Raw genomic sequence first — 72,089 nt, forward strand, 5'->3', positions numbered from 1 at the left:
GCGCTTTTTTCCATACATGACTCTTGGACTTATACTTCTTTGTATTTTCAATAATTACATTATTACATCAGGATTTCCACATCACCATGTGATGTGAACATGACAAATCACTATCATTGATGACTAGGAATCCTAGTGACTGATGACATGGACTTTATTTAATAGGTGACAAGGTCGCCACTTATGTCTCCAATCTTGTATGCAACTTCTACATTATTGATGTCTTCACCCTCCAAAGGGTCTTTGATCACATGGAGTCTTTAGGCTACTTTAATCATCAATATTTCAATGTGTTCTTTGTTCTGGAATGCTTCCCTTGACTACTCTCTTTGCTCGATCTTCTTCATGCATCCTTTCCATGTTTTTATTGAGATACCTGCAACTATAGTCACTCATGGCAAGCAAACATCAACCTAAAAACTCTCCTATTCTAACATGTTTTATGCAAATTTCATGTTCATGACTTAACAATGTGCTTGGAAATGACAGGAAACTTTTGGGTGCAAGGATGCACTGTGAAAGGCTGAAGGGTTAGACCTTCAAGGCTTTAGGGTGCGCTCATGTGCTCAATGGGAGAGATAAATATCAAGGGAGGTCACAGGGCACACTGTGGAAGGCGGAAGGGTTAGGCTTCGAGGCTTCAGTTTGCACTCGTGCGCTCAAGAAAGCTAAAGAGGGTGCGGTGCGTAGGGCTAAAGGCTGAAGGGATTCAGGGTGCGCTTATGCACTCAAGAGGGTCAAGGAGGGCGTAGGGTGCATTGTTGAAGGCTGAAGAAGTTAGGATTCGTGCTTTGATGATGCAACTGCACTCAACAAGGAGGAAGGCATTCTTTGAGGGCACAGTTTGGAACAAGGAAGGGGAATGAGGCTTAGGAGTGCACTATGCACTCTTGGAGGGCACAGGGTGCACTTTTGAACAATCAAGGTTTCTCGATCAAGGCTTAATAGTGCACTTTTGCGCTCCTTCACCGCATGGGTAATAGGTTCTGCGGCCTGCCCATAGGTTCTACGGCTCTTCACCGCATGGGTAATAGGTTCTGCGGCCTGCGGTCCTCTTGCAGCGTGCTCCAGCGATCCCTCACCACCTAGGGTTTCATCATATGGCGGATTCCTGCACTGAGAGGAGCTATCTTCACTATGTGTGGGCCATGATCGTCGTATTCCTTGGTCTCTCAGTTTTGTTGGTGCTCGATCATTCTCCACGAAATGCAAATTGACTGAGTTCGGTATTTGTTACGAGCCTTTATGACACGATCTGATAATAAAGGTGTCAGACCTACAGGGAAGCGAAGGCTGAGATCTGCGGATCTTCCCACGGCTCTTCAAACACGCAGATCTTCACGCGGCTCTTCAGATCTTCACACTGTGGTTTCTTTAGATCTTCATTCTGCGGCTCTCCACGCTTCAGATCTGTAGCTCTTCACCTTAGATCTGTGGCTCTTCACCTCAGGCTGAGATCTGCGGATCTTCACGCAGCTCTTCAGATCTTCACTCTGCGGCTCTCCACGCTTCAAATCTGCAGCTCTTCACCTCAGATTTACGGCTTTTCACCTCAGGCTCAGATCTGCGACTCTTCACTTTGCGACTCTACCTCAGATTTGCGGCTCTTCACTTCTCTTCAGCAATATTCTATGGCCTTATGCAGCCCTCAGCACTGGTGCTACATCTATTGATCTTGTGGCTGCCCAAGAGAGCATTCCCCAAATGACTCCCAGCTTCGCGAAAATAGCTGTTGGCTCAGTTTCGTCTGCCTCTAGGGGCAAGCTCCTACCCATATCATCAGTGAAGCCCCAGCTCCCACTCTTCAGGTAGTCCAAGCCTCACTCGATGAGGCTTTGAAGTTCTCTGAAAGTGCCCTAATCTGTCGTTTCAATGGTTTTTGGTCGCGGCTGACAGCTCTCCACAGCTAGATCTTGGAGGTATGGAAGCCTCTAATTCCTGATGCAATTAATATCTACCCCTGTGCTAGGGGTTTCTTTATAGCAAATTTTGAAAACCCTGAAAGCAGACAATGTATTCTAGATTCTGGCCCTTGGTTTTGGGAAAAATCAGGCCTATTCATGACGCCATGGAACCCATCATTCGATCCCTCAACAACAGTCATAACCTCAGCACCAGTTTGGGTGAGATTACCAAACCTACCCTTGCATCTCTGGAATTTTTCTTCACTAAAAGCCATTGGAAATGCAATTGGGAAATTTTACTGCAGGTGCCCAGAAACAGAGGAATATGCCAGAACCACCTATGCACGCATATGTGTGGAAATGGACTTCAGCGCCGGATTCCCAGCTGAAATACACCTAACAAGTAAAGACTATGTGTGGAACCAGAAACTCAATTATGAAAGTGTCCTCTTCAGATGTCGATCTTGCTTTGAGATAGGCCACCTAGCTAAAAACTACCCAAAAGCCTCCCAGAAATATTCTGCTAGAAAAAATCACCACAGATCTACATGGTGGGAAGGAGCACAAAAAGAACACTACACTGTCATCAAAGAAGAATACTCTCGAGAAAACTTTGAATCACAAGAAATCGGGCAAGAAAGGAACAACTCTCAAGACAAGCAGGGGGAAAACCCCGCCCAACAACAAAAGAGTGAACTTGACAACCCCTCAAGCATCAACAGTTATGAGGATTCGAATACCGCACAAAATAAATCTTCATTTAACAACAAAGCAGATCTCTTAGACCAGACTTCTTCTCCGACTATTTTCAAAAGGACGAACACAATAGATCGTGAAGCTAAGACACCAATGTCCCAAGAACTAGAAGAGATGAAGGAGATGCAAGATAAAGAAAGTTGAAAGACCGTAGAGAAAAAAAAGAAAGCTACAATACCAACCTCGCCAAGAAAAACAAGGAGCCAGACAATTAGAAACTAAGAAAATTATAGGTCCGATAGACCAATTTGGTCTCAGTGGATGTTAACCACCACCACCATCATCATCATCATCATCATTAATGGGTTCACTTGTGCAACCAAAATTTGTCTAAGTATGGAAGATAAAACATGGGGTGAACACAATGAGTCTAGACATGAAATCAAATGCTACATATTCCAACTCATCAATAAGACTTAGAGAAACTTGAACAATGAAAAATACACATCAAAATGCAAATTTACAAACACTCCCCAAGTGCAATGACTAAATTTTGTGCAGATGCAACCAAAAGTGTCGTTTTACAAAAAAAAAAAAGGTGTTATGACCATGAAGTGAACTAAAGATGTTCTAAGCAATGATACAACTCTTAAGAGTGATCATGAACACTTGAAACATACATAATTACTTGAAATGAAACTTGACGACCAAGGCGACACTTGATGCAACAATTGAGTAGGCTCCAAAATTTGAATGTAGTGAAATTTGGAGGGTGTTGTAGCAACGAAAACACTTGGAGACACACTGGATGAACTTCAACTTCTCTAACTAGGAATATATTTTTAGTTAGAGGGTTAGCCCTTCAGGAAGTATTGATTCACCAATTAAATAATATTGACTTCCCCTTTCAACACGTTACCTACATGGCATCTTACTTTCCTTTACTTGGTTCAAACACAACAAAAGATATGCCATATCACAATTTTTTCAATCTAGGAAGGGTAATATGTGTGACAAGTTTAGGATATTCAGAGTATGAGTTTAATCTATGGTGTTTCTCCAGTACCAGCAGGCCTAGACAATACCCCAGTGAAGTCATTGCAGGAGCACAAAAATTGCTTTGCTGCCAATAGGCCTAGACAATACCCTAACGAAGTTGCTTGATTCACCTCCCTGCACATGAAGCCTTTCTCCTATTTCACCCTTTATTTATTTATTTAATAGTATTGTGCTTCCAACGGCTAGAAGAGGGATCTAGACTTATTGAGAGCATATGAGGTTGCCCCTTCAAAGAAGTATTTATATAACCTCTGATATTGGTCTGCTCACTTTAGATTCCCCCCTTATCATTTTTCTACTAGATTGGATAAGCATGTAACACACCAAGTATATTTAACACCAATTTAAGGAGTTTGGATACTAGAATATATGTGGATCTAATAGGTTTCCTCAAGGTTTTCCTTTTGGATGCATCGTATTTTCCATTCAGACTTAGCTCAACCTATGGCATATTCCAAAATAAAGAAGAAGAACTAATAGATAGCCAAGTGTTGTGGTTGTCACATTTTCTCTTCGTTTCACCATAAACCCCTTCTGAGACATGCACTATTTCACACAAGGTCTTATTTATGTACAATGACCAAGACACAAAACATAATAGGACATGAATTAAAATACACACACAAGACTGACACACACGATAAAGAAAAAGAAAAGAAGGAAAAATTATATAAGAAACACAACTTAGAGCTGCTACTGAAAATAATGCTTCAAATCTTAGCCATTAATGGGAAGAGGGTTAGTCCAACCATCTAAGGATTTCAGCTCAAAGTATTATGACTGAGTTTCTCTTCGATGATAAAGGGGCCAATCCATAGAGATTGGAATTTTGTGTGTTTACCTTTCTCTTTGTGGGCTTTATCCCACTTCAATACTAAGTCACCCACATCGAAACTCTTAGTCCCTATAGATTTTTTGTCTAACCGACGCTTAAGAAGGTTTTGATGGATGAAAAATCTTTCTTTGGAGTTGATCCTTTCTTCCTCAAGTTTGAGTAAAGTATATATCCCAATTTGAATCAAAAGGAAAGGTCTACCTTGGGATTCTTGGGAGATTTGCAAAGATGAGAGATACAGGTTTGGAGGTAAGATATATTTTTTACTGTATAAAGGAAGTACATTGAGGTTTTGAGGGAAGGCTTAGGAGTTACATGGTCAACCCATAATGCATTTATCAAAGCATTGTTCCAGTTCCTTTTCTCAGAGAAAATGATTTTTTGATTATGCGAATGAGATTTTTGTTTTTTGATTCAGCTAAAACATTTCCCTACAACTAATAGTTAGATGCATGATTTAACACAATACCATTTTCTAATGTGAAATCATAAAGTTTCAGTGAAAAAAAATGGGTCGCATTATCAAAGACAAGAGACGTTGGAATGCCAAACCTAGTTATAATGTTTTGTTTCAAGAAGTGGATGACTTATCAGTCGTTAACTTGTCTTTAAGGAACTGCTTCCTTCCACCGAGTAAAATAATTTGTCTTTGTTAAAATGTATCGATGTTGCTTTGAAAAATGTGGGAAAATTTCTCCAATAACATCTAGTCCCCATTGTTGGAAAGGTTCCTCAACTGCTACTGGTAGCAGTGGTGTGGATGACTTATGATATCAATTGGCACATCTCTTACAAGCTGGGAAATTGAGAGCATAAGTGTGAGCATATTTGAATAAGGTGGGCCAATAATAGCCATCCCTCATTACTTTATGTGTGATTGTATCACCCTCATAGTGACCACCTACCTGTCCGCCGTGAAAATATCTTAGTACCTTCTCTATGTCTTGAGGACCAATGCATCTTAGCAAGACACCATTGTGGTGCTTTCTAAATATCACTCCATGAACGAGCTGATAGGATAGATATTTAAGGTGGATTTACCTCTTTTGTTTGTTCTATAAATGCATGGGAAAGGTGCCATGCTCTAAGAATTATCGTATATCTGAATACCATGGCCTTGTTGAGCTAGTCTAGGAAACTTGTTCAACATTGTACATCTCTATTTCCTATTCCCAACCTGAAAAATCTTACTCCAGAGCATCTCTCGCTTTTGCTGCTAATTGAAAAAGGCCATGACCCTTAATGGTATGAAATGGCGTAAACGTCATACCATATTCTTATAAACAGGTCATTCAATTTTCCCTCTTCTCACCCAACTACTGTTGCACAAAGAGTGTTATGACCGTTGGTTGAGGCACATATATGATTGTGTGAGATTTAAGTAGATAGAGCCTAGAATATTTTACTGCCTTATACATAATGTAAGCTTGTTTATCGATGGCAAGGTAATTTAGCTCTAACCCTTGTAATCCAACACTCATGAATGAAATAGGTCATTCATTTCCTTCAACATCCTTCTGAGTGAGTACAACCGCAATAGATGAATCCGAAGAAAAAGTGTAAAGAAGGAAATCTTTGCCATAATCGGGACTAAAAAATGCAGGTGCATTAGTGATAACTTGTTTGATTTGATAAAAAAACATAAATTTCCCTTTTGTCCCATTTATAAATTGCATCTTTCTTAAAAATATCATGTATAGGTTTAACTATGTGAGCATAGTCATATATGAACTTACGCAAGAAATTAATCTTCCCTAAGAAAGATTGCATATCTTTCTTGATTACTGGGAATGAGATCTAAATTATAGCTTTGACCCTTTTGGGGTCAACTTTGATTCCACTTTTCAAAATTATGTGTCCTAAGAGAGTGCCTTCTGACACACCAAAGATGATTTTCTCGGGATTGAGAGAGATCCCATATTTTTTTCTTTAGATGACGTACATTGTCTGATCTTCTTTTGGAGAATACATTGACATCATCCATATAGACTAATACAATGAGGCCACGGAAATAAATTTCCATTGCACTTTGAAAAGTAGCACCAACATTTATAAGCTTGAATGGCATACAATTAAAGGTGAATGTTCCCCACTTAGTCCTAAAGGTGGTTTTAAGATAGCCTAGTTCTGCCACTAACACTTGATTATAGCCAAAAAAACCATTTAGCAGCGAGAACATCTCAACCCCAAATATTGTTTGGAGGATCTTTTCCATGGATGGCACTCGCTAGTTGTCTTTTTCTGATGGCTGCTTGAGATTGTGAAGATCGACACATAACCTTATCTCACCGAATTTTTTTCTGACATGGACCAAATTCGAAACCCAAGTAAAATGTCTAACCTTGAAAATTATCTGATCAACCAACAACTTCCTCAATTCCTTTTGGATCAGGGGTTCCAACATTAGATGAACTTTCCTTAACTTCTTCTAAAAAGGTTTCACCCCTTCTTTAATGGGAATGACATGCTGGATAATATGAGTATCATATATCTTCAAATCATCATAATTCCATGCAAACAAATCTCGATACTATTTGAAAAGGCTGATAAATTCTTGTTGTTCTTGTGGAGAACAACACATACTAAGGTTTACATATTTCAATTCTTATTGAGTTCCTAAGTTGACTTGTTCAGATGAAAACTTTGAGCTTTGAGTCTTCGTATTAATTAGTCCTCTGAACCTATTTCGCAGGTCAAATAATTTTTCTAGGGACACTACACCTTTGGGCATGGTGTTGCCTTTGATCATCATATGCTTCCTGCAAAGCCTTGTCGTGCTCATCCTCCTCAATGGTCGCATCTTTAAACACGTCGGTATTAGCCATAAAATGCAGTATCTATTGGTTGTCATTGAAAACATGAAAATTAGTGATGTTATGAGGCATAGATGGTTCATATACAATTTATATAGAAAAACTATTTTTCAAAGGAAACATTCTAGTGGTTGCATTAACTAATATATCGATTGCGACATTTCTAAGTCTAGGAACATAAATAATATTAAAAGCTTTAAAATAATTAATCAATCGTCATACCTCATGTTGGTAGTTTTTAATATTTGGTGAAACACAATGGATAGTATCTCATACCTATCGAGTAACCACTTATGAGTCACCAATTACCTTGAGCAACTCTACCTTTAGGTCAATGGCTTTCTTTAACCCAAGCATGAGTGCTTCATATTCAAGGGCATTATGTGTACACTTGAAATCCAAACAACATGATAGGATATACTTCTTATTACATGGGTCTATGAGTATGCAACCAACTCTAGAGCTATCTTTAGTTTTATAACCATTGAAGTACATAGTCCATATGTTATTAGCTACTAAATTGGTTCCTATACTACTATTACTATTATGTACATATATGTTACATGATTCATTAACACCATTTGGAGTACAAGGAAGGAGCTCCAATTGTGTATCTAGTGGGACGGGTGATGGTTGTGCTTGATAACACTCAATTTGCAAGAAACAATTTTCAAATACTAGATATGCAAAGGCAATAGGCTCATTATGAAACTCAAGTGGTTTCATAGTATATTTCATGTATGGTTCACTTTCCACTCGAATCTGGTTTTTTCAGCCCTTATATGGAAGCCACAAGTGTGACCAATCTTTAGCAAAACACCCTTGTAACTTATTAGACCAGTCTCTACTCAGGAGTATGCCATAAGCTTTAGGGATGTCCACAATTACAATATTTATGCATTGGTGTACCCGGTGATTGGATGATAATCAAATAATAACATTCTTTAGTTCACCAATAGATTAAACAAGGGATCTTTCTAGCTGTATGGATGTTTCATCAGTGTTATCCCATTTAGTGTTAATTTTCTTAGCAAAAAATAAAGGAATTACATTCACAGATGCACCATAATCGACCAAACAATTATGGACATTGTAGTTAAATATTTCAAAATTTAATAAAAATGGGGGGCAAAGAGTTTAGCATCTAAGTTACATCATTAACTACAAATTCGAGAATTCCAGAAGACTTACCAGACACCTTTTGAGAAGTAGAAGCTTTGTCACTTGATGAACATTGTGAGAAGGCTTAGAAAAGTAGTTCACATTGGCCTTCTACCTTTGCAAGCTCAAAGATAGAAATGTTGGCACAAGCTCTCTTCAAATCTTCAACTATGTTATAATCAGTAATTTCATTTTTAGCAGAAAATGATGAAGTGTTTGGAGGTGTAGCTTGATTTGAAACTTCTAGAGTGATGGGCTTATTTTTACTATTAGTGGAAGTACTCTTAGAGGCAACAACATCTCCATACTTATTTTGTGTATTATGAGTAGGATTAGTTAGTGGTGCGATTCTTCTTAGCAATTGCTTCTTTAATTCTTTTCTCGCCACTTTCGGCTTAGGATGGACCCTTTGCTCCTCAAATTGTAATTACCAGTTTGTTTTTTAGGAGGTGCTTCAACACTCTTTTGTCATTATTGATAATAAAATCAAAAGTATTCACTGCATTTCCAATACATGTGCTTTCCTCAGCCACTGTAGGTTCATTTGTTTCTTTCATCTGCTCAGATTGCTCATCCGCTAGTAAAATGTCAATGATATGCACTACCAAAGCATTCATGTTGTGGTTCCACTGTGGGCATGTTTTCTCTAAATGCCATTCCTTATGGAAGGAACAATAGTTATTCATGTCGACCCTTTCAATATTCAACACAACATTTGAACTCTGGGAAGATTTAGTTGGTCGTTTGTTGTTTTTCTTCCTCCTGAATGGGAAATACTTGAGGGTTTTGCTACTAGTAGAGGTATCACTTTAATTTCTCTTTATTTCTGAAACTTCGTTGGTGAGTGCCTTTAAATATCTAGTCAAGATTTCCATATCAAAAAAATCATTTTATTTATCTTTACTTGAAGAAGGTTGATACTTCTCACTAGTCTCCTTAGAGTCTTTAGATTCATCATCATCAGTAATAGCTCCAATGGCACGCAAGTATTTCTCTACGGTGATCAATCTACAAAGTTTAAATCCAATGTTTTCTTTGTAGCTCTTTTAACAACAACAAATACGTTTTAGACAAGGCATATATATAATAATCTATAGTGATAGTATCATGAGGTTGCTTGTCTAGGGGGAACTTATTCAATATGTGGTTGAACCTTTAATTGAAATATTTAACTTTCTCCTTTCCCCCCATCTTGATATTTCTGAGCTATTTCAATAACATGGCGGGATTCTTGTCATCGACAAATTTTTCCAAAAACAATTTCTTAAACTCCCTCCATCCATGGATTGAATTAACAAGCAAACTATGGTATTGTGTTGCTGCTATACCTTCTAAAGTAAAAGGGAAAATCCTACAAGAAACATCATCGTACCATACCTCTAACATATGTATATGCATGTAGAAATCATCGATATGATCTTCTTCCTTTGTTTTCTTGTTAGAATCAAACTTAGATAACAACTTCTCTAGATGTTTGGTAATTTTATGAAGGTTTTCTGGAAGAGCAAGTGGCCCTTGGGCCATCCACTCCAAGTCTTAATCAACCATGTATTTGTCCCTTGGCTCTTCCTCCTTTTCCAAATCTGATGAGCCTTCTCCTTCACCGTTTAGGCCTTCTTTAAACTCAAAATAATCTCTCGGCTATTCTCTGTCAGAAATAACAATATCTTCCTCGTACTCTTCGTGAATGGGTGGAAGTGTATCTTACTTAATTGTGTCTCAATGAAGACTCTACAATTCCTCAAGAGTGGAAAAGACCAAATTTTCCACTGATGCAACCGGTACACCATTCTAAGTTGTTTCTTTCTTCTTGGGATGATGAGGAAGATTATGAGATCGATAACTTTCACAAACCGACATGTAATAGGCCAAATTGCCTGGGGTTGCTTGTAGGTAACTTCATAGGCCAATTGCGGACTAGGTTGAGAAGACCCTCCTACCTCAGGGATAAGAGTTGGGATAGTTCTCAGGATATTGTTGACTTGTCCAGAAATTGAATGATTGGTATGTGAAGAGTTATGAACCATAAGAAACTGGTTTCCCTCTATCTAGCACCAGAATGTTGATGGTGTTGGATACTGCCAACATGCAGGGGATTTCGCTAATATGAGGTTCCAGTTAGACCTCACACCATTTGGTGTAGGAGTCCCATCTGGAAATACAACCTGGCTACCATTTACTTAAATATTTTCCTTGGCTTAAGCAATTAACATGAGAGAGTAGCACATATGTGCTTTTGAATGAGAAAGAGAGTGCACCTTTTGAAATGTTCAATTATAGATGTATCAAGGTTCTTTCACTGCAAGGGAGAGAAAGTGAGCCTCTAAAGGAGAAGTAATAGTACTAATCTAATGGAGACACATGCACATAGACAAGAAAAAATCATTAGACATCAAGTGAAATAGTTCACAAAGATGTTATGATCATTAAACCATCACAACAAATTTCCAACAAGTTAAGCACCAAAGCCACCGAAAAATTTCAATTACTTTAGTATGTATGAAATCCAACATAAACCATAAACATTAGAAGAGTAGTCTTAAAACATCCACAATCTATACATGAAAATGTGCTGGCCAAATGGCTTTAGATAATAAGCAAAAATTCCAAGATACATAAGTACAATGAACACCAATAGCTCCGATAGTGGAGCATTAGAGCCACTACTTACTCCCCGGAAGTACTATCTATATCTCTTTAATGCCTTGTGGGAGAAGCCAAGGTTAAAAGTATTTTTCTTGAGGAGTGAGGCTCCTTTTATAACTTGAGGCATGACCTTTCATATCCTCATGACTCTTGACTTTCCAACTTCTAATGACCTTTGAACTTCTATAAATCTTGAACTTCGAAATGACTTTTGGAATTACATATGACTCTTGAAATTACATGTCTTTTGGACTTTTCACATGGTTATTTTTTACATACATGACCCTTTGACTTCTACTTCTTTGTCTTTTCAATAATTACATTATTACATCAGGATTTCCACATCACCATGTGATGTGAACATGACAAGCCACTATCATTCATGACTAGGACTCCTAGTGACTGATGACATGGACTTTCTTTGATAGGTGACAAGGTTGCCACTTGTGTCTCTGATCTTGTATGCAACTTTCATGTCGTTGATGTCTTCACCCTCCAAATGGTCTGTTACAATTCATTTTGTCACATTCACTCAAACATCCTGCAAACTAGATCAATCAACATCCTTGACACCTTGCAATCATCCCTTTGCAAATCCTTAAGCATTATCTCTCCAAAAATTCCAAGTTTTATGGGTTAATCAGCTCAAAACCATAGTTTTTGGACCCATCGCACTTGCTCTTCTAGCAACCTACACCATTGCATCTTGCATAAAAGAGAAAGTGCACTGACCAATGCATGTTTCCTTCACTGCAGGTGCGATGACTCTAGAATTTCGGGAAAAATAAAAAATAATGTCGAATCTTATCTTTCCAGAAGCCTCCAAGATGTTTTTAACCATTTACCATTGATTGTGATATACAATTCCTATCCTAGAGGTCTTATCTCTTATCCCTAGAGATTATCTTCACTCATATGTGGATCTAAGTCCTAGATTGGTAAAACCCAAACTACCCTATTTACCCTATAAATTAACTGCCTCCCATGGAGTCTAGGGTGGCTTTTGGAGGCTCTTAGGTATGTCTTGATGTTTCTACTTTTTACCTAGGATCCATTACCATCCTTGAGTTGTGATTGAAGGCTTTCTTTGTGGCTAAGGAAGGACAAGTTAGGTGGGAGACATCTACATGGTCAAGATCTATAAAAGGGTTGTAATCTTCTCCTACATTTCATTAATACAAAAATCTTTGTTTTCCTATACTTATGTCTATTTGATGCATATGTATTTTAATGCCTTCTTGACTCATTGATTAGAGATATTATTTTATTTTATTTGTATCTTGTAGTTCTTGTGCTTGTTATAATTATTTTGTAGGTTCCATTTATAGCATTTGGAGATGGAGCTAAAGTTCACGAGAAGGGAGAAGAGGAAGACTTGCTTTCCATTTCTTGCATTGCATTTAGGGCTTTGAATTGAATTGGAATAGTGAAATTGAAAGATATGATTAGGAATCTTTTGTGTGATGCATCTTCAATTGTTGCATCATTGTCTGTTTTTTCCTTCCTATAGATATATCTTCATCGAAATAAAGAGTTATTTTCATCATGCTAGATGCATCATAGTGAATTCAGGTGAATTCGTATCGTGAGACTTGAAATTGAAACTTAATTGAAGATCAACTTTAAAATTTATTCAATTAACCTAAGGATCATTTGTAACATTAATGACGCATATAATGGTTTAGGCTTGAGATGTGTTCCAACATCTTTAAACATAGGAGTTGTCGTTACTTGTCTGCCTTACATTATGAGGGTAGTCAATATTCCATGTACATAAGTATATCAGATCGTTCGCAACGTAACATTGGGCATATCAGATGGTGCTCCACATATGAAAATTATATTGGAATACTTCCTATTGTACATGACACATTAGACAACACTACTACAAACTGTGCTTCCATGTACCTCTGGATATATTTTTGAACTCCCCATTAGGTTGTTATCCTGCAGTACGTAACTGAGTCAGACGCCTGGTTAACTGTGATACACCGGACATGGCATTTGGGGAGATTTCCTACACGTAATGGAAACCGTATATTGCAGTTCACAATGACTTGGTAAACCATTTTTCCTAGTTACCCTTGTTTTGTCTTATTTGTGTTTTTAATTTCTAAAAATAATTAATCCATCATGGAAGAACACCCTGAACAACCCCGTCGTTCGTGTAGAATGCAAATATTTTACTAGTACTTCTGAAGCTACCCCTTCTGGAACCACATCTGAAGTTAATCAACTAGAATTGTCACTTCTGACAAGTACTAAACCCGAAATTACAGCCTTACCAACTATTGAGTATGAAGAAGTTGAAACTGAAGCCATTGAAACATTAGAACTTGAAGTCATTGAACTTGAATTTGTAGATTCAAACACTTTACAACCTGAGGTTATACAACCCGAGGAACCGTAAATAACTGAATCAACTACTTTAGGAACTCATTCTTCTCTTCTTTTGCCTTCATCTAAACCACAACCTGTATATTTCAGTCCTGACGGAGAACAACTTCCACCCAGTCTTTTGAGTATTGAGGACATTACTAAAGAATGTTCTCGCCTTTCATCTCTCATCCATTTGAGAGGGATCAATATTTACCAAGCTTGTCCTTTTCTTACCTTTCATACTCAAACACAAGCTCCTTTACATAGATTTCCTCGTTTTAATTCACCTTTGAAATTTTCTCGGAAAACTCATTTGAGAGGTTTAACCATGACTGATTCAACAATGGTCTCTCAACCAATGTTTTCTATCATGAGTGAATTAACTGAATTTGCAACAACTCTATGTTTGTAACTTCACCAAAAATTCATTTGTATGGCGGTCCTCCAGTACCACTTGGATACCAATCATTGTCTGGAACCTTTTCTGGTGTGTCGACTAGTTCATGGAATTATCCTTTATCATATTCATCTGGAATACTATATAGTCCCTCCCTAATGAGCACCCTGTAACCTATTGTTGACAATGTTGGACCTGCCAAAATTCAAGGGGTCTCCCTAATATGTGGTCCCAACTAGACCTCACACCGTTTGGGATAGGATCCCAATCCAGAATACGACCCGATTACCATTTTATTAAAGGTTTGCCTTGGCTCTAACTGTTAGCAAGAGAGAGGAATGTATATGTCCCTTCGAAAAGCAAGTAAGTGTGCCTAGTGAGTACTCAGTTGTAGGTGTGTCAAGGTTCTTCTACTGCGGAGGGAAAAGAAAGTGAGCCTCTAAGAGAGAGGAAATAGTACCACCCTAGCAGTGACACACATGAACATGAAAGATTCGTCTAACATCCAACACAATAGTCCACAAATATGTGATGGTCATTGCAACCATTACAACACATTCTCAATATGATAAGCACTAAAATAAACGAAATAGTTCAACTACTTTAGTACAGGTGAAAAAAAAAACACAAATTACAAAAATTCACAGAACAATCTTACAAATATTCATAATCATGCATGAAGAACATGTTGGCCATTAGGCTTCATATATTAAGTAAAAGTCCCAAGAAACATGTATACAATGAACACCACTAGCTCGATTAGTGGAGCATTGAAGCCACTACTGTCTCCCCAAAAGAACTAGCTTGTCTCTCTGATGCCTTTCAGGAGGAGCCAAGGTGAAAATTCCTTTGCTCATACAATGAGGGTGTATATATAACCAATGGGGTGATGCTTCACCTCCCTTGTGACTATTTGACTACCATCATGATTGTTTGACTTCTTATGAATTTTTGAATTTACATGACTCTTCATATTTTGTACATGTCCTTTGGATTTCCACTTTACAATACATTTTGAATAGGAATTTACAGAATCCACAAAATTGTTGTGGCATATGGTGATTCATGACATGACATGACATGACACTGATGACATGGACTGCATGATGATATGGAAATGTCAAGTCATTCTTGCTATATCTTGCTATGTGTCTTTTTGAGAATGTTCTTCTGTCCACCTCCATATGGCTTAGAGATGAGGAGTCTTCAGTGATATCATATCTTGAGCAACGGTCGCAAAATGTTGTCCCTTTTCTTTCTTCTAATTGATCCGCTTGCATATTTAGCTACAAAGGTGTCTTCTTGCATGTTATTCTTCTCCATATCCTTCTACATAATCATGTCATGGTATGATAGAGTACCTACATCTATAATTCACTCATGATAAGATGACATCAATCCGATAAACCCCTAGTCTAACATATTGCATGATAATCTACCAACTGAGCCGAAACCGGGTGGCAGGTTGAGGGAGAGGCTTAGTGTCTATGCAATTGCATAGCTCATGTAGTTAGGAGTCAGTATTGAGCCTTGAGATTGTGTAATGTGCAATTCAGGATAGACTAAGCAAGAATATTATGCAGTTGGGGAGCTCAAGGAGCCAGGCTGAGGGCTTGAGCACTAATTCTACCTTCTGCACAATTATCGAAGGTAGAGGAGGCCAGATGACTATGCAATTACACAACTCAGGATCTCAAGGGCTGGGCTTGGGGACTAAGACTCTGTAATGCTCAGTTCAGGCCTATCTAGAGTGCAAGGTTGCGTGGTTTTGGAGCTCAGGGTTGGGGTTGAGCACTAATATTATGCAATGCACAGTCCTGGGAGGCAGGAACTATGCATTGCATAGTGCCAAGAAGCAGGGTTGTTGCTAGAAGGCTGAGACTGCGCAATGTGTAGTTCAGGAGGGTCGGATGATGCTAATTTGCTTGCTCAAGAGTTTTTTCTGAACTTGACTAAGCGTGGGATTGGTGAATCTAGTGTGAACAGTGATAAGACTTGATTGTGATCACACACTTAGAACACTTTACGACAGAACATAGATCATACAGAACACATGAACAACAAACTTCCCTCAGTGCGACAAATTTGCGACGACAGTATGCAAGATCAAGGTAGGCTCCAAAATTTGGGTGTAGGCCAAAATTTTGGAGGGTGTTGTAGTAGCGACAACACCTATCCAACCTATTGTGTCTGAATATCCTTTGGAGAAAAAATATGGTGTTTATCTGAGTGGATTAGGACATCCACAATAACCTACTCCATCATATGTTGGGTACCCTCCTCCCAGGGGGCACTTGCTTTTGTATACTCCTTATCCTTCAACAGGGGGGAAACCTATTGTTGGAATGTTCCCATCTACTAAAAAATCACTTTAGGATGGTGCTCCATCCTTTTCGAGTCCTCTCCCTACGGGTCTTCCATTTCCAATAATGGTTGCTGCTCCTTAGAATCCTACATTTCCCGTTCAACCTAGTTTTGTCTTAACTCAAATCCTAACCTCTCAACCTATTCCGGCTATGCCTCAAGTTCCTACTTGTCAATTTTTTCCATCCATACCTCAACATACCCAAGTCACCTTTTAATCAATTCAACTTGTTCAGGTTGTATCTCAAATAAAAAATAATCCAATGGTATCTAGGATTTCTAAAATCCCATCTACCCAGCTTCTTCAAGGTCTGTTACAAACTACACCTCTTGGTTACTCCATACCTCAGATGCAAGTGAACCAACCTATGCATAGCATGTCGCAGGTACCAACTATTCAATCCAATATTGGAATGATGCAAAACCCATCCGGGCAACCATTCCAAGGTATTTCACAAATTCCTGTTGTCCAAAAATCCATCCCACAAATGCCTTATCAAGGCTATCATATTCAAAATCAACCCTTCCAACCTTACTAAGGTTTTGATGGAACTAGACAACCTGGTTACAATTATCCTGGTTATCAAAATCCTCCTTATTCTAGAATGAAAGTACCAATTGCTCAACCTATTCCATCATATCCAGGATATCCTCCACCACTAGTTAACCTTTATCCATAAGGTCAAACTTCACAGATAGACTTTAATAGAAAATTTACATTCATTACAACACTTGAGTTACCAAATTTATCTCCGCTAACAAATGATCCAATTTGACATTCTCCTTGGTGGTCGATTATTCCTAAAAAAATGTCGTGTGACATTTTGAAATTTAACGGAAACCCTAGAGAAGATCCATCAAATCATGCTATGAATTATCATTTATGGTGTTCATCCAACTCCTTAAATTATGATTCCATTTGTTTACGACATTTTCAAAGAAATCTTATTGGTTCAATAGCTAAGTGGTATGTTGAATTACCATGAGCTTCATTCAACAACTTTAATGCCTTAACAACTACATTTCTAACCCATTTCCAATTACCTATTTGTTACAAAACTAGAACTGATCTTTTGACCTCCTTAAAGCAATCTGACTCCACCCATATATTTAAGAATATACATGAGTGGAGGCGTCGACATCTATTGGTCAAAAATTACATTCCGAGTTAGTTATTGGCATATTGGTTTACCAAATCTTTGTTGCCATCTATAACTGAAGATGTTGCTAAAGGTGGAGTTGTTACTGAAGAGAAATACATTTCTCATGCTCCATATATGGATTTTATTTATACCCAATTTGGCATGCTCTAAGACAAGAAACCCAACACTCCCCAACCTCAACATACTATTCCACTTGCTCCCTCGAAGGAACCACACACTATTGATGGCGTGGTTGGTTCCATTGGTTAGAAGTCATTGAGAAAATATATTAATCAAACTAATTCGAAATTTTCTCCAACTGTGACCAAACAAAGCCCATCCAATCTTGCTTCTATGGGTACTTTCGAGATAAACATTGTTCAATCTAGTAAAGGAAAATATCAGAAACCTGAAAGTAAGAAAAAGGGTAAAGGAAAGAATAAACAAGAGAAACATCCACAGGAAAAACAAAAGAATCAGTTTCTTGATGAGAAGAAAAATCCTCATTATCCATGCCTTATTTGTAACGATGAACATTTGATTAGGGACTATCCACATCGTGCAAATATCAATATATTTTTGAAAGTTCCATCCACTCCACGTACGTTTTTTATAGATCCTTTCCCAAACCAGGAGACAAATATTGTTGCACAAAATCCATCCTTCTCTTCCTAGGTAATGATGTTAAATGCTACCAAAACTAAGGCTGATGTCTTGGTGGCTACAAGGAATTAGGACTATGGAAACCTGAATCCTTCAACTGGAAAGGCTAATGATCAATATTCTAGTTCTATTCAATTGGTTGTTGCTTCTAGTCCTCTCTAGATAGAGAAGCCATTTGCTTAATTGACCATCACAATTCCTAAAGGAATAATTCATAAGTCGACATTTAATCCTTGTGTGAGGGTTGCACAAAATTACAACATAGCTGAAGATTTAACTCAGACTCCTTCAACTATGTGAGCTATGGAGGTGTTGTAGAATTTTCCTGACCAAAATAAATCTTTACTAGCAACGATTAGAGGAGTAGATCCTTCATATTCAAATCTTGTTGTATTTAGTCATGAGAACCATACTCCTAAACTTCCGCCCCAACTAGAATTCATGGTTCAAGTTCTCATTAGAAGTAAAATTATCCGCCATACAATTGTAGATGAAGGTGCCTCAACTTGCATCATGTCACTTTCATGTTGGAAATCCATTAGTTCTCCAAAACTCAATCAGTCACCAACTATCCTTAATGCTTCCAATGGAAGAGGATTTAAACCTTACATGATCCTGAATTCATTACAAGTAGAATTAGATGGAAAAATAGTCTCAGTAGAGATCGAAGGCATTGGTGGACCTTTAAATTATAACCTCTTAATGGGTCGAACATGGGTTCATGCCATGGAAATTGTGGTCTCAACCTATTTTAGGATGATTTTTTTCCCTCACCAAGGGGGAACTGTCGCCATATATCAACTTGCCTTTTTCTCCACTGATCCTCAAACTACTGGGAGTGTTCCACTTGTGGGTGAATCCCTACACCCTTATCAACATGTTGGGATAGTATTTCTTAAAGATTCATTCTTAATGGGAAATTTTATGCTCCCTCCTCCTAACATTCCCAATCTGGTTGCCCCTATCAATATGATTTCATCTTGTACTATTCCATATAATCCTTGGATAGTACCTGATGGTTCTAACATTGACTCATTTGGTGACCGTATGTTTCTCAGTCCCATCGAGTTAGAGTATGAAGCTATTTACTCAGCCTGTTCGGAAAATTCTGATACTGATACCTTAGTAAATTGGGTTAATTATTCCCAAGATTTAGGTTTGAATTCTGACCCTTTAAAAGACATATTTCCACCGATGAAAGCATCATGGAGATCATGATGTTAGAGGAAACTCCATGGGACAATAATCACCATCAATCCTCTTTTCCTACAACTCTTGAGAACAATCTTGAAGCCTTTTATTCGACCAATTTTACTAAGACACTTCGAGGTTCTATCTCTATTCATGAGGTGAATTCCGAGAAGAATTTAGAAAATATTGAGGAGACCATACCCCTCGATATTTCTATTAAACCTGGAGTTATTGAAAATTTCCATATTGTTGCATCTTTTTCTCCTGACAATATTAGGATTTATAAGGACGTTTTTCAAGAATTTCATGACGTATTTGCTTGGACATATAGATCAAAGTTCCTTTTCTTTTGTCAAGCTCGTTAAAAAATGAAACAAGGTTCCCAGAGCAGAGTTCCTTTATTGTGTCAAGCTTGTTAAAAAGTGAAACAAGGTCCCATGAGCATAGTTCATTTTCTTGTGTCAATCTCATTAAAAAATGAAACAAGGCACCCCTCTAGTAGAGTTCTTTTACTATGTCTATCTCGTTAAAAAAAATGAAACAAATCCTCTTCCATTGATTTGACTCTTTGATTATGATCTCAATTTTGATCTCAAAGATGTTAGCTTCATTTCATCTGTCCATGATCCTCTTCCTTCCTTCCTGTTAAACATATTTCTATTAGTAACCAACGCTTTATATGAGAAGAGTTTTCGAACAAGACAAAGTTGGGGAGGCATGTCTCTATCGTTATGTTGGGGGAAATATAAACCAATCCCAAACATAGTTTCCACATGTTCCAAGCTTGTGTAAAAATAAAACCAATTCCAAGCATCATTTCCACATGTTTCAAGCTTGTGTAAAAATGAAACTATCTCCAAGTATTCTCAAGCATCGTTTTTCTTTGTTTCAACCTTGTATAAAAATGAAACCTATCCCACACTTTAACCCTTGTGATTTCAATTTTTATCAGCCTATTTCTACCAGATGAGCCTTGGTTTCTCATTCCATCATCACCATATGTTTGGCCAATCATTCCCTTTCACTTGGTGTTTTACCCTTTCCAGAGGAATTGTTGCAATGAGTGGACTTATTAGCCTACCTCTTAACCTCTATATGTTTTGAGCAGTTCCATCATGAATGGAACTAGTTGCTACCCTTTATACCACTCATTCCTCTAGGAGGAGTCTTACTTGAACTCTTTTCAGACTCCCAAAACATGAAAAGATTGTCGAGCACTTGTCTTTTCAAACTCGTTAAAGTAAATGAAAATATGTTTTTTCAATATAAGTTTAACCCTTTTCCAGATTGGGGTGGACTATTTACGAAAAATGAATATTTTAATCAAACATGGTTAAAAGGTTCTCCTGAGTATCATTTTATGCCTTTTCAGAGTCAAGAGACTAAATTTACAAAAAGGAACCTTTGGAGTTTTATTTTTCACCTCTTTTTCAAACTCTCTAAACATGAAAAAGAAGTTGAATTATGCCTTCGATGGACTCGTAAAACTATTAAACAACGTTGGAATCATCAAACATGACAAGACCGAACCACTCCTTCTTAGGATTTGTTAAAAATACTAAGAAAGATTCATCTGAAGGATGAACTTATAGATCAAGCATATGTTATCCTCATCAAGCTTGTCAAACATAAAGAGGTACTGGCCATAAATGGTTGGGAAACTGGGAAAATAGATCATTATGCCTATTAATGGCAACAAGTCGCTCTTGAACATGACACTCTTTCACTTCATCTCTGTGACTATTTTGGGTTGGGAAATATGCTTGCCTCTTTGGTTAATCACACCTTATTAAAAGCCTCTAGAATCGATTTTGAGTCAATGCTTCCAACTCCATTAAGTTTCATCGGTATGTTCAAGAGAATTCCCTCATTTGACATCTGCTACAATACCTTAAGCCTTATTTCATGCTTGTCGCTCCTGAACCAACTCTACGTCTCCACATTTTGTCTTAAATCTTCATACTCGCTTCATGTCATTGATGGGGAATATATCAAGGCCCTCCTGTGACTGGTCACTTCCTATCGACATCAACACATTATCCATGAAGTTGACATAGAAACTCCCTCTAGGGCTTTGGAGCTTGCATACCTCAATGGAAATTTTCCTCACTATCGATGAAATTTTTTCATCATTGGCCTTCGAACGAAAGATTCTGTGTGGTGTTCGACTTCAACTCATTCATTCACACCACATAGATTTTATTATAGTACCTTGGGGGCCATCATCATTATCGATGGCTCCTCTCGAGTTTTTTAACGACTCACATCATTAGTTCATAATCAGATGGTGTCTAACATGTTCGACACCAGCTCATTTATTCACATGGTTAGATTTGTACTATTGAGTGATGAGGTAGAAGACCCCAGATCTAGTTTCATCCATCCGGGATGTGATTTCAAGATTCATACAAGATCACAAAGTATGATGGCTATGATCATTCAAAAATTCATCCAAGCATGGGTCCACCATCTATCATTAGTGGACGTTACTTTTATTATTGTACATGTAAGTTGACTTATATGTTGAGTATGGGTATGCCTACCTCAATAAATTATATCATGATGATTATGTATTGTAATAAATAATGATCTCGTCTGTTTATTATTGATCTAGACTTGTCACATGGTAAAGCACTTCAGTCCTGAACTGCTACTTTTGGCTTTGTACTTTAGGGGGCAATCGTTTACAGGTAATTTTGTCACATTCACTCAAATGGCCTGCAAACTGGATCAATCAAAATCCTTGACACCTTGCAATCATCCCTTTGAAAATACTTAAGTAATATCTCTCCAAAAAGTCAAAGTTTTCTGGGTTAATCAGCTCAAAAACCTAGCTTTTGGACCCATCACACTTTCTCTTCTAACAACTTGCACTGTTGCATATTTCATAACTGAGAAACTGCACTACCTAGCGCATGTTTCCTTCACTGCAGGTGTGATGGTTCTAGAATTTCAGGAAAAATAAAAAATAATCTTGAATCTTGTCTTTCAAGGATCTTCCAATGTGGTTTTAACCATTTACTATTTATTGTGATCTCTAATTCTTATCCTAGAGGTATTATCTCTTACCCCTAGAGCTTACCTTCCCTCATATGTGGATCTAATTCCTAGATTGGTAAAACCCAAACTACCCTATTTACCCTTTAAATTCATTGCCTCCCATAGAGTTTGGGTTGGATTTTGGAGACTCTTAGTTATGCTTTAATGCTGCTACTTTTTACCTAAGGATCCAGTACCATCCTTGAGTTGTGATTAAAGGATTTCTTTGTGGCTAACGAAGGACAAGTTAGGTGGGAGACATCTACATGGTCAAAATCTGTAAAAGGGCTATAATATTCTCCTACATTTCATTATTACAAAAAGATTTGTTTTCTTATACCTACGTCTATTTGATGCATATGTATTTCAATGCCTTCTTGACTCAATGATTAGAGATATTAGTTTATGTTATTTGTATCTTTTAGTTCTCATTCTTGTTATAATTATTTTGTAGGTTCCATTTATAGCATTTGGAGTCAGAGCTAAAGTTTACAAGCAGGGAGAAGAGAAGGACTTGCTTTGGACTCCAAGTAGATCTCTTCTCCATATTATAATTTCTCTACGGAAATCATGTTTTTTTGTCACTGTTGTTTCTAGATCAAGCCACTAGATCTGGGGAGTTCACTTCCATATGAAGAAGAGAATTTTCCATAAAACCGGGTATTTGATCACATGGACTCTTTAGGCTACTTCAATCAACAAGATTTCAATGTGTTATTTGTTCTTGAATGCTTCCTTTGAATTCGCTCTTTGCCCAATCTTCTTCATGCATCCTTTCCATATTGTTCTTGAAATACCTGCAACTGCAATCACTCATGGCAAGCAAACATCAGCCTGAAAAATTTCCTATTCTAACATGTCTTATGAAAATTTATTGTTCTGTTAGAAAATTATATATTACGGAGCAATGGAACACATAAAATATTGCAGAAATATAAACACAAAAAACGCATAAAACAAGAGAGACACAGATATACGTGGTTCACCCAATTTCGGCTACGTCCATGGAGAAACAACCAGTCCTTCCTTTTATATTATCCAGCAAACTGAAAAAGATACAACCTACAGCAGATCTGTTATAACACCCTCTTTGCTCTCAATCTCCTCTCTCTTCCTCACTCAGAATACAGATATGCATAGACGCAATACAATTCCCTCATATATAGTGAGGGGTTGCCTTCTAGGGAAAAAAACCTTAAATTAAACATAACTTCTACTATCAGATCATCCGCCTAATGAACGGCCCAAATTGACTAGAAATTACTAGACTTTTACAAGGCAATTTTACATCTATTTTTAGCTTCGGGGGTGTTATCACTTAAGAATTCCGATTTCAAAATCGCTCACATCAGTTTGATGGTTGCAAGTTTCAAGAAGAGCCAGGTATTCACAGTCATAACGATGATTGTATTCATTGCATGAGAAACAAATCTGCAAGCTTCCAATTTGAATTCATTAAACACCAAGCGAGGCAGCTATCAAGTGAGGCAGAGATCAAAGATTGAAACAGTTACCACTCAAGAAGGAAATCAAAGATCTGAAGATACAGCTAAATCAGCCTGAAGGCCATCCTCAACCAAGAAAAACTACATAGCAACCTCATGTCATATGGAAGAGTCATTTCAAGGAAAAGAAAGCTCAAGAAAGCTAAATTTTGGCATTAAACTGTGTTTTTGGAATTATACAGCAGTTTCGTAGCGCGCTACGAAACTGCTGTAGGTGATGCCTAATACACAGCAATTTCGTAGCGTGCTATGAAACTGCTGTAGCTGCATATTATGACTTGATGGACCAATTTTGAGAGACAAAAAGCAAATATTTGTGAAGAAGGATTTCTGAAAGGGAGTATTTACAAGGTTTAAACATCCATCAAGGGCAAAACAAGTAGCAGAAGGTCGAAGACAAGAATAAAAAAGAAACTCTAGAAAAGAGGAACTTTGTCTCCTAGTTTCTACCAGTCAACTTCTAGAAGAGTTTCTGAGCAGTGGAAAACTACTCTCTGAAAAGTGAAAGAGGTTTTCATTCCTAAGATACTAAAGTGAAAAAACCTCTTCCACTTTCTTCAAATTGATTATGAGCTGGGAGAAAAGGGTGACCAAAGTTGCGCTACGAAACTGTTGTAGGTGCAGTTTTTCATCTCCTGTTTGACAACTGTTTTTCAAAGACTTATTTTGGGCGGTAGGAACGATGTTTCAAAAAACCAAGAGAGGTTTTTGTTCAGCATGGATTGATTCAAAAACACCTCCTTCAGTTTCCTCAAATTCATTATGAGCTGGGAGAAACGGGTGACCAAAGTTGCGCTACAAAACTGATGTAGGTGCAGTTTTTCAAAAAATCAAAATTTCCTGTTTTACACGTCTTCTTCAAGGATCGATTCTAGGCAGCTGGAGTAGTGTTTCAAAAAAAAAAAAAAGGTTTTTGTTCAGCATGGATTTTTTCACAAAAACCTCCTTCATTTTTTCCAAATACATTTTGTACGAGAAGTTATGAGCTCTGTCCCAAGACCTATTTTTCAGCCAGAACAGAGCAAGGGACAGTTTCCTAGTTTCTAGGAACATAAAAAGGATGAGTCATCAAGGGCCAGCTGGAAGGTTATGAGCACCATCAAATTCGACTTCATGGAGTTTTAGGTGTCAAATAATGTTTTAAATGTTTAGATAAGTTTGTTGTAATCATAATAAGGAGTTTCACTCCTAGTTGTATTAGGTCTCTAGGACTACTAGTTAGTTGTCAAATGCATTTAAAGTCTTGTTTTATGGTTAGAATAGGTGTCACTGATGGAAAATTCGAATTCCCCTCATGATGGAGGAAGGAATCCAAGCATGTAAAGAGCTCTATATATAGCAGAAGAGCTGAGGTACAAAGGGTTGGAAAATTTTATGACACAGCTTGTTTTTGGCTTATGTAAAGACTCATTTCAGTAATATAATTTTGATTTTACTTCTCAGGATTCATGAAGGATTTCTTATACTCAGAATGTGTGATGCTGTCCTTTCCTTAGTATTGTTTGCAGTGGTATGGATGTATAATCACTCAGAATTCACTGAATGTGCTCTGATTTCCTGTATGCATCTATAAACTGTGTGGTTCTATATGAATGTATGTTCTGAGTATTCAAATGATGAATGCCCTGACTTCCATGTAAGGTCAAGATCTTTGTTATGTTGAGGTGTTGTTGACTCCATAGGCCCAATGGATAGTTGTTTAATATGTTTCCAGCATTCATATTTGTTACAATTGTTTCACAAGAGTTAGCCATCTTATCTTAATCAAAATCATTAACCCATCTAGAGAGAGCCCTCTCAGGTTGAGGAGGCTAATCCTCAACCTAAAGTAGGTTTGAAATAGTTACTTAGAGTCAACCTGACCATCAGCCTATCAGGGTCTGATTTTGAGATAACATGGGTGCTTCCCCCGAACCCCCGTCGGGGGACCGCTGGCCCCTAGGCCCCCCAGCTGGGGGGGATTAGCCCCCCCGAACCCCCGCAAGGGGGACAAGTCCCCCTCGCACCCCCCCGCGTGGAGGGGTGTACAGTCTTCCTGAGGTATACATCCGGCTGAAACCTTTGAATACAAAAGATAATCAGGCTCCACACCCAACAATATCCCACTTGGAGACTGATTATAGCAACTCCACCGCTGCTTCATTTGCTAGACAATAACTCCACTTTGGACCTGGTTGTTTCTCATCTTCTTCATCATACTTGAAGACCAAATGAAACTGAGCAGATTCTCAGTTTCTCCATGGTTACAAATTTTGTTAACATATCTGCAGGATTCTGGCTAGTGTGTATCTTTTCCAGCTTCAACTGTCCATCTTCCAATGCTGACCGTATGAAATGGTACTTGAGTTGTATATGTTTAGTCTTGGAATGAAATGCAGAGTTCTTTGCAAGATGTATGGCACTCTAGCTGTCACTGTATAACCTGCCCAACTCCTGCTTCTTGCCCAATTCATCCAAAAACCTTTGTAACCAAATCATTTCTTTACTAGCCTCTGTAGCAGCAACATACTCTACTTTTGTTGTTGAAAGTGCAACAACACTTTGGATTTTTGAAACCTAACTGACAGTTGTTCCACCTACAGTAAACACATACCCTGTTGTGCTCCTCCTGTTATCTTTGTCACCTGCCATATCTGCGTCAACATATCCCTATAGAGCAATGTTTGAACCACCAAAGCATAATGCTTGATTTGTGGTACCTATCAAATACTTGAGAATCCACTTCACTGCCATCCAATGTTCTTTTCCTGGATTTTTCATGTACCTGCTTACAACTCCCACTGCATGTTCAATATCGGGCCTTGTGCAGACCATTGCATACATTAGACATATGGAACTTTATACATATGAGCCATTTCTTCCTGAATCTTGGGACACGCCTCCTTACTTAATTTGAAATGGCTAGCCAAAGGTATACTAACTGGTTTTGCATTCTGCATATTAAACCTTTTCAACACCTTTTCTATGTACTCACTTTGAGACAATGTTAATTTGTGATTCTTCCTGTCTCTAGTTATTCTCATACCAAGAATTTGTTTTGCAGCACCCAAATCCTTTATTGCAAATGAGTTTTCCAATTTCCTTTTGAGCACATTTATTTCCTGCATGTTAGAACCTGCAACAAGCATGTCATCTACATACAATAACAACATAATATAGCTGCCATCATTTTGCATTTTGAGATAAACACAATGATCAGAGTGACATCTAGTATAACCTTGTTCAGACATAAACCTGTCAAATTTTAGATACCACTACCTTGGAGCCTGTTTTAAGCCATACAAGCTCTTCTTCAACCTGCACACTAGTTTCTCCTTCCCTTTTACCTCATATCCTTGTGGCTGTTGCATATATATCTCTTCCTCCAAATCCCCATGGAGAAAGGTTGTCTTTACATCTAACTGCTCAAGATGCATATCTTTAGCTGCTACTAGACTTAAAATAGTTTCGATTGAAGTCATTTTAACAATAGGAGAAAATATTTCATCAAAATCAATACCTTTCTTCTGTGTAAACCCCTTCACCACAAGTCTAGCTTTGTACCTCTGTTTTCCTCCATCTTCTTCCTTCAGCCTGTAAACCCATTTATTCTGCAATGTTGTTTTACCTATAGGCAACCTAACTAAGTCCCAAGTCTGGTTATGTGCTAAGGATTCCATCTCTTCTTTCATGGCTTGCTCCCACTTCTTCCTGGTTTCTACCTGCACTGCTTCTTCATAACATTCTGGTTCACCAGAATCATTCAACAATACATAATATAATGAAGGAGAGTCTCGTTCAAGGGGTCTACTTATCCTGGTAGATCTTCTAACACCACTTTCAGGTGTTTGAAGTGCTTGTTGCTGTTGTGGTTGTTGTTCTAGCTGTTGATCATTATGATTTTCAGGCACCATCACTTTTCCTGTGATATCGTCAAGCACTGTGTATTCTCTGTTTTCTTTTTCTTGTTTATTTTCCTACAACTGATTCTTATACAAGACCTTTTCATTGAATATTACATCTCTGCTCCTAATGATTTTGTGATTTTCATAATCATATAAGCGATAACCAAAATCATTAACACCATATCCAATAAAGGTACATTTCTTTGATTTTGCTTCAAGCTTTGTTCTATTTTCTTTTTTAATGTGGACAAAGGCTTCACAACCAAAAGTCTTTAAAAATGAATAGTTTACCTTTTTACCTGTCCATGCCTCCTTTGGAATACCACCATCCAAGGAACTTGAAGGCCCTCTATTTATTAGATAAACAGCAGTATCTACAGCATCTGCCCAAAATTGTAAAGGCAATCCTGCATGCAATCTCATGCACCTTGCACGCTTCATGATTGTCCTGTTCATCCTTTCTGACACACCATTTTCTTGTGGTGTTCTTGGAACTGTCTTCTCTCTGCGAATTCCATTCCCTGAACAGTACCTGTCAAACTCTTTACTGTAATATTCACCTCCATTATCTGATCTGAGACACTTCAACCTTTTCCCTGTCTCATTTTCAACCAAAGCTTTCCATTTCTTGAAAGTATCAAATACATCAAATTTATTTCGAATACAATAAATCCAGGTTTTTCTGGTTGCATCATCAATAAAAGTAACATAATAACAAGAGCCACCAAGGGATGATACTTGAGCTGGTCCCCATACATCTGTATGCACAAGCTCTAATTTTTCGCTTTTTTTTTCTTTCCCAACTCTAAGGAATCTGACTCTCTTCTGTTTTCCATAAACACAATTCTCACAGAATTTTAAATCAACATGCTTCAAACCTGGTAACAAATTTCTTGAGTGAAGAATCTGCATCCCCTTCTCACTCATGTGCCCAAGCCTATGATGCCACAATGCCGTATCTTCTCTTGTAGAGGTTAAAGCATTAACAGAATTAGAAATACCATTGCATAAATACAATGTACCAACCTTTTCTCCTTTCGCTATTACTAGGGATCCTTTAGTGACCTTCCAGGTTTTATCTATGAAATTAGTTACGCAACCTTCACCTCCCAACTGCCCTGTTGAAATTAGATTTTTCTTCAGATCTGGAACATGCCTTACCTTCTTCAATATCCATTGATTTCCATTTTGCTGTTTTATGAAAACTGTACCCATTCTAACGATTTTACAGGGTTTATCATCACCCAATCGAACTTGTCCAAAATCTCCTTGAACATAATCATGAAAATGTTTCTTATCAGGTGTGGCATGGAATGAGGCCGTTGAATCTATCACCCAGGCATCAATAATATTTTCTAATGAAATAATCAAAGCATCTTGCAAGATATCACCTGTTACATTCGCTTCATGATTAGTTTCTTACTGTGCATCTCCTTCTTTTCCCTTCCGAGACTTGCAGTCTTTCTTCACGTGTCCTTTCTTCCCGCATTTCCAGCACACTATCCCTGATCTGAACTTGGATCTGCCTTTTCTTGACTTACTGTAATATCCTGGGCTCTTTCCTCTTTCCATTTTTCTTCCCCTAGTCTCTGCAGTCAAAGCATTACCTGATGTCTCACCGGAGCTTTTCTGTCGCATTTCCTTGCTAAGGATTGCACCAACAATATCATCAAACTTTAAAGTACTAGATCCAAAGACAGAGTTACTAACGGCCATAACTAAACCATTCCAACTTTCTGGCAATGAGCACAGAAATAACAGAGCCCTAAATTCATCATCAAAATTTACCCCTACAGAACTTAACTGACTTGTAACTGTATTAAAATCATTTAAATGATCTGCAACGGATCGACCTTCTGACATCTTCATATTAAATAAACGCTTCATAAGAAATACCTTATTTGAGGTCGAGGGTTTTTCATACAGTTTGGCCAATGCTGACATTAAACCTTATGTTGTCGTTTCCTTTGAAATATTAAACGCTACCGACGCCGCTAGGCACAGCCGTATTGTTCCAAGTGCCTTTCTGTCTAGAATATCCCATTCTGTGTCTGTCATACTCGTCGGCTTCTTTGTCTTTCCGCTCAATGGTAGGTACAGATCTCTCTAATATAGATAATCTTCCATCTGCATCTTCCACAGCTGGTAGTTTTGGCCGTTGAATTTTTCGACCCTAAACCTACCATCTTCCGCCATTGCTCCCACTCGAACCAGGAGAACCCTTCTCTCCTGTTAGTTTATCAGCCAAATAGACCTTCGGCTATGATACCACTTGTTAGAAAACTATACATTATGGAGCAATGGAACACATAAAATATTGCAGAAATATAAACACAAAAAACGCATAAAACAAGAGAGACACAGATATACGTGGTTCACCCAATTTGGGCTACGCCCACGGAGAAACAACCAGCCCTTCCTTTTATATTATCCAACAAACTAAAAAAGATACAACCTACAGCAGATCTGATTTAACACCCTCTTTGCTCTCAATCTCCTCTCTCTTCCTCACTCAGAATACAGATATGCATAAACGCAATACAATTCCCTCATATATAGTGAGGGGTTGCCTTCTAGGGCAAAAAACCCTAAATTAAACATAACTTCTACCATCAGATCATCTGCCTAATGAACGGCCCAGATTGACTAGAAATTAGTAGACTTTTACAAGGCAATTTTACATCTATTTTTAGCTTCGGGGGCACTGCCCCTGAACCCCCATCAGGGGACTGCTAGCCCCCAGACCCCCGCGGGGGGGACAAGTCCCCCCCACGTGGAGGGGTGTATAGTCTTCCTAGGGTATACATCTGGCTGAAACCTTTGAATACAGAAGATAATCAGGCTCCACACCCAACATTGTTCATGACTTGGAAATGACAAGGAAACTTTTGGGTGCAAGGACACACTGTTAAAGGCTATAGGGCTAGAGCTTTGAGGCTTTGGGGTGTGCTCATGTGCTCAACAGGAGAGAGAAATCTCAAGGGAGGGCACAGGACGCAAGTCTAAAGGAAGAAGGAAGAGCATTCAGGCTTCCCAAGTGCACTATAACTCAAGGGAGAGAGGGAGGGTCGCATGGCACATTGTCGAAGGATGAAGGGTTAGGCTTCAAGGCTTTGGGGTGAACTCATGTGCTCAAGAAAGCCAAAGAGGGCATAGGGCATAGGGTTGAAGGCTGAAGGGTTAGGATTCAGGGCTTAAGAGTGAACTCATGCACTCACGAAGGTCAAGGAGGGTGCAGGGCACATTGTTGAGGGCACAATTCAAAACAAGGAAGGGGAATGAGGATTAGGAGTGTGCTATGTGATCTTGGAGGGTTCAAGGCACACTTGAAGGATTCCCAATCAAGGCTTAAGAGTGCGCTTTTGTGCTCTGTAGTGGCCAACCTAGGGTGCTAGATTAGACTAGATTTATTATCAACCAGGGTAAGTAAACTTCGAGGCATGTGTCTAAAGTCTATAGACATAAAGGATTCCTAACTAAGTGTTTATTGTGATAGGCTACAGTACTCCTTTACAGAAGGTTAAGATATGTTTCCTCTCACCTTAACACTCAGATCACCTAACTTATCTAACTGTCCTAAGGATACAGCGTATTGCTAGACTGAGATTTTAATCCTCTTACAAGGATGCTATGCACAAAAGCTCTGTCTAGTTAACACTTAAGCATTCATGAAAAATCAAAAGCACACTAAAGTTTAAATGCATGAAAAAAGAGTCTATGGAGATTCTTTAAAATATAACAATGGATCAAATCTCTTACAAGATATGGTTCAATGGTCTAACGATAAAATCTTCAGCTATCACCATAAATACCATTTGTGAGAATTTCTAATCAAATCGACAAAGTCATAAACATGGAAATAACACCAAACACTATGTGTTCTATTCAAATTCAAAAACTGCTAAGGAAATGAAATTAACAGTATACCAATCCACGCAGGGCCCGTCCACGTTTCAATGGTACACTGAAGTAAACTCAAGCAACGAGAGTATTAACGCATAAACACTGCTGGAGTAAAACCGTGACTATATTTAAGTGCTGAAGATTGCAATCACATACAAGAGTTCTGTTTTCAAACGATGCACAGAGATAATAATCGTAACTATTCTTGAAAACAAAATAATACGCAGTCTTTATCTGCTTGTCCCTATCTGAATCGAATGTACATTCATTAAGCAGATGTTTCTGCTTTTACAATGGAATGATTTTTGGTCATTTCTAATCTAAACCGATTTCCAAAAAAAACAAAACGAAACCGGTTTGGGAAACTATGGCTTTTACTGCCTTTGTAACCAAAAGGTTGGGGTTTGGCCAGCGTTGACCGCATAACCAGGAGCTTTTGATTTGTTGTAGAATCGATTTTTCACCATGCATGTACATTCCAGGTCTCGTTCCTATCCATTTATTTGGCTTGCCTGTCATGTCACGTGTCAAATGATAAACCATTTACAGGATGTTATGACTTCCTGTAATCTTTTTATTGAAAATTCCTAATTTCTAACATAAAAATTCATAAATTAACTTTAATGCAAACTAACAACTATAATGCTATTAATTAATCAATTTCGATGGATATAAGGGGTCTATGGAGGAAAAAGGTAGACAAATGATGGTGTTTCTAGAAGAAAAAGATGGTAATGGAATGGTACCAACATCTCCCCCAAGCTCAATGACTTAGCATGTCCTCATGCTAATCCTGATGTGCTGCCTCTATACTCTGTTCCTGCCTGTACCTCTGCTACTTTTAACAATGCATCTATGTTCTTCTTAGCTTGGGCATCTTTCTGAATGTGGAGCTCATGTTTCAAACTCTTGTATTTCTCCTTGAGGGCTTTCTTTTGGGTATACCATTTGGTTGCCCACTTGCAAATGTCAGTTTGTTCAGCCTTGAGCTCTTTGATTTGCTCCTTAAGCTTCTCATTCTTCTGCTGGGTTTTCTTACTCTGAGTTCTCAACATTTCGTTCTCCCTCTTAATGACTTTCTCCAGCATGTTGGCCTCCATCAGTTCTTCTTTTAACTTTTCAATTTGCTTTTCCAGCCTCCTTTGTTTCTTGATTGCAGGTGGTGACTCTTTTCCTTGCCTATTGTTGCTCTCAACCTCCATTTCGACTTCTGGTCCAGGCTGTGAGTGAGCACTGCTCTCGATGTCCATCGGTGCATGTGCATTTGATTCTGGTTGATCTTCTTGTGGGTGGGTCTTTTGTGCTCTCCTGTATCTTCTTGTATATGTAGTGAAAATTTTATCTTGCTCCAATTTCTGGGCAGCCTCTTGTCTCATCTTTCTCATCCTCACACTACTACTGGGTGGAGGGACATTGCTTGATTTGCGCACAGGGATCTCTTCATCAATGTCAAGTATAAATCCTTAGTGCTCTTGCTATTCTTGCTCATCCTCTCCATCTTTGATTTGATTGGCAACCAGAAATTCCTTCCATGTCTTTCCCCTTTTCTGCACTTCAAATTCAATGAGAATTTTAATTAACCCGAAATGATACAAGCTTTTGTCCTCATTACCTTTTTTCTTTTGGATAGTTTTTGACATCTTGGTCAAGCTCTGCAAGAGGAAATATGGTAAACTAATGGTGCACTGCCCTTTTAAATGTAACAGGAGTTTGATGTGGTATAAATAGACTATGTTGTAACGACTCTCACACGTAACAAATTTTTGAATGATATACACCATTTTGTCCCATGGATGCATCAGCCAGCTCCTAGGGACACCCTTCTTCCAGTTAATAGATGAAACCCTCGACCTGGACATGAATTGGGTCCATGATTTTTCTTTGAATTGTTTTGTTTTGAAGTATTTTTCTCCTTCTGGGCTGATCTCCAAGGATTGTGCTATGGTGTCTTCTGAGATCCTAAATGAGAAATTGCCTATCAATGCTTTCTCCCCATTAAATGTAAAGGCAAATTGTTTAGTTACTTCCTCATTGCTCCCATTAAACTTCTCCAAGAAGGGTAGCCATTGTTTTTCTCTTAAAATTGCAATACAGTCATCGTGGTACTGAGAACTATCAAATGTGTTTGGCTCTACTCTATTAGTCATTTTGACAAAGAAACTCCTGCTCTAACCCTCTTCGTTTATGCTTACTAATTTAACAAGGGTATTTTGGTTTGTTACCTTTGCTTTTCGCTCCACACAACTGACCTGGTGGCACCCTCTGTTCTTCGAGATCAGCTCCTTCAATGGCTTAAGCAGTGACCGGATGACTGTCCTTGAATTATGGCGGAGGTGGAAACTTGTGAGCCCAATTACTGTGCTTTCCTTTCGTAGCACTTGTTGTTCTCAGCCTTTGTTTTTGAAATCACAGCACTTGAATTGCTAGTATGGAACGCCCTTTTTACAACTGAGAATGAAATGGAATTTTAACAACCGACTTGACCCAATTCACTATAATAATAACAGAGCGTATTCATATTTCAATGACAGAGGAGTAGTTGTACTGGGTTGTATGAGTACCATCATGAGAACGCCGTAAGCATGTATGGAGTACTAGAGTATAATAATGGATAGTTGTTTGCATGAGTCGACTTGGTCGAACGATCATGTTATAACTTGGCCGATTCAAAAACAATGAATGAAACCGTGTAACATTTGGCTTTCCAATAGTTCACCACCTATCCCTTGCTCATTGGTAATTGGCCGAATAGGGAGATGTTGGACCGATAGTAAGGTTTGATGGCTGATAAGGAGTTAATAACAAGGCTGGGAGGGTGGTATAATAGAGGATTTAAAAACCGTAGGAGGAGTATGGGGATAAGCTAGAGTGTTGGGAAATGATAGGAATTAGGAATATGACAAGGGTGATGGATATGTGGGTGTTTTTGAAATTGATCATAAGCAGTCATAGTCATCACATTTAACACTAAAATAATCTAAGAATTTAAATGTTAAAAATAAAAATTACAACAATACATTACACTTTTATTGGTTGATCAAGAGTTGAGTTGGCATGCATAGGTAGGACTGGTCTTTCTTGTTCAGATATGACTAATCTTTGCTATCCATAACAGGTCCCTCTGAGATGAATTTGGATACAACAGGTCCCTCTAAGATCTGGAGAATGTTTGTGCAGCTTCTTTGAAATCTGGAAAAGAACTATATGTGTGCAGCTTCCTTGATCTTTGGTGTTTGATGGAGCCTCGGTGACGAGCAACCTTTGAATCTCTGTTGAAACTTTGTTGAAGCTTTGCTGAAGTAGTTTGAGATAGCAGTCTCTAACATGTCCCTTTTATGTTTTTTGAACAGGTCCCTCTAATGTTGGTGCTGGTAACATGGTCTTCTGAACAAGTCCCACTGCATAGTGCTTAAACAGGTCCCTCTGATTAGAACAAAGACAAAAAGAACTTCTTTATTGAAATACTGAAGTGCTGAAACAAACTCTTTGAGAATTTACAATGAGGAGATGAGATAAGAAAAACAAAAATGTTGATGCTTCTCCCCCACTAAAGCTTTGACTTGTCCTCAAGTCATTATTGAATCGATGAATCAAACAGGAAACAAAAAGAAAAGGAATTCTTACCAGCCAAAGAATTGGTTTTCAAGTAAGAATTCTGGGTTAGAGTGTGCCAGAGTCTGGTTTTCACATCTAAACCATTATTATTATTATTATTTTTAATTTCTAAATTGAAATGAAATGAACTAAGGTAGAGATACTACAGCTGAAGGCTGCAATATCTCAACCTCCCTATGCTTAGATACAATTTGAAGAAAATCCTCCTTAGTGATGGGCTTATGATAGAGTTTCAACCTATGGCCATTGACAAGAAAGGGGTGACCTTCTCCATCAATGGTAATAAGCTGGACTGATCCATTCTCATAAACTTGAACTATTTCATATGGGCCCATCCAATGTGTGGTAAATTTGGCTTTATGATCTCTGAATTTAGAGTCAAAGAGTAAAGCCCAGTCTCCTTCTTTGAACTGTTTCTTTTTGATATGTGCATCATGCCACTGCTTCCTTTGTTTCTGCATGAGGAGTGTTGTCTCCTCTGCTTGCTGCCTCATTTCATCCAGCTGGTTCAACTGCTGAATTCTTTCTTATTGTGCTTCATTAAGATCAATTCCCAAATCTGCTTTCATCTTAAAAGTATGTATTTGAAACTCAATAGGAAGCATTACCTCTTTGCCATACACCAACTGATATGGTGTAAATCCCGTAGTATTCTTCCACGTGATTCTATAAGCCCAGAGTGCATCTTTGAGCTTCTCCTCCCAATTCTTTCTATTCATTGCTACGGTCTTAGTGATAATTCCTTCCAATGTTTTATTTGTGGATTCCACCTGGCCATTGGCCTGTGGATGGTAAGGTGTACTTCTTTTGTGCTTGATTTGATATTTTTCTGTGATGTCCTTAACGAACTTTGAAGTAAACTGAGTACCTTGATCTGTTACTATCTCCCTTGGTACTCCATACCTTACAAAAATTTCTTCAAAAAGGAAGTTTACCACTGTTTGTTCAGTTGCCCGGACTAGTGCTTTGGCTTCAGCCCATTTTGTCACGTAATTAGTACATACTAGGATGTACTTCTTACCATTGGAAGTTGGATTAATGGGTCCAATGAAATCTAGAGCCCATTTTTCAAATGGCTCTAGGTGTACTTGAGGCTGAAGTGGCATCTCATCTATAGCTGTTGGCCTACCCATTCTTTGACAGCTATCACAACTCTTCATGTACTTCTTGGAATCCTTAAAAATAGATGGCCAATAGTATCCAAGACTAAGAATCTTGAATGCTGTTCGTTTAGCTGCAAAATTCCCACCACACGGTTCATCATGGCAAGATTTTAAAATATCAATTATTTCATCATTTCTTACACATCGTCTAATAATCATATCATAACCAGTGTAAAATAAATCGCCATTAACCCATGAGTATCGAGCACTTTGTTTGACTAGCCTCTTCTTTTCCTTTGGAGTAAAGTATGGAGGTGTTCTTCCTGTGGACAAATAATTGGCCAAGTCAGCATACCAAGGATTCACTATTGAAATTGCAAATAAATTTTCATCTGGAAAAGAGTCTTCAACCGGAACAAACTCACCTTGATTTTGCAGTCTAGAAAGAAAATCTGCCACCTAATTCTCCTTACCTGGTCTATCTAACACTGTGATGTTGAATTCCTGTAACAATAACAACCATCTAGTAACTCTGCCACTAGTTACTAGTTTATTCATTAAATGCTTAATGGCAGAATGGTCAGTATGTACAAAAACCTCATAACCAGTTATATAATGTCTGAATTTATTCACAACATGTATGACTGCAATCATTTCTTTTTCTGTGACTGTGTAGTTTAATTTTGTAGGTGTTAGATTTTTGCTAATGAAATAGATGGCATAATGACAAGACTCCTCTTTTTGGCCTAATGAGGCACCTACTGCAATATCAGATGCATCTATAAAGATGTGAAATGGTAGGTTCCAGTTAGGTCCTTTTAAGACTGGTGTGGTTGATAACTTTCCTTTGAGTGTTTCAAATGCTTGCGAACAATTATCATTCTAGTCGAAAGGTGCATCTTTGGCTAGAAGCTTAAACAAAGGTAAAGCTATTCTACTAAAATTCTCAATAAACCTTCTGTAATAGCTTGCATACCCAAGAAAACTTCTTACCTCTTTTTGAGTCTTCGGTATTGGCAAATCGACAATGATCTGGATTTTTGATGGATCAACTTTAATGTCGTGAGAAGAAATATAGTGTCCTAATACTATCCCTTCATTTAACATCATAAAACACTTTTCGTTGCTCAGGGACAGATTAGCTTCAATACATCTCTTCAAAAGTTTTTCAAGATTCGTTAATTCATGCTCAAATGAATCACCATACACTGAAAAATCATCCATATAAACTTCAACACAATCATGAACTAAATCAGCAAAAACAGCTAATACATCTCTCTGAAATGTAGCTAGAGCATTGCAAAGTCCAAATGGCAAAACAATATAAGCATAGGTGCCCCAAGGACAAGTAAAAGTGGTTTTGTCCTGGTCCTCTAAGGCTATCCTGATCTGGTTGTAGCCACTGAAACCATCAAGAAAAGAGAATGATGATTTCCCAGCTAATGTGTCTAGCACTTGGTCAATAAATGGTAGTGGAAATAATCTTTGAGGGTTGCTTTGTTCAATTGTCTGTAGTCAACACAAATCCTCCACTTACCATTTTTCTTGGGCACTACTACCAATGGGGATACCCACTGACTGTCAGAGATAGGATAGATAAAATTGACTTTCAACAGTTTTTGTAATTCCGCTCTAACAATATCCTGAAGCATGGGGTTCATTCGTCTCTGCGGTTGCCTCACTGGTTTGATATTACTATCGGTATAAATATGGTGAGTGCATGTTTCAGGGTGAATCCCGTGCATATCAGTGTAGTCCCAAGCAAATTCTTTCTGGTATTTTCTCAATAATTGAATCAATTTCTCTTCCTAAGATAAGTCTAGGTGAGTGCCAATATTCAAAGTTTTTCCTGGACTAATCTCTATGGTCTTACTCTGTGTGTTTGTGATGGATTGGATAGGAAAAATGTTGTGAAATGTTGTTTGCAAAGAATGAATGGTGCATGTTTCCTGAAAATTTTGTGCCAAAAGTTCATTTGCAGCATGGTATTGGTCATTTCTCAATTCTTCAGAAATATCAGGTTGAGAAAGGAACAATTCTACCAAATCATCATTATTATGTTCTTGAAAATCATAGATTTGGTTGATGTTGAAAACAGATTGAACTTCTTCCTTGTCATTGTATTTATCGTCAAGCCATAAATTGTGTGCTACTGCTGGTGATTGTGCTGATGGGTAAAGAGTGAGTTGTTTCCTTTCAGTTCCTCGTGAAATAATCATATTACCCGATCTACATCCTATGAATGCATCAGCAGTTGCTAACCATGGTTTACCAAGGATGATGGGGTGTCCTCCTAAATTGGATTTTGGCTGAAGAACTAAAAAGTCCACTGGATACTCCCAAGAGTCCAGTGAAACAATTATGTCCTCCAAAATCCCTTCAGGAATCACTTTAGACCTATCAGCGAGTTCTAGAACAATTGTTGTGTGCTGCAAGTTTGTGAGCTGGAGTGTTTTCATTGTTTCAAGAGTCATCACATTTATTGTGGCCCCAAGATCATTTATGGTGTTTGGAATATGTATGTTGTTAATGAGTGTAGTGACTCTGGGAATACCAGGATCAACATACTTTTCCATTGAAATGGTGTTTGTCATAAGGCCAGCTAAATGTCCAATAACATGAATAGTTTGTGGATCAACTCTTTTCCTAGTAGGCTTTTTAAGGCACAATTCTTTGATGGCTTTAGTATATATGGGAATGTCTTTTATGGCTTGTAGTAGTGGAAATTTTATATAGACATTCTTTAGCTCATCCAAACATCAAACTGTGGTACAGACATGGGAATTTTTGCTTGGACCAGTCTGTCTGGAAAAGGTGGTGGATGCAACGGTTGCATTTGTTTATTTTTGATGTCATCATTTTGTTTCCTTTGAGTTGGAGTTTCATTTTCATTTTCTTCGTTTTCTTCTTGTTTATCAGCTGTTGGAGATTCTTTGTGAAGTACCTTACCAGACCTCAAATTGATATTTTGCAAAGGTAATGTGGGATATGATGGTCCCTCATCTACATTATAAGCTGGTCTCTCTGCTCTGTTATTTGGATTTGGTACAGGTTGAGCAGGAATCTGAGTGGGTCTAGGAGGTTGTTGGTTAGATGGAAGTTGTAATTGTGGTGGATTTATTGGTAGAGGAGCAGGCAATGCTTGTTGAGTGGGTTGGGGTTGATGTGGGTGAACAACTTGCTGCTGAGGATATTGTTGATATGGTTGAGGATATGGCGGATATGGCTGATGATATTGTTGATATGGCTGCGAATATGGCTGATATGATTGAGGATATGGTTGATATTTTTGAGAGTATTGCTGAGATGGTCTCCATTGTTGTTGTGGGTAAATTTGGTGCTGCCATGGCATGGGTACATTCCACGAATTTTGGGCATACATCTGATCATGTGCAGGAAATTGTAAATTCTGGTTTGGGAACATACCTTGAGGTGGAGGTCTTGGTTGCCATGGTCTCTTTGCGCCCATAAAATACACATTCTCCATATCTATATTAGCTGCCACATTACAATTCTGTAAAACCTTGACTTTAGAGCAATGAAATATATCATGATTTTCAGTACAAAAGGCACAAACTTGAATGTTTTCTAATGGGCAGTCTTTTAAGGCATGTTTCTTCCAGCATTTTGGACAAAAGACAGCCATCATTTGATCTTCCTCTTCTTGTCTTTTCTTAGCTTTGAGAGTGTCAATTTGAGTTCCTAAGGTACTCAATAGATCTATTTTGAATTCCTCTAACAGGTTTCCTATTTCAGCTCTTGTGACACTTGCTGAAGCAGATTTTGTGGCTTTGGATGATATGGTTCTTTTTCCAATTTTGGCTTTGCTCCTAGAATACTTTTCACATAATTCAGCAATTTCTTCAAAAGGTAAAGTGGAAATATCACCTTTTCCCATCAAATTAAGATCATATAAGTATTCCTCTCGAATGCCCTTCAAAAATATTGTTCGAATCAAATCAAGAGGCATGGTTCTGTGTTTTGATTTTTGTAAATTGTAAACAAACCGCTCTAAGTACTCCTCTAAATTTTCATCCTCTTGTTGGTTCATCCTAAAGATATCATCTTTGGAATCTTTCGATCTACAATAAGGTTGGTATTTCTTTAGGAATATTCTTCTCATGCCATCCCAATCAGTTATTGCATGTTCACCAAGCCCCATGAACCATCTTAATGTTGATGCTTTTAATGTTGTTGGGAAGAGTCTAAACCTATTGGCATCATCTGTGTAACCATATGTTCGACATACTATGTCAAACTCAAACAAGAATGACTCTGGGTCTTCTGAAGCCATGCCATAAACGTTTGGTAGCACAGATGGAGGTATGTTTTTCATTTTTATTTCATCATCTTCTTGTGGTTCTTGAATAGGAAATTTAAAGGTTGACTCTTCCTCGTCTCTTCGACCTTGATTTGGTGCTGATCCATCTCCTTCCTCAGCCATTTTGATAGGTTCCTCTGTTGATTTAATTTCTTGTTCAGTGTCACTTGTTTCAAAGAGAAGTTCAAGGAAAGATTGTTGAGTTACTGTGCTACTTTCTCTTTTTATAGAGGATTCAGGGAAATGTTTCTTCTGTGATTCATGTGCTAATAGAATTTGCCTCTCGATGAGTGTAAGTCTTTGCCCTGATTTCTGTTTATCCTCTAATGTTTGTATGGTGACTTTCCCAGCTGATGTTATGTGTTCAGTTTTTCCTAAAGGGTCTGCTCCTGATGGTAGGTTAGTTTTTGGATGGGGGGTTTTTATGAATCTACCTTTATTATCTCTAGATCTAGGAATAAGTAAACATGACTTCTAAAATGATGAATTAAAATTAAATCTATGTTTTGTTTTTTTTGTTTGTTTTTGTTTATTTAAAATTTTTTTATATTTTGATTTTTTTCGAAATCCTCTAACTACGCCTCCCCGACAACAGCGCCAAAATGTAGTGGCCAACCTAGGGTGCTAGATTAGACTAGATTTATTATCAACCAGGGTAAGTAAACTTCGAGGCATGTGTCTAAAGTCTATAGACATAAAGGATTCCTAACTAAGTGTTTATTGTGATAGGCTACAGTACTCCTTTACAGAAGGTTAAGATATGTTTCCTCTCACCTTAACACTCAGATCACCTAACTTATCTAACTGTCCTAAGGATACAGCGTATTGCTAGACTGAGATTTTAATCCTCTTACAAGGATGCTATGCACAAAAGCTCTGTCTAGTTAACACTTAAGCATTCATGAAAAATCAAAAGCACACTAAATTTTAAATTCATGAAAATAGAGTCTATGGAGATGCTTTAAAATATAACGATGGATCAAATCTCTTACAAGATATGTTTCAATGATCTAACGATAAAATCTTCAAGCTATCACCATAAATACCATTTGTGAGAATTTCTAATCAAATCGACAAAGTCATAAACATGGAAATAACACCAAACACTATGCGTTCTATTCAAATTCAAAAACTACTAAGGAAATGAAATTAACAGTATACCAATCCACGCAGGGCCCGTCCACGTTTCAATGGTACACTGAAGTAAACTCAAGCAACGAGAGTATTAACGCATAAACATTGCTCGAGTAAAACCATGACTATATTTAAGTGTTGAAGATTGCAATCACATACAAGAGTTCTGTTCTCAAACGATGCACAGAGATAATAATCGTAACTGTTCTTGAAAACAAAATAATACGCAGTCTTTATCTGCTTGTCCCTATCTGAATCGAATGTACATTCATTAAGCAGATGTTTCTACTTTTACAATGGAATGATTTTTGGTCATTTCTAATCTAAACCGATTTCCAAAAAAAACAAAACGAAACCGGTTTGGGAAACCATGGCTTTTACTGCCTTTGTAACCAAAAGGCTGGGGTTTGACCAGCGTTGACCGCATAACCAGGAGCTTTTGATTTGCTGTAGAATCGATTTTTCACCATGCATGTACATTCCAGGTCTCGTTCCTATCCATTGCTTTGGCTTGCCTGTCATGCCACGTGTCAGATGATAAACCATTTACAGGATGTTATGACTTCCTGTAATCTTTTTATTGAAAATTCCTAATTTCTAACATAAAAATTCATAAATTAACTTTAATGCAAACTAACAACTATAATGCTATTAATTAATCAATTTCGATGGATATAAGGGGTCTATGGAGGAAAAAGGTAGACAAATGATGGTGTTTCTAGAAGAAAAAGATGGTAATGGAATGGTACCAACACGCTCCTTGCCTTAATGGGTTCACTTGTGCAAACAAATTCTATCTAAGTCTAGAGGATAGAACAAGGGGCGAACAAAGTGAGTCTAGACATAAAATCAAGTGTGACACATGCCAAATCATGAATAATATCTAGACATACTTGAAAAAGAAAAAATCACATCAAAACACCAGTTTACAAACACTCCCTAAGTGCAATGACCAAAGTGTGTGCTACTACGACCAAAAGTGTCGTTTTACAAGAAACAAAGGTTTTATGACCATGAAGTGCACTAGAGATGTTCTAAACAATGTGATAACACTCAAGAATGATCAATAACACTTGAAACATATAGAATGAATTGAAACAACACTTGAAAACCAAGGCGACACTTGATGTGACAATTGAGTAGGCGCCAAAATTTGAATGTAGTGGAATTTGGAGGGTGTTGTAGTAGTGGCAACATAATATTACTATGAATATTCTAACATATTCCATGGAGGTGAAATCTCTACCATCTACCTAATAATAACTAATAATTAAATTATAATTTTGGAATGCCTATTTTAAAATAGGCATACCTATAGACCTAATAATTAATTCCTACAACAATTCAAAACTAATTTAACAAGTAAAAATTCTTCCTATAATACTAAGATTATTTTCCACTCCTACTTAAATTCAATCCAACAAATATACTATTTGCATAAAATAAATCCACAACTATTGTTACAATATTGCTATAGAACTTACTACAACTATTGTTTATGAAAATAACTATAAGTGTTATTGAAAGAAAACATAGTATAACCATTATTCACAAAATACACTATACCTAATGAAAAAGTATGGCTATGCTACATAAAGAAATTTACAAGTACAAAAAGATGAAATATGTCCTAAGTATAAAAAATAACAATTCAAGCTGAGTGAAATGTTGGAGAAATTAATTGTTATTGATGTCAAATGTTGTCGAATTGAAGAAGAAAATGGCATAAGCTTAAAGAAGACTTTAAGTCCTTTCCAATGAGTACTTAGTGCATGAATCCTAACTCCTCCTCGTTGAAGAGAATTTGAATTTACAAGTTGAAAAATACCTATTTTTTATCTCTAAGTCAGCCTACATAAGTACAAGCCACCCCCCTCGTAAAATATTGTGATGGTTCAGTATGATTAAAATTGTATAAATATAATTCAGGCCTCCTCCATTTTGGCCAAGTACCTCGGTGATGAACCCTAAGGAAAATTGAATGGGAAATTCAAGGTTTTGATTATGTTCCTGGGTAATCATTACTGGTCATTTCTTGATCAATTCATTGGACACTCTTGGAGACAAATCTCAACCAGTTTTGGAGGGATAAATTCGACTTAACCTCGGTCCTACTTTAGCAAAAAAGTTGGGCCTATTATAGACCTGAGGTTCTGCCTAAAGTCTGAGGCAATTCGACTCCTTTGCGGCTAGCAAAATTCAACCCTTAGGCAATATTTTCAGGACTTTGTAATTCATCCTTCTGAGGTTGTTTCGTCCCTATAACTAGGGAACATCTGTTGTAGACTTCGGCCCTCTAGTAAGAGTGAATATCATCTTTACGATTTTGGGAGTTCGGAGGTCTGATACAAGCATGTAATTAGCCCTCTTGGAGATATATTTTCAACCCCCTTTTTTACTAAGGTTTTAAGCATATTTTGGAGACATTTGAGGGCATATTTTGGAAGCATTCTAGATTATTCATTGGACACCTCTTTGAGCTATCTTGAAGGTATTTCTTGGACAGAACTGGGTAACCTTTTGGAGTAGCCTTTCTAGAGTTTTATTTGAATTAGCCTTGTAGCATACCTTGGAGTAACTCTTGAAGAACATTTTGAACAACTATTGTGAACCAGAATTTGAAGAATTCCTTGGAGTGCCTTGGAGACTAATTGAAGCATCCTTGGAAGCCTTTGTTGAAGTAGACTTAAAGCATTCTTGGAGCAGACTTGGAGAAGATCTGGAAGATCTATTTTGAAGTGAACTTGGAACTGACTTTGGAAAGCCTCTTTGAAGACATATTGAAGAAGTTGATTTTAAATTTTATTTGGAAAGGTTGGATCCTAAGAGGATTGGAGTCCTGATCATTTTGACCAAGTTGATGGTTGGATTTGTTGAGAGGATTGGATTCCTCATTTTTACCAAGTTGGTGCTTGGATTTGTTGTGGGGATTATATTCCTCATTCAAGGTTGGAGCCTTGAAGAAGTCAAGAAAAATTTTTGCATAGATTGGAGCTTGAATTTTTTGTAAAAGAGGATTGGAGTCCTCACTATTTTCATCAATAAAATTATTTTTGGTCTATTTCTTCTGTTCTGGTTTAAAAAATATTAACTCACATATTATAACAATTGAAATAAATATTGATTCACCTCCCCCCAAAGTATTTTCAACAATCGAAATCAGATCCAACTTCTTCAAGATTAGCCTAATAGATGGAAGAAGGCTATTTGAATCACAATGGCCAATAAATATGCTAAGGTCCCCCAATTTGACGGAACAAATTTTTCCTTCTAAAAGGTATGAATGAAGTACTACATAAAGTCTCTTGGATTAGATGTATGGAAATATATCAAAGATGGATACAAGATCCTATCTCCTCTACCAATAGATCAGGACGAGAAGAAAGCATATGTTGCAAATTTCAAGGCTTTGAGTTCTATAGCAAGTGGTTTGTCAGATTCAGAATTCACCAAAGTTATGGGTATTGAAATAGCTAAAGATATGTGGGACAAGCTCATCAATATTTATGAAGGAGATGAAAAGGTCAAAATGACAAAGCTTCAAACCACTAGAAAGTAGTTTGAAAGTCTCAAGATGAATGATGAAGAAGATATTGTTGCTTACTTTCTCTGAGTATATGAGGTATTCAATGCTCTCATTCGACTAGGTGAAAAAGTCAATGAAAAGGTGATTCTCCAAAAGGTCTTAAGATCCCTTCCAGATCAGCTTCATGCCAAGGTTTGTGCCATAGAAGAACTGAAAGATTTGGGCTCTCTATCAATGGATAAGCTTCATGGAATCCTCACAGCATATGAGATGAGGTTAGGAAATTTAACTCACAAGCAATTTGCATTCAAGGCACCAAAGTCATCAAGGAAGGGGAAGAATTATGATTGCAGCAGTGATGATTCTGATATTAAAATGGTGCAATTTGTCAGGAAGTTGAAGAAAGGATATAAACTCAAAGGTAAGTTACCTCTAAATTATTTATTTTATATGTGGTAAAATAAGATACTATGCAGTAAAGTGTCCCTTTAAAGATGATAATGATGATGAAGATGAACCTAAGAAAAATAACTTTCAAGAAGAAAGATTTAAGCAAGAATAATTTAGTCTCCAAGAAATATAGTCATGATTTTGATGAAGAAGAAGAATATGTTGGAAGCAGAGAAATATTGTTCATGGCCTTCACAAATGAAACAGATAATTCAAAAGAAGAATATGAATGTCCAGAAGGAGCATAAGGAAACATAGATGAACTATTAATTAGTGCCATAGAAGAAAATGAGAGACTCAAGAAAATAATGGAAGGTTATCTCAGGAAATCATCTCTCTCAAAACTAAGAAAGAAGAAGCTAAAAGGATAGAAGAAGCCTTGAACAATAAACTAAAGGAAAAGGAAGAAATTTGTGAAAAATTGGAAGCTGAAGTAGTATCTTTAAAAAGGGAGTTGGAAAAAGCCAACATGAATTTAAGGAGTTCTCAAACCTTGGATATTATTCTCAGTTCCCAAAGACTGCCACATGACAAATATGGACTTGGCTATACAAGTGAATCTTCAAATTCAAAGGAAGATACCAGTGTTCATCATGAAGAAAAACCTAGAAGCTTTGTTGATGTTCTTAAAATATATTGTCATAAAAATGGTTCAGGAAACAAGGTTCAACCAAGGAATGAGAAATGATCCCTCCCAAAAAGGAATATCTCATTAAGGAAAATTTATACTAAACTATTTTTCTTGGAAATTATTTCTATTATAAAAAATTTGGTCAACAAGAAAAACATTACAAGGCATATAGGGAAAATCACCAAGATAAGATTGTTGACATAAAGAAGCAAGACCAAATCAAAACTTATAATTCCTTTGCTTCAATTTCATTTTATAGTCTAAAATGTTACAAATGCAATAATATAGGCCATGAAGCACAAAATTGTCCACTAGAGCCAAGAGAGAAAGTTTAGAGAAGGAAGACTGGAGAATATAACTTTGAGAAATGCAATCTAGCTTTGTGTGCTCATAAAAAGAAAAATAAGTGCTTTGTAAATAGTGAATGTTCTAGGCATATGACATGTAACCAGAAAAAGTTCATCTCACAAAGCACAAAAAAGGATGGAAATGTGATTTTTGGAGATAATGGATTTGTTGATTTTTTTGTGAAAGGCACAATTAGTCTCATCAATGGCAAGGAGAAATCACAAAATTCTCTATATGTTGAAGGGATCAAACATAATCTTTTGAGTGTCGACCAAATATGTGATAAGTTCATGATCTCATCTTTTGTTCCAAGGACTATGAGATAAGAATATCATCTTTAGGAAAACTGATAGGAAGATGAATAAGAACAATAGATAATGTATACATAGTGAAATTCAAGAAGAAAGATGTTATATGAGTCAAGTAAATGAAAGTTGGTTGTGGCACAAGCGTTTGGGACACCTAAGCTTTGATAACTTGGTGAATATTAGCAAAACTCATGAAGTAAGAGATATCCCCATAATCCTAAAGCCAACAAATGTTATTTGTGCACCATGTCAACATGTTAAGTAAACCATAACCAAATTCAAATCAAAGGAATGTTTGATATCAAAGCCTCTAGAAATCATTCATGCATATCTATGTGGTCCAACAAGAACTCCATCTCTACAAGGATAAATGTACTTTATTTTATTTATAGATGATTATACTAGAATTATGTGCATATTTTTCATAAGATATAGTTAGAAGCACTAGGTTTTCTAAAGCTTTCAAATAAATGGTTGAAAATGAAAATGAGCTGAAGATAAAATGCATAAGAATTGATAGAGTTGGAGAATTTACCTTAGGAGGATTTAATGAATTATGTGAAAACTATGGAATTAAGAGGGAAATTTCTATTCCTAGGACTCCGAAACAAAATGGACTAGTAGAAAGAAAGAATATATATATACGAGAGACTATAAGAACAATGTTGGTGGAAGTTGACCTATAGGCTAAATTCTAGAGGGAGGCAGTTGGGGCAGCAGTCTATATCATGAATAGATCTCAACTCCGAGTAAACAGTGATAAAACTCCATATGAATTATGGAAAGGAAGGCCTAACTCAATGAAACACTTCAGAATATTTGGAAGTAAATTCTTTATGAATATTAATGATGATTCACTAGGAAAATTTGATTCACTTGTTGACAAAGGAATTTTCCTTAGATATTCATTAAGAAGAAATGCCTACAAATGCTATAAGAATAGTTTGTGGAAGAAAGTTGAAATAATTGATGTAAATATAAATGAGGCTCTTCCTAAAAAGAAGCTTTTGAAACTAATGAAGAAGACCTTATCCTTGCAATTCCAAAGGAAGGTGCTGCAAAAGAAGAAGAGTAGCCAGAAATCGAAAGGAGGAACCATCTCAAACATGATCAAAGTTAAATTTTGTACAAAAACATCATCCATAAGACCAAATCATTGGAGATGTGGATGGGGAACACAAAATCAAAGAAATATGACAAACACACCAAAAAGGAGTGATATTGCTTTACTATCCCTAGTTGAACCAAAGGATTTCACCCAAGCAAGTAAGGATCTACATTGGATAAAGGAAACTGAAGAAGAGATGGACCAAATTGAGAAGAATGGAACATGGGAAATATTACCTCATCCAAAGGATAACAATGTCATAGGAACCAAGTTGGTGTATAAGAACAAAATGAATAAATATGGACAAATCATCATAAATAAGGCAATATTGGTGTGCAAGAGATACACTCAAATTAAAGGAATTGACTTGGAAGAGAATTTCACTCATGTTGCCATATTAGAGGCTATAAGGATGTTTCTAGAATTTTCTTGTTCTAAATTCTTCAAATTCTATCAGATGGATATGAAGTCAGCCTTTCTAAATGGATATCTGAAAGAACAATTATACATGGAACAACCATAAGGGTTTGACTTGTCAAAAAACAAAGACTTCGTTTGCAAATTGAAGAAGGCCTTGTATGGATAAAAAATATCTCCAAGGGCTTGGTATGCTAGATTGGATCAATATATTCAAAAATAGGGATTCGAAAGAGGAGTTGCAGGAATTAATCTTTACGTGAAGATGGACAAAGACAATCTATTGATTACACTGGTATATGTGGATGACCTGAATTTTGGTAGCAACAATGATGAGATGAGTCAGATTAAACAATGTCAAAAGAATTTGAAATATCAATAATTTGAGAGTTGTATTTCGTTTTTGGACTTAAAGTAACACAAAATGATGTTGGAATGTTCATAACACAAACAAAGTACCTCAAGGAGATGCTTAAGTGATTTGGGATGGGATAATGTGTTGTTGTAAGCACGCCTATGATTACAGGTTGCAAGCTGAGTAAGGATGATGAATCTCCTACATTAGATGAAACTATCTACAGATCAATGATTGGAGGGCTTCTATATTTGACAAATTCATGACTAGACATCATGTAGGTAGTAGGAATGGTGGCAAGATTCCAGTTAGCCCCTAAGGAATGACACATGCAATAAGTGAAAAGAATATTCTGATATCTAAAGGGGACCCCTAATTTTGGACTATCGTACCCTAAGAGCACAAATATTACCTTGATAGCATGTGCCAATGAAAATTGGCCAGGAAGCATTCATGACAGAAAGAGTACTAGTGGAAATGAATTCTTCTTAGGATACTGTCTTGTATCTTGTAAGCAAGAAACAATCATCTATACTCTCTCCATAGCTAAAGTTGAGTGTATAGTAGCAACAAATTTTTGTACACAAATCCTACGGATGAAGCATTGAAGGATGTCAAAATATAAACAAATCATCCTATCACCATCTACTATGACAATACCAATGCAATCAGTCTCTCAAAAAAATATAGTCATGCATTCAAAGACAAAACATATTCTAATCAAATATCACTTTTTTCGAGAACATGTTGTAGAGAAAAACATCAAAATGGAATATGTCAAAACTAAGGAGCAGATTGTATAAATATTCACAAAATCCCTACCTCGAGAAGCATTTGGATATCTTCGTCACAATATGGGGTTCATCTCTCTTGCATCCCATTAGAGCATCCCTTTGTTATTGTTGTCAAAGGGGGAGAACATGGTAGGGGGAGCAACATTATGACAGGGGGAGTAGTACAATGACAGGGGAGAAACACCATGAGAGGGGGAGAAACATGATGTAAGGGGGAGTAGCATGATGATAAGGGAGTAGCACCATGCCAAGGGGAGAAACATGTTCTCAGGGGGGGTAGCATGTGCCCAATGTTGCCATCAATAACAAAGGGGGAGATCGTTGGAGAAATTAATTGTTATTCATGTCAAAGGTTATCCAATTGAAGAAGAAATTTGTATAGGCTTTAAAAAGACTTAAAAAGGATTTAAATCACTTTCCAGTGAGTACTTGCATGCCTACTAAATCCTCCTCGTTGAAGAGAAATTGAGTTTGCAAGTTGAAAAATACCTTTTTTTTTTTATCTCTGCCAAGTCGGCCTACATACGTATAAGTCGACCATCCTCCTCAACAATTGTGATAGTCCAGTGTGATTAAAATTGTATAAATACAAGCCATGATTCCTCCATTTCGGCCAAGTAGCTCGATGAAGAGAAGATAAGAAGAAGATCGAGTCTCAAAAGTGAAAAATAGTGGTTTATACCTCATAAATGTTACAAACCAGGACAATACTGAGGGGGGGAGGTTGTGAAGCAGTATTGTAGAAATTTGAAAACTTCATTTTACTTGTGTAAGAATACTAGGACACCAAGAAATACTTCAGTAATTAATTCATATGAGAATGACACAAAATAACATAAACAACACAAATAGCAGACAAAGATTCTTCAAACTTTTTGCAATTTCTTCACAATGCAAGTTACTACTTGTTGTTACAAAGTTTTTTGGCTACAACCAATAGGAAGATACTACTCCCTAATTTATTAGCTACAACTAAAAGGAGCTTCAACCCCTAAATATTTACTAGCAACTACTAGAAGGAGCTACAACCCCTGAATATTTACCAACAACTACCAGAATGAGCTACAACCCCTGATTTGCAAGCTACAACTTGTTTGACCTCAATGATTAATCTTTCATGCAATGTTCATACTCAACTCAAGAAGGCAAAATCCTTAATAAAAAAATATATTTCTCTTTAATCACTCACCATAAAATCCTTCAGCGATATCTAATTATTGGTAAATCCACCATCCACACCAGTAACATAAATCCAACCCAACTTGCACACACGCCACAATTCTCCTTGAACTTGTTCAATTGATTCTGCTTATAAGAAATTTTGACAGATAAAATTAACTTCTTTTCTTTTTAGTTAACTTCTTAATTTTAATATTTGCATGAATCTCTTATTTTTATCTTTTTTCAAGTCATTTGTATGTGTTCTCCAAGTCTTCAGGCACTGATATGCTATTCTGAACTTAGTATTTGAGTTTTACTGTCAATTTTTCTTATTCTAGTACTTTATCAGAGTTTTGTTGTAGTTTATCTACAATTTCTAATTTTGTTTAGTGCAATATTTGGCTAAATTGCCAAAATTTCCAAATATACCACCAATAAATTCAATGTCGCCATATTTTCACCTTAAGCCCCTTATGCTTTATACATTGGCCCTATAGCCTATATGAAAAAGGAGTTGTAACCTTGGCCTTATCCCTAAGCTCTTAGCCAACCTTCGCCCTGTCATGATGAGTCATATGTGCCATATGGCCTCTCTTGAGTAGTCCACTTGTCGCTCAGGAATGACCCACTTTGCCACCCTAATCATCCAAAAATACCTACCACATGTCATGCTCTAGGTAGGCCATGTCACTACTATCATCATGTTGAAATCGCTCAGGCCATGTCAATTCCACTTATGCTACCACTTGTCTTTGCCTTTGCCGGTCTTGCTGCATATTGGCCTAGTTGCCTGCCACATCTACATTTTGCACACCACATCATGTCGACGTGATATGTATTATTCTTGCTGGTGGTTTACAGACCCCCCATCATGTTGTTTTTGGTTTAGAGGGGGGCGCACAGTCATCCTCCATCATCGATCTTGCTATTGGCAGTCTAGTAAAATCACCCATTGTGGACCCCCCCTTGCTCCTAGCGGTCGAGCAGGCTTGGGTCTATGAAATTATGATGATGTGTCGGTGGGGGTGTGTGGAAATAGATCTGCCCATTTACATGCCCGATGGTTAACTCTATCCAATCCACCAAGTCTGGTTGAATGCCAAACTAACCATGTTCCAAAGATCCTCTACCAAGTTTAGCTACAACTTTGACTTTAGGATTTCCTAACTTTAACTGACCTTATCTTCTAATACAGGAGGTCATTTATCAACTTCCATATACCACTGGAAAGATATTTCATAGCTCTTTCCATCTAAGTGTGTTCCACTTGAGTTTGAGGTATTCTTATGTACTCGAAATGCCTTCAAAGTAATTGTAACTTCTCCATCCATCCTCTACTCATTGCAATCATCTTGTCTTTTGCGATCATCTTCCAACACCTTTGACACCCTTTTCCATCAATGACAACACAACATTTCTAAAATTCTCCCCCTTTGGCATTGACAGCAACACCATGATCAAAAAAATAATGGCCATAAAGAATCACAAGAAAAGTGACTGTCTTGTGCCTCCTAGTGTACTCCTTTGGATGTTTCTCCATTTTTGTTGTACTTCTCTTATGTTGTTTTGTTGCTGTGAAGCATGCTCACTCACCACCAAGACTACTCCCCCTTTTGATTTTTGTGGTTGGAGATACTTATGTATTTTGTTTGATCACCAAGACTTCTCCCCCTTTGACATTAATGGAAAAGACATCAACGCACTCCCACTGTCATCAATATCCCTCTTTCATGTTGATCCCATGGACTTGACAGCTTTATCTTATCTGTGGAATTTATATTGTTTTCCTTTCCTCCTCCTAAAGGAATATTTAGTGGAGGGAGGCAAGAGGAACAACTCCTAGTATGTTCCTTAAGTACTCAAATTGATCTCTTGGGAGTGGTTTGATGAAAGTATCAAAAACTTTCTCTTTTGTAGGTACATACTCCAGCTTCACAATGTGATTAGTAACTTGCTCTCTCAAGAAATGATACTTGATGGGTGTAACACCCTCCTCCTACAATTACCCAAGTAACCAGCCAACCGGGGTAAACATGTGACGAGAAGTTACTATGATATGATTCGACTCCCTATGTTTCAGTTAAGGAAGTGTAACTGGTGGAACACATCATACAGACCTTCCATGTCAGCAACAAAACTCCCAGGATCCACCCCAACCACTCAGGTAACTAGCCCCTGATACCAACTAAAGTCTTAGACCAATAAACCCTCAGACACTCCCTTGATATGGTAAAGCATGCGTCCAGGAGGCTCCAGACACTCCCACAACATGGGTATGCCTATGTATGGGGACTTTCTCCTTAAACCTGTGCCTGTGACTTCGATATTCGTGCCACTTTTTCAGGCCCAGAGCATAGGTCACTGCCCAGAACTCAATGACACCTTCCGAACTAAAAGATGACAACAAAATAATGGTACAAATGCAATTACTTGAACAATTACTAGACTGTACCCCTACTAGCCATGACAAGAATTTCGTCAAACTTATAATGATTATGTAATACATGTTTAAATTGAGCATAAGGGTCTCATACTCATCTGAGAATCGCTAAAAAGAATTAGTGCCTCAACACATTAGCTGCAGTTTAATCCATTAGGCCATAGATACATTGTTCATTCATTTACAAGTAAAAACATGATGAGATCCATACATATCCACGGGCTCATAACCAGCACAATAACAACAAAAATACCAAGGAAACAACAACCATAGAATACACATATAAACCAATATAATACTCATGAATTAACAGCAAGAAATAACCTCATATTAATGATGCAAAAGCCAACTAGGTTTGGGACTTCCCCGAACCACCTGATCATAGACATGGTTGAGCCAAATCTCTCTTTAGCCAATCACCCTCGTGCCATATTCCAAGCATGAATGTGGGATCTCATGAAACACATCAATCAAAACCATCCAAGGATTCCAAAGGCCAAACCACCTCAACCCATCAAACAATGATTCCACCTTATGGTTGGACATCAAAAACCATCACCATATTGGTCTCTACCTAAGCCTTCTAGGGCTCCATAGTGTTTGTTCCAACCAAGGTTTCCAGGACTAGTAACTCAATCCATAACTTTCTTCGGGCTTCCAAAGTGTTTTTCCAACCAGGGCTTCCAAGACTAGTAACTCAACCCACCAAGGGCTTGGAGAGTGTTTGTCCAACCAAGGCTTCCAGGACTAGTAACTCAACCCAAGTTGTTACAGGGCTTCCAGAGCATTTTTCCAACTAGGGCTTCCAAGAATTAGTAACTCAACCCAAGCTAAAGAAAACATGAGAACCAACCAAAAAAATAAAGAAATGAAACCACAACACCATGGATATCTAGTAAATGGAAAGGCTAGGAAAATCCACTATCAATCCAGGAAATCCTACATGCCAATGACAGATCATGACCAATAAACCACATGCATATTCCATGCATTCCAAAACTAGTGAGGAAAACATACATGCAACTCGGTACATGCAAGAAAAACCCATTGTAGTTGTTTATCTTGATGTCCTCTTGTGCTTTCCTTCTCTTCCTTTGCCTTCTTGCTCCAAAACTCCAAGTATGCCACACTCTCCAAGAGTGCTCTAAGAAAAATCTAAGTGTCCAAGAGTATGAGAGAGAGAGAGAGAATAGAGAGAGAGCTCCAAAACTAAACTGACAAAAGTCTGTGAATTGATCCTTAGAAGCCTTTTTATTAATGAGGCCTCTATTTTCTTCATTTTCTATTATTTTCCTTCATTTTCCTCCTCACATGCAACCTGTGACCTTTCACCTCCCTTTTCTCCTAATTTCCCTTTTTTCATAAATAAATGGGACAAAATACCACTTTTCCTTTCCAAATACTTTGTCATTGCCTTTTCCAATTTCCTTAGCCATTAATCAACCACAAGTGATCCCCATCACTATGATTTTTCCCAATATTCAGCTTGGAATAAGTGTCCCATCAACTGTGGTTATTATTTTTCCTTTATTAACTTTTATTACATGGAATTTTCACTAGGGTTGTTAAAAAACCCTCCCCCTTGGGGGAACACCATCCTTGGTGTTCAACAACACCTACAACCAACAAGGTTGTTGTAAGTAAAACATATTGCCCATGGAGGTTTATAACTTAGCTCGTTGCAATATTTACTATGATCATCCTGCTAAGAAGCAAACCATCATGCCAACATAAAAAGTATAACATCATAATTACATGACACCCATATCGCTTATTGGAGCTTTATAACATATCTCATGGCGATATTTACATCCATATACATATGTACATATATCAAACATCACCAAAATATGTACCAAAAACATATACCAAAACATCTGCTTAACCATCGAATAAGGAAGGATACATAGCCCGCATTTGATCTGTCATCTCCCATGTAGATTCATCGGGACCAAAGTTCTTCCATTTCACCTTAACTTGCTCGATTTCTCGGTTCCAGAGTAGGAGCATCTTTCTCTGCAAAATAAACTATGGTTCTGGCTGGAATTCTCCTTATGGATCCACCTGCAATATAGACCAATCAATCTCATGACCACCATATTTAACATACTTCTTAAGAAATGACACATGGAGAAAATCATGGACTTTCACTATTGAAGGCAGTGCAAGTTAATAGGCTACTGGCCCAATCCTCTCAATAATCCTGAAAGGTCCACAAAATCGGGGTGCCAGCTTGACACATGATCCAATTTGCAAGGATCTCTTCTTCAATTTTATTCGCAAGTACACTTGTTCCCCAACTTGGAACTCCTTGAACAACCTATTATGATATGCATAGCTCTTATACCTATCATGCGCTACTTTCAAATTCTTCTTGATTACCTACATTTCCTGCTCCATGTCTGCCAACATGTCTATTCCTATCAATACCCTATTAACTAGATCACTCCAACTGATGGGAGTATTACAACTTCTCCCATAAAATGCCTCAAACAGATTCATCCTCAATGACTCTTGGTACCCATTGTTGTAAGCGAACTCTACCAGTGGAAGGTACTCTTCCAACTTTTGTTGTTAATGCATCATATACATCCTCAACATGTCCCCCAATATCCTATTGACCCTCTTTGTCTGTCCCTCTATCTGTGTATGATAAGTTGTACTGAAGGCCAACTTTGTGCCCAAACCTGCAAATAACTCCTTCCAAAACTTGAAATTGAACTTCACATCCCTGTTTGACACAATCTTCTTCGAAACTCCATGCAATCTGACCATGTCTTTGATGAAGACTTATGCTACATCACTAGCTGAGAATGTAGACTTCACTAAAATGAAGTGTGCTACCTTTGTCAACCTGTCCACCACTACCATGATAGAATCACGTTATCTCATTGTCCTCGACAAACCTATGATAAAGTCCATGGAAATGACCTCCCATTTTCATTGTTGTTAGTGTCTTATGATAACCTAGGTGACCTGAATATGGTTTTGCATGAAACTCCCTCAATATCACCTTCTTGAGCTCATTGTTGTCTGGCACATATATCCTATCTCTAAACCTAACCAATCCATTTTTCATGAGATGATAGTCCACATCTTGTGCACCTGCATTTATACCTGTACTTGTACCTATACTTGTACCACCACCTGTACCTGTACCTGTAGCTCCACCTGTACATGTATCTATACCACCATCTGAAAACTGCTGCAACCTATGCACAATATCCATATACTTGACATCTTGTTGACCTGCCTGCAAGATCCTATCCTGTAAATATGTCCTGTAGGAGCTCATAGCTGTTATGTGATTTATCTGTATCCACCAACTAAGAGCATCTGCCACCCTATTTTCTTTACCTTTGATATACCTGATCTCAAAATCGAACTCACTGATTGTGGCCAACCACTGAGCCTACCTGCCATTCAAATTTGCTTAGTCAAATAGATACTGCAACCCACTGTGATCTATCATCAATACAAACCTCCTGCCCAGAAGATAGTGCCTCCACATATTCAATGTGTGTATGATCATTTCCAACTCAAGATAATGTGTCAGGTAGTTTTTCTCATTCTCATTCAGTTTTTGTGACTTATAACATACCACCTGTCCATCCTACATAAGGACTCCACCAACTCCTCTCTTGCAAGCATATGAACATACTACAAACTCTTTATCTGGATCTGAAATATTTAACACTGGTGTATGTGTCAACAACTGCTTGAGCTGCTCAAAACTAACCGCACACCCCTCTGTCCATTCAAACTTCTTACCTTTCCTCTACAATGATGTAATAGGATAAGTAATCTGTGAGAAGTTCCTGATGAACCTCCTATAATACTCTGCCAATCCCATGAAGGATCTCACCTCATCTACATTTCTAGGAGCTGACCACTCCATGATAGCTCTTACCTTTTCTAGATCCACTGTTATGCCATCCTTGGAAACAACATGCCCCAAGTAATGTACCTCAGTCTCGAAGAAACTGCACTTGTTGAGCTTAGCATACAATTGATGTTCTCTCAAGAATATCAACACTACTACTAAATGCTCGACATGATCTTCCTCATTTTTAGAATATACCAATATGTCATCAATGAACACAATAAAAAATTGGTCCAAATAGGAACATAATACACTATTCATCAAACACATAAAGGTAGTTGGAGAATTAGTCAAACCAAATGGAATTACAACAAACTCATAATGCCCATACCTGGTCTGGAAAGTTGTCTTATAGATGTCCTCTTGTTTAATGTGTACATAATGATATTTAGATCTGAGATTAATCTTTGAGAAGATTGATGCTCCCTTCAACTGATCGAACAAGGCATCAATCCTCGATAATGGATACATGTTCTTGATGGTCACTTTTTTTAACTGCATGTAATCAATGCACAATCTGAGAGTACCATCATTCTTCTTCGCAAACAATATCGGTGCACCCCATGGTGATACACTTGCCCTAATGTTTTGTTGGCTTATTGGGGCCTGACCCAGGTTCAGAAGTGTTTTAGCCAAACAAATCCCGCACTACCAGCCCTTTCAGCAACAGTCCACAGAGTGCGAACTGAAGTCTCACCCGAGGTAGTAGGGGAGGGTCCTGGAACTAGGTTTCCACACCCTAGGGATGTCTTAATGAGGACTTGGAAGGTTCGCGAACCAATTTGTGCCCTCGCACCACTCTGCACTGTTGTCGGGCTCCCGCGTAGATCCGCGATGAGGCACTTCTAAATACTTATTATTAATGAGTTTATTAAAGATTAGATCTACTTTTAAGGCCTTTAAGAAAACATTTAACAGTCATAACCAGTGTGCGCTCCCATAAATCTTACAGATTGGCATAAACTCAGAACATAAGCACAAACGTATAGATCATAACAGCTGCATAAACCAGAATTTAACCAGATCCACAATATTTCATAACCAACTTAGCTTTATTAATATCTTCATTTAGTACAATCCACTTCCTGCCCTGTGCACTCAACTGCAAGGGTCTGCGCACACAGCTATGGACTCTACCAGGCCTCTGCGCACATAGCTGCAGAGCCTAATCTAGCTACTAACCAACCCAACTCGGACTTACAGACTCAGATCGAATATTGCCTTCACAAACCCATACCTTCAAGATCTCCTTTCAAAATCTACCTTCTACCCTTAGAGCCTCACTCTATTTATACATTCCCATGGTTCGCAGACCATGGGCAGGCCGACTCACTTTCTATTATTTTACATTATTTTCGAGCAGACAACCCTTTGACTCGACCTATTACAGTTTGCACTCCGCACACTTCGCGGAACTTTTACAATATCATTACCCTAAATTATGGGCTTTAAGCCCCAAAACCGTTACGCGGGGCCTCCGCTACCCAACAGGCCCCCAACACAATCATCGTGACTCGTCCCGAGTCACTCGTCGGTGCGGCAATACGCGCTGCCAAGGCTTCACGGTCCACCATCCCTGTGAGTGGCGCACTACATTCCACTGCTCCCTCTTTGTCTCCTACAACTCTTCTTCAAGCTCCTGCACCATTGCCTCTGTCAATTCGCGCAACCAATGATGCTCATTCTACTCTGCTCGGTTAACACAGAGCACCCCCTCATAGGATTTTAGCTCAAGCTGCGATGCCACATATGGGAACTCTTCGTACCAAAGTAGCAAATCTCCAATTTCTGGTCTACTATACGCATTGTCTGCTGCAGCTTGTGTTGCATTTTTGCAAGAAAGATGTTGCTGTCCGCGAGATCCCAATCTTCAAGGTACATCAAAGATGAGCTGTTAACTGCAATTCCATCATTTGTCTCAATATTCACAGTCTTTCCCTTATCTTTTATGGGTCGTCGGCCAGCCCGTGGTTTAGGCAGCGGCATCCGGACCAATTTTGCTTCGTGTCTAAGAATTTCCGGTACATTCCCTACCATCGGTGCTGAAATCGACGCGACACCCACGGCCGTCGATACCACACTATCCAGAATGTCCTGCATCTACATTGGCCATATCACAACCCTCGGGCTGACTCCTTTAGCGTCAATGATCAACAGTTCCATACCAGTGAGAAGACACAATAGCTCACTTCTCGTGATACCACAAATCATTCGGTAGATGCCTCCTTGTGATTTATAAGCGTTTTGAAATTCAAATTTAATTGTTCCCTCCCTTTCTGGCGCATTAACGTTAAGTCTACGATATATCGTCCCGGATCTGGCTCGTACTCCGTCTCTTAATTGTCCGCCGCCCGCTCCTTTTCACCATGACTCATACATCTTGTCATGAACAGTGACAACAATGTTCAATTCCCTACTTCTCCACACAGCAGCGCAGCCCCTTCTGCACAACTGCGACCCTTGTGACATACCAATTCTACGCACACCATTGTTGTCGCGCCACTCCCCCACAGACTGCTTTATTGTCCCGCGCTCTCTTTCAACTCTCTGGAGCAGTGAGACAATACTTCGATTGGTTAGTCAGGCAGTCGGCCCACCCATGTAGAGCTTCAGGCGACTGCTATTTACTCTGTTTGGGAAGGGCTCTCCATTAAGCATGCCAAGCTGGACCACACCTCCATCTGTGACTTCCTTGACTACGTATGGCCCCAACCAATCCATTCGGAGTTTTCCAGGGAATTTCTCGAACTTACTATCATACAGCAATACTAAATCGTTTTCTTTAAACGTGTGCAATTTGATATGGTGATAATGCCAAGCCTTTTCACACTGCTTCTGTACTTGCAGATGGAATCCTACTAGAAACCGTTCCTCCTCTAGTTCTTCCAATTGCGCGAGCCTTTCTTCCAGTGCTCCCCGGTCTGTCATGCCTGTCATCACTGCTATTAGCAAACTGAGTACAATGTACTCCATCGGCATGACTGCTTCCATGTCGTAGACTAACTGGAAAGGTGTCTGACCCGTCAATTTCTTGCACGTGGTTCGGTATGCCCATAGCACTGCAGGTATGTGCAAATCCCAATCGTTTTGCTGCACGTTACAGACTTTAGTCAACGCAGTCTCTAAAATTTTGTTGAACGCTTCGACTATCCCATTCCCTTGTGGATGATACAGCATACTTTGCTAATGATATACCTGGAATTCCTCAGTGAGTGCACTGAGAGTTTCATTTAGGAAGTGCATTTCGCGGTCGCTCATTATAATCTTCGGGCATCCAAACCGTGTCAACACATTCTCGAATAAAAATGTTATGAAACCAGCTCAAGAAAAGATAGAAAAGATAGATCAACGCCTTAGAATTCAGCCTCTTCGAGGGGGCAACCTCCCTTACATTACATAAATGAACAATTCTTGGATGATACAAATGAAAAGACCTCCTTTCTATATATAGGAGTCTAAGGGGTCATAACATAATCAAAGCCGACATAACAATAATAATGTAAGGGCACAATAATAACAATAGTGGGCTTCTATGTGGCACAATAGTAACAATATGGGCACTACATGGGTACATCAATATAATAAGTGGGTTGTACTAATAACAATAAGGGGTTACACTAGTAGTATAGGGGCCTAACATGCCCCTCTCCTTCAAAAAGCGTTGTCCTCAACGCTTGAGTAGTTCTTGATGCTTCTGTATAAAATTCTTGTCCTTCCATGTGGAATCTTCAGCAGGTAAGTTCTTCCACTTGATGAGATACTTTGAAATTGATCGATTTCGTAGCTATCGGGTTCTTGTTTCTGTGACTGCTCCAGGTTCCAATATGATTTTTCCTTCCTCTTCAATTTCTAGCAATATTGTTTGAATTGGGATCTTTTGCAACTTTTGAATAAGTGGCCATACTTCTTCATCCTTCTTCCATTCATCCCTTGCTTCGTTTATCCAATCTGGTTGGATAATAGAAATAGCACAAAACAATGCTTCCACATCCTCATCCTTGAAGAGTCTTCCCATCCAGTAAGGTCGCCATTTTTTAAGTGCATGTAGTATTGCCAACATTTCCTTCTCATAAATAGCTTGCTTGAGATGTAGCAGTAAAAATACCCAATCACCTACATCAAAACATTTTTCACTACGATGTTGATCTACTTGTTGTTTCGTTTGATTTTGCACGGAAGTGGCGTTATCCTTTAAAAGTTGGAGAACTTGTTGTTGATGCTCGATGTGATCTTTCTCTGCTTGAATCTTTTTCTTCTTGATATGTCCTTCTACCTCTAGAGTTTGAGGAGTGGTAATTTCTTCCAATCCTTTACAAGATATGTTCGGATTCATTTCTTGATGCTCGATGTGATCTTTCACTTCTTGAACATTTTTCTTCTTGATATGTCCTTCTATCTTGATAGTTTGAGGAGTGGTAATTTCGACCAATGAATTACAAGATATGGTTGGATTCATTTCTTCTTTCTTGATGTGATCTTTCACTTCTTGCACCTTTTTCTTCTTGATATGTCCTTCTATCTTGAGAGCTTGAGGAGTGGTAATTCTTGTCAATGCTTTACAAGATATGGTCTGATTCATTTCTTCTTTCTCTGGGGTGGGGTCCTGGCATATATCCTCTTCTTTTGATGTTTCTTGATCCTTTTCTTCCTCCTCTTTAGATTCTATGTAAAATAATTTCTTCTCAACACACTTATGACCTTTAGTGCATTTGCTATCACAATTGTAACAAAGCCCTTTTTCTCTTTTTTCTTCCAATTGTTGTGGTGTAACCCTTGTAGGTTGTGGAAGGCTGGGAGAAACAACACTTCCATTTTTATAGTTGTGAGGGGTATGCTTCCTGGTTTCCATAATTTTGTTTTCCACTATGTCACAAAGCCCTTTTACTCTTTCCAATTGTTGTGGTGTTGCTCTAAAGAAGGTGTTGCTCTTTGTATCCTCATAATGTGCTCTCATTTCCTCCGTGAAAATTGACCACGTAACAAGTTGTTTACGAGAACAAAGTTCTTCATACCATAAAAATTGATCCGATTCTAAATATGAAGATGCAATACATACCTTTTGTAACAGTGGTACACCATGTAGATCAAAATATTGCTCCATCTGAAGTATCCAATTTACTGGATCCTTGCCATCAAACTTCCTCATCTTGCTTTTTCTTGATTTTAGGAGCTTGATCTTGAAACGATTGTAACTCTGTACTTTCAGATCTTTAAGTTCTGAAATTGTGATCTATAGTAGCCCTCTATGTCCTCTTTCCAATGCCACTAGTCTGATCCAAATTGGATTCTCCAAGAAATAGTTATGCACAATCTCCCAAGATGACCTAATTATAGACCTTTCCAGAAGAGCGAACTTGTATGAAGTGCCACGTGTCACTGTTTTTACCTTTGGCTCTGAAAAATATATAGAAGAAACTACAGTCCGTCCTCTTTCTGTACCTTCTTACGAAATTTCAATCCAATGCTCAGAGAGAAAGTTATGATGATTTTCCCCAGGTCACTTGTTTGGAATGTAATTCAGGAGTTTGCAAAAAGACCCACTTCCGCAGATCATATCTCCGCAAATATAGAGCGAAAAGCTCTGAAATTCGGACTCAAGATTCGGCGTGATTTCTTCTCAAACGGATGTTTTTTTTAGCTTCTGAAATGTCACAGAAAAAAAAAGAAGTTATAGTGAAAATGCCACGATGACCTATTTGGAGCAGTGAAACCCTAGAATCCAAAGCTCTGATACTAAATGTTATGAAACCAGCTCAAGAAAAGATAGAAAAGATAGATCAACTCAGAATTCAGCCTCTTCGAGGGGGCAACCTCCTTTACATTACATAAATGAACAATTCTTCGATGATACAAATGAAAAGATCTCCTTTCTATATATAGGGGTCTAAGGGGTCATAACATAATCAGAGCTGACATAACAATAATAATGTAAGGGCACCATAATAACAATAGTGGGCTTCTATGGGGCACAATAGTAACAATATGGGCACTACATGGGTACATCAATATAATAAGTGGGTTGTACTAATAATAATAAGGGGTTACACTAGAAGGTCGTGGAGGCGGCGTAGTGGTAAAGTCGGCCTCGTCATGACAGACTGGTCTTATGTTCAATCCCGAGCAAGGTCGTAGCTAGTCGTGCGAGTAGTTAGTCTAAACCGGGCCAAGCCCACTACCTTTCGCTGTTAAGGCACTCCTTGCGATAGGTCACCGGTTCAAATCCCCCGTGGGTACTTAGGTTAGTCTTAACTAGAAAAAAAAAAAAAAATAAGGGGTTACACTAGTAGTATAGGGGCCTAACATGAACAATTCTTCGATGATACAAATGAAAAGACCTCCTTTCTATATATAGGAGTCTAAGGGGTCATAACATAATCAGAGCTGACATAACAATAATAATGTAAGGGCACCATAATAACAATAGTGGGCTTCTATGGGGCACAATAGTAACAATATGGGCACTACATGGGTACATCAATATAATAAGTGGGTTGTACTAATAACAATAAGGGGTTACACTAGTAGTATAGGGGCCTAACATGCCCCTCTCCTTCAAAAAGCGTTGTCCTCAACGCTTGAGTAGTTCTTGATGCTTCTGTATAAATTTCTTGTCCTCCCATGTGGAATCTTCAGCGGGTAAGTTCTTCCATTTGATGAGATACTCTGAAATTGATCGATTTCGTAGCTGTCGGGTTCTTGTTTCTGTGACTGCTCCTCTTCAATTTCTGGCAATATTGTTTGAATTGGGATCTTTTGCAACTTTTGAATAAGTGGCCATACTTCTTCGTCCTTATTCCATTCATCCCTTGCTTCGTTTATCCAATCTGGTTGGATAATAGAAATAGCACAAAACAATGCTTCCACATCCTCATCCTTGAAGAGTCTTCCCATTCGGTAAGGTCGCCATTTTTTAAGTGCATGTAGTATTGCCAACATTTCCTTCTCATAAATAGCTTGCTTGAGATGTAGCAAAAAAAATACCCAATCACCTACATCAAAACATTTTTCACTACAATTTTGATCTACTTGTCGTTTCGTTTGATTTTGCATCCAAGTGGCGTTATCCTTTAAAAGTTGGAGAAATTTTTGTTGATGCTCGATGTGATCTTTCTCTGCTTGAACCTTTTTCTTCTTGATATGTCCTTCTATCTCTAGAGTTTGAGGAGTGGTAATTTCTTCCAATCCTTTAAAAGATATGGTCGGATTCATTTCTTGATGCTCGATGTGATCTTTCACTTCTTGAACATTTTTCTTCTTGATATGTCCTTCTATCTTGATAGTTTGAGTAGTGGTAATTTCGACCAATGAATTACAAGATATGGTTGGATTCATTTCTTCTTTCTCGATGTGATCTTTCACTTCTTGCACCTTTTTTTTCTTGATATGTCCTTCTAGCTTGAGAGTTTGAGGAGTGGTAATTCTTGCCAATGATTTACAAGATATCGTCTAATTCATTTCTTCTTTCTCTGGGGTGGGGTCCTGGCATATATCTTCTTCTTTTGATGTTTCTTGATCCTTTTCTTCCTCCTCTTCATATTCTATGTAAAATAATTTCTTCTCAGCACACTTATGACCTTTAGTGCATTTGCTATCACAATTGTAACAAAGCCCTTTTTCTCTTTTTTCTTTCAATTGTTGTGGTGTAACCCTTGTAGGTTGTGGAAGGCTAGGAGAAACAACACTTCCATCTTTATAGTTGTGAGGGGTATGCTTCCTGGTTTCCATAATTTTGTTTTCCACTATGTCACAAAGCCCTTTTACTCTTTCCAATTGTTGTGGTGTTGCTCTAAAGAAGGTGTTGCTCTTTGTATCCTCATAATGTGCTATCATTTCCTCCGTGAAAATTGACCACATAACAAGTTGTTTACGAGAACAAATCCCTTCATACCATAAAAATTGATCCGGTTCTAAATATGAAGATGTAATACATACCTTTTGTAACAGTGGTACACCATGTAGATCAAAATATTGCTCCATCTGAAGTATCCAATTTACCGGATCCTTGCCATCAAATTTCCTCATCTTGCTTTTTCTTGATTTTAGGAGCTCGATCTTGAAACGACTGTAACTCTGTACTTTCGGATCTTTAAGTTCTAAAATTGCGATTTGTAGTAGCCCTCTGTGTTCTCTTTCCAATGCCACCAGTCTGATCCAAATTGGATTCTCCAAGAAAGAGTTATGCACAATCTCCCAAGATGACCTGATTATAGATCTTTCCAAAAGAGCGAACTTGTATGAAGTGCCACGTGTCCCTGTTTCGACCTTTGGCTCTTAAAAATATATACAAGAAACTATAGTCCATCCTATTTCTGTACCTTCTTACGAAATTTCAATCGGATGCTCAGAGAGAAAGTTATGACGATTTTCCCCAGGTCACCTGTTTGGAATGTATTTGAGGAATCTACAAAAAGACCAAGTTCCTCAGATCATATATCCGCAAATATAGCGTGAAAAGCTCTGAAATTCGGACCTGAGATTCAACGCGAATTCTTCTCAAATGGGTTTTATTTTTAGCTTCTGAAATGTCGCAGAAAAAAAATTTATAGCGAAAATGCCACGATGACCTGTTTGGAGCAGCGAAACCCTAGAATCCAAAGCTCTGATACCAAATGTTATGAAACCAGCTCAAGAAAAGATAGAAAAGATAGATCAACGCCTTAGAATTCAGCCTCTTCGAAGGGGCAACGTCCCTTACATTACATAAATGAACAATTCTTGGATGATACAAATGAAAAGACCTCCTTTCTATATATAGGAGTCTAAGGGGTCATAACATAATCAGAGCCGCCATAAAAATAATAATGTAAGGGCACAATAATAACAATAGTGGGCTTCTATGTGGCACAATAGTAACAATATGGGCACTACATGGGCACATCAATATAATAAGTGGGTTGTACTAATAACAATAAGGGGTTACACTAGTAGTATAGGGGCCTAACAAAAAATTTCGTAGTTGTAGCGGTCGTGCAATCCTTAACCCGTTGTGCCTCCACCCATCGGGTCAAGTATTCTGTCGCGGTGATGATATAGTGCGCACCCGTCTTTCCTTGAGGTGTGATAGGCCCCACAAAGTCGATCACCCATTTTTCGAATGGCTACAGCGTCACCTATGGATTGAGCCGCATTTCGTCCCTCCGCAAAGGTTTCCCAGTCCGTTGACACATGTTGCAGGCTCGATAGTATGCTTTTGAATCTTGATGTAGAGTTGGCCACCATAGTCCGGCATGAAGAATCTTCTGTGCTATCGCCTGTCCTGCACAATGTCCTCCTGCAACCCCTCCATGTCCTTCTCCGAGGATCTGTCCTATTTCAAATTCAGGTACATATCTGCGTAAGATTTCGTCGATTCCCAGTTTGTAAAGGTGCCCCGCAATAACAGTAAAGTTCGTTGCGCGTGTTACTAGTTCTTTCTTCTGCTAAACTAAATACCCCTGCGGCACGGTCCCTATGGTTAAGAAGTGGATTATGTCTTCACAATGGCCATCCGCGACGCACACTATATAAAGTTGTGCATTAGGTAGTCCTTCCTCCAAGTTTGTGGGTTCTTCACCGTGTTCAATTCGGGACAGGTGATCTGGGCCTACATTGAAATGTCCTGGCTTCACAATGACTTTGAAATCATACTCTTAAAACACTAACAACCATCTACAAATGCACCCCCCCAACATAGGCTTATCCACTAAGTATTTTAGCACGGAATGATCAGTATACATCTTAAAGTGTCCGCCGAGTAGATAGTGGCAGTATTTCTAGAGCGCGTATACCATCGCACCCCTCAGGCTCAGTGGTGGAGTAGTTCTTTTCAGCTTTGGACAATCGTTGACTTGCGAATGCGATCGAGTGATCAATTCCTTCCTTTCCTTCCTACGTGAGTACAGCGCCCAGCACGATACACAACGCATCAACATGGACATGAAATTCGATGTCCCATTTTGGGAAAACCAAAATGGGAGTGGATGCCATTTTCTCCTTCAGAATCTCCATACTTTTCTTACACTCATCATTCCAACAATAAGTAGCGTCTTTCTTCAACAATTGTTCCATTGGCGCCATGATTTGTGTATAGCCCTTAATAAACTTATGATAGCAGCCAGTGTCTCCCAACGTGGTGCGGAGTTGTTTGACACTACGCAGCGCTTGCAGATTGAGTATGACAGCAATCTTCACAGGGTCCACCATCAAGCCTTGTCTATAGACCACATGGCCGAGCAAGTTTCCGAAGGGGACAAGGAAAGTGCACTTCTTGAGATTTAGCACAATCTGGTGCCGTCGGAAAGTATCCAGCATCAACCGTAAGCTCGCAATATGCTTCTTGACTAACCCAAATATAGTCCAATCATCAAAATAAACTTCCAAAAACTTATGGATGAATTCCTTGAACGCGGCCACCACTATGCATGAAAATATCGCTGGGGCGTTCTTTAACCCGAATGGCATAACCGTGTACTGAAAACATCCCCATTCGGTTGCAAAGGTGATCTTGCTTCTATCTTCCAACGCGATCTTGATTGGATGGTATCTTGAAAACCCATCTGTAAATGAGTATGCTTCCTGTCCACCAACATTCTCCAGGACCTCGTCTGTAAATGGCATTGGGAATGGGTCATGAACACAAGCATCATTCAATTTTCAGAGATCCACGCAGATTCGAATTTCGCCCTTCTGTTTATTCTCCTATACTATTATAGGGCTTACCCAGTCAGACTCTTCCATAGGTTCAATAATTCATGCTGCCAACATTTTGTCCAATTCTTCGCGGACCTTTTCCTTATACTTCGGATTCAATCAGTAAGGACGCTGCTTAACTGGCTTCGCGTCTGGTTTCAGAGTTATCTTCATCATCCCCAGGTCGTCGTGGATCCCTTTTAACTCGGTTATTTTGGTCGGGAATAAGTCTTGATATTCGCTAAGTAACTCGACGACCTTATTCACCGTGGCATCATCCCAATAGTCCCCAAGTGTTGCGTACTTCAGCTCCTCCTCCATACCAATGTTTACTTGTTTCGTTTTCAGTGGTGCGGTGATGTCAGGGTCCTCGATCGCTAGTCCACGCACCTCACGACTCCCCTCTATTTCCAGAATATTGATGTTTCTGGGGTCGTCCTCATCATCTTCTACCTACACGTTGTAACATTCTAGGGCCTGGCTCAACTGATGCGACCACTCTGGCTGTGTTATTTCTTCTGGTTCCAGTGGTATTTTGAAAATGGCGGCTTTCACAACTTGCAGTGCATCGTCAATAGTATCCATCCATTGATCTTCAAATAAGAATGTTAATAAAAATCCTTCACACAAGATATCCCATTCACCTGTACCATGTCGAAGCTCTGTCTCAGTATACCAGTTCCTTGGGCTAACATCCAGGGTATGATAAAATAAGTGGACCCACTCCGGCTGGGGTTCTTCTCCATACGCTTTGGTCCATTTTGTGAGGTGCACGCGCGGGTCATCACGTCCATCATATTTCTTGGTTATTCATAGCTCCAGCTTCCCAAACCTTATCTGCATCATTCTCCTGCAGCCACACCAGTTTTCAAAGGTTCCTTCATGTGTTCCCCACCAACGCGCAGGCGTTGCATGTAGTGCCCATTTTAATGCATCGAACCTCTAGTGCTCTGGTACAACATTCTCAAACTTGTTCAAGAATTCATCCACCACTGTCAACCCATCATATGTTGGTAGATCTCGATCCTGAGCTGTTATGCAACACAACGACCTAGTCATCATGTTGCAGTTTAACGTTGTTACTCCATTCAACCGATTATGCCATCATTCATCTTCTTCATCTTAATCTGCAGTGTAGGATTCTACGCGCTCCCACGATATTCTTCCTTCTGCAATCGGATTTACCCTGATTTCTTGTAGTTACCTTGTAGATACAATCCAATTCATCATCACTTTCTTCATGGTGCATGGGTTCATTGTAGCGCGCTCCTTTAGCCGGGTCTAGCAGAATGACTACGCGGAGTGACTTTTTCTCAAAGATCATCTTTCGTTTCTTTAAATTAATGACTCCATTCATATTTGTGGCCTAGTCTATCCCTAATAATGCGGGGTAAGGGTTACTGTCATCCACAATTTCTATTACCTCAAAGTATGTTTGTATGCTCACGCCTTCTATATCCACTGTGATTCCTTACAATCTCCCCATGGGCAAGATCCTTTGTTGGTTCGCCATCCGTAATTGAATAGGAGACCACTGTAATGTGGGCCTGCCCATGCATTCCCATGTCTGTTTAGGTAGCACATTTGCATCTGAGCCTAAGTCCAGAATGATCTAATCCATCTCATAGTCACCAATCTACGTCGTTAATCGCATTTCCCGTCCAATGCACGACGCATGTTTCCCCAGCTTCGGGACCACGCGGGGCTCTCTTGACCCTGCGCACCTAGTGATCAGCTCTTGTAGTCCCTTTACTACCTTATTATCACGTAGCAGCTTCATACATGTCTCTAGAAAGGTAGTAAGCAAAGAAGGATCCATTCCCGGCTCAAGTTGATCCTTACTACCTGAAGTAGAGACTTCCGCAAAGCTCTCCTTAGCTTCCAAAAATGCTTCCTTGGTTAGTTTCCCCTTATCCTCCCCTGTGGCTATGCCACTTCTGAGCATCATGTTCACATTGTGGTCTTCCTCGTGCAGTTCGGACCTCATCATTTGGACGTTCTGCATTGGTGTAGGTTGCTCTTTTCTCACGTATCTGCGCTATCAGCGTGGGGCAATCTATCATTTCATGATCGAACTGGTCACAGTAGGGGCACGATATTCTGGTCGGGTTGGTACAATCATGAGCATAATGCCCTGGCCCACCACAGTTATAACAGATTAGCTACCTGCAGCCCCTTCCTGGCCCCATTCCTCCCCGTCCTCGTCCTCGCCCCTGAAAACTGCCGCGCGCTATCGCTACAGCTTTGCTCATCATGACCCACCAGTCTACAAAAATTGCAAAATAGCTACTGGGAGGTTGGTGTAAACTTCTGCAATAGGTGGCAGTTATCCATTGTGTGCTTTCCTCCCACCTGACAGATCGTGCACCAAAGTGTGGGTGTCGCGCTTGGCCCTGCCTGCACCTCTGGTCTTAATGGCATCGGTCCTCCTCGCCTCCCCCAGCAAATAGTTTGCGAATACCAAGCAATGATCCTTATTGTGGCCCTGGCCTTTACATTTTATGCACCACACCTCTTCTCGTGTTTCTGGTCGTAGCACCTTCTCCTACTTTAAACTCTACATTTCCAAGCATAGGTTTTGTAGTTGCGCGTGGATTTGTTGAACTCCCAACCCTAGATCTTGTATAGGAGTTTCATGCAACCTCATCACTATCTCTAATGCTTCAACCTGGGTTAATATCTTTTGCTGTGACAGCGTCGTCCTCAAATGTGGTGTCAACGACGCCACAAACCACGTGCGGTGCTGCGCATCCGTCAGCATCATGTTAGCCTCACGGATCGTACTCTTCAGTCTCTGATCCAAATCCCAAGGGGTTTCACCCAGTAGCATTACGATCTCCTTGAACCCGATGATCAACTGCGTCTCTGATTTCAGCCAGCTAAATTCTTTGTTCAATGCATCCTGGATCTCTGCTACTCCCACATTTGGATGATTGCTAGAGTGCTTTATATCCCATCTCAACGCACGATCCTACAACGCGCTTACCAAAGTAGCCTTTTTCATGTTATCATCCGTAACTTCGTGTGCTTCCCATACTGCCCTTACTACGAACCAAAACTATTTTGGATCTTCGTTTCCTACTCCTCTGAATATAGGAAACTTGATTGCGCTCGCCATGTTAAACTTCTGGTTTGGTGGAGATGGTGTGAGCATGTGTGCTAAGGCCAACCACGAACTTGTACAGCTTCTAATCCAATCAATCTTCAATTTCTTTCTTCGTAGGGTTCCAATATTTCGACATTAGACATGCCTTAGGCAGATCCCAGTCCCGGCAACGGAACCATTTGTTGGCTTATTGGGACCTGACCCAGGTTCGGAAGTGTTTTAGCCAAACAAATCCCACACTACCGTCCCTTTCAACAACAGTCCGCAGAGCGCAGACTGAAGTCTCACCCGAGGTAGTAGGGAAGGGTGCTGGAACTAGGTTTCCGCACCCTAGGGATGTCTTGATGAGGAATTGGAAGGTTCGCGAACCGATCTGCGCCCACGCACCACTCTGCACTACTGTCGGGCTACCGCGTAGATCCGCGACGAGGCGCTTCTAAATACTTATTATTAATGAGTTTATTACAGATTAGATCTACTCTTAAGGTCTTTAAGCAAACATTTAATAGTCATAACTAGTGCGCGCTCCCATAAATCTTACAGATTGGCATAAACTTAGAACATAAGCACAAACGTATAGATCATAACAGCTGCATAAACCAGAATTTAACTAGATCCACAATATTTCAGAACCAACTTAGCTTTATTAATATCTTCATTCAGTACAATCCACTTCCTACCCTGCGCACTCAACTGCAGGGGTCCGCGCACACAGCTTCGGACTCTACCAAGCCTCTGCGCACACACCTGCAGAGCCTAATCTAGCTACTAACCAACCCGACTCAAAGTTACAGTCTCAGATCAAATATTTCCTTCACAAACCCATACCTTCAAGATCTCATTTCAAAAGCTACTTTTTATCCTTAGAGCCTCGCTCTATTTATACATTCCCATGGTCTGCAGACCATGGGCAGGCCGACTCACTTTCTATTATTTTACATTATTTTCAGGCAGACAACCCTTTGGCTCGGCCTATTACAGTTCACGCTCTGTGCACATCGCGGAACTTTTACAATATCATTACCCTAAACTATGGTCTTTAAGCCCCAAAACCGTTACGTAGGGCCTCCGCTACCCAACATGTATCCCTTGTACAACATTCCCTTCAATTGTTGCTTCAACTCTACCAACTATGAAGTG

The sequence above is a fragment of the Pinus tabuliformis genome, chromosome 7 (assembly GCF_031772625.1).
Source record: "Pinus tabuliformis cultivar Carrire ecotype Pingquan chromosome 7, CPIR1, whole genome shotgun sequence".
NCBI classification, from domain to species: domain Eukaryota; kingdom Viridiplantae; phylum Streptophyta; class Pinopsida; order Pinales; family Pinaceae; genus Pinus; species Pinus tabuliformis.